Source organism: Saccostrea echinata, unplaced genomic scaffold, assembly GCF_033153115.1.
Source record: "Saccostrea echinata isolate AGI-Se365-2 ecotype Australia unplaced genomic scaffold, CSIRO_AGI_Sech_v1 ptg000075l, whole genome shotgun sequence".
Lineage (NCBI taxonomy): Eukaryota > Metazoa > Mollusca > Bivalvia > Ostreida > Ostreidae > Saccostrea > Saccostrea echinata.
The window spans coordinates 3349401-3421489 of record NW_026889824.1 but is presented as its reverse complement, the minus strand read 5'-3'; the positions used below and the strand labels follow the sequence as shown (position 1 = coordinate 3421489).

The window sequence follows — 72089 nt, the reverse complement described above, 5'->3', positions numbered from 1 at the left end:
ATGGCGAGATACGTTGGATTTGACGCCGCGTAAACACCCCAGTCCTATCAATAATATGAATAAGTAGTTTTTTAAGTATTTGCATGGATTCTAATTTTAAGCGTTCGTCAAGAGATTCAACTTATTTCATGTATATATATGTAAACGTGTAGAATAATTTAAAATGGCAGATTTTCATTGTCTAGAACTCACCAAAAAGTACTAAATGAAGCGATTAACTAGATAAGGTTTTTAATTTTTACTCATACAAGTAAGAGCCTCTGTTAACGTCCCTACTCTCCTTATATACGGAACTACTAACAAAAAAATGACTGAAAAAACTATTTATGTTTATTAGGAGAAATTACGTTGTTGTCTATTCTCCTTGAATTATCTTCCTTATTTCTTTTCACTTCGACGTGATGTAGCATTGTACATGTACCTCTGACTACTGTATATATCTTTGTATGTTATTAATTTTGTATCCTATGTTCTTTGGTTTGAGTGAATAAATTGAACTTTTAAAAAGGGGGAGTCTGAACCCCCCACCCACCCCCCAAAAAATCAACATTAAATTCTTTAAAAAAATTAATGATTAGTTTACATATCATCAGGGAAGTTTTTAATTCTGATTTTTTATTTACATGTATTTTATTATTATTATTATTATCATTATTATTAGGAAGGTAATAAGGTAACATTCTTTACTTACCTACCAAAAGTTACCTTTAATAAAAGGTTGATTAACTTAATTATTGGAGCGTCTGATGAATTTGATTTACTGTGTACCCAGTCACTCATTTTACATATACACATAGTAATCAGTGGGCTGTAAATATTTCACCTACAGTAATTTGTGAAAATAATAAAAAGGCGATATACCAAATGTTTCTTATAATTTTGTTTCGTCAACTGCTGGTCAATGGAAAAAAGTTTAACTTTTGCGACGTAGCTAATTTACCTTTCTTGTAAGAGGAAGTCTATTGCAGGTTCTTTTTTAAAATCTTTTTATGCCGAAATGAAAAAAAAAATACGTGTTTTCCTTTATTAGTCAATTTAAAAACCCTGGGAAACATCAGATACTTCGGACAAGTTCTTTTCATGTTTTCTTATCTTGTAAAGATATAACATACATAACTTGTAGATTACGTCAGCATAAAAGTCATAATGGGGCAAATGACGTAATGTTAAACAGAATAAAGAGAAAAAATATTGTCATAATGATTCTTTTTAGGTTTATTACTATTATCAGAACTATTTCAAACTAAAAAAAAAAAAAACAAGTACCTGTTCATTTCTTGTTAAAATCGTTTATAAATCGAATGTAAAATCGTATCGTTTGACCACCCCACCAATCGACTCCAATCGACTTACCTGAGCAAGTCGAATGAAAATCGAATGAAAAATCGCATTGTGTGACCGCACCTTAAGAGATTTTAAGCTTTGATATCTCAAAAAAGTTCCAGAGTAAAGTGTAATTGTAAATCAAAGTATCAAGTTTTATGCCCTGTTTACACGGAGAGTTTAATTCGAATTAAACGTAAGTTACTGCAAATTAAATCTGAACCGCGTTCACACGGGAAATTTAATGCGAATTAGTTTAATTCGAATTGATTTACTGCGCATTAACTAATGCCCTGTTCACACGGAGAGTTTAATTCGCAGTAATTAATGCGAAGTAAAATGATGCGAATCCAATTAATGCGATTTAAATTGCGTTCACACGACAGCTAATGCGAAGTAAACTAATGCGAATTAAAATTTTATTTCTACAACAAGGTTATTCAGTAAGGCTTTTATGACGTCATTTACAAATCACCTCATTTTGTGCAGAGCAGATATACATTTGACATAATGTCATAGTGTCTGTACACATTTTAGTGATTAACATAATTTTCCTTTGTTTTCCACTCAAAAATAGCATAAGTACCTATATTTGACCATCGACATGTGGCCTGTGACTTAATTCTGCCCTTACGCATGCGTCAAAATTTAATTCGAATTAGCTGCGTTTAGCGTTCACACGGAGTTAATGCGAAGTAATTTAATGCGCAGTAAACTAATTCGAATTAAACTAATTCGCATTAAATTCTCCGTGTGAACGCGGATCAAATTTAATTCGCAGTAACTTACGTTTAATTCGAATTAAGCTCTCCGTGTGAACAGGGCATAACTTTGCATTAGCTCCGTGTGAGCGCTAAGCGAAGCTAATTCGAATTCATGTTAATCACTAAAATGTGTACCGACACTATGAAAGTATGTCAAATGTATCTGCTCTGCACAATGTGACGTGATTTCAAAATGACGTCATAATAGCATTACTGAATAGCCTACCTGTAGAAATTACATTTTAATTCGCATTAGGTTACTTCGCATTAGCTGTCGTGTGAATGCAATTTAATTCGCAATAGTTAAATTCGCATTATTTTATGCCCTGTTCACACGGAGAGTTTAATTCGAATTAAACGTAAGTTACTGCGAATTAAATTTGATCCGCGTTCACACGGAGAATCTAATGCGAATTAATTTAATACGAATTAGTTTACTGCGCATTAAATTACTTCGCATTAGCTCCGTGTGAACGCTAAGCGAAGCTAATTCGAATTAAATTTTGACGCATGCTTTAGGGCAGAATTAAGTCACAGGCCACATGTCGAGGGTCAAATATAGGTACCTGTGCTATTTTTGAGTGGAAAACAATGGAAAATTATGTTAATTACTAAAATGAGTACAGACACTATGACATTATGTCAAATGTATACTGCTCTGCGCAATATGACGTGATTTGTAAATGACGTCATAATAGCTTCACTGAATAGCCTTGTTGAATAAATAAAACTATAATTCGCATTAGTTTACTTCGCATTAGCTGTCGTGTGAACGCAATTTAATTCGCATTAGTTTAATTCGCATCATTTTACTTCGCATTAATTTACTGCGAATTAAACTCTCCGTGTGAACAGGGCATTACTTTGCATGAATTTACTGCGAATTAAACTCTCCGTGTGAGCAGGACATTACTATTGTTAATTATTATGGTTCCTGTCAGTTTGTCTCTATATAATCAATACCCAACTATTATTGCATAGTGTTCAAAGGATTTATAAAGCGGAAGCATACTATGCCGAAATAGTGCACGGCTTCTTTTTCTGAATAAAACAGTGCCCACGCCGGGATCGAACTCACAACCCCGAGATTATCAGTCCGACGCGCTACCGATTACGCCATAGACGCCGTCATCTAAAACACTGTAGTATAATATATATATATATATATATATATATATATATATATATATATATATATATATATATATATATATATATATATATATATATATATATATATATTATAACAGTAACTTGATTCGAAGATCCGTATCACGTCAAGTTGACAGGCGCGGATCATCAGATCAAACGAGACGCGAAGCGATGATGATCCGCGCCTGTCAACGAGACGTGATACGGCTCTTCGGATCAAGTTACTGTTATATTGATAAATTTATTATATACCCCTTAACAACGAGCAAAATATGATAAAAGAAAATTTTTTTTTGGATCAATTACATAAATTTTATTCATTAAACAAACCATTTTGTCAAGGAACTTTTTGATGCGCGAGAATAAAAACGTCATTTATCTGTGTACTACGTCATCAGTTTCAGAGAGGAGTGATATGGATTCAGAAAACCACAGTGTGGTGATTCGGAACGTCGGATCACATCGTCACGTGATTGTGTAAATTCAACAGTAAAACTGAGTGACAAACAGTTGGGTATATAATAAATAAACTTAGCTTCAAATATTTTACACTTAAAGAAAAATCAAAGTACTATGAGTACTGATAGATGGTGGCATGAATGATTTTGTTTGTCACTAGCGAGAATTTTTCACTCATATTGAGACGCCACCATTGCTGTTAGAGGGCTGCATACTCAGCACTCAGGGTCATTGAGCAGTGAGGAATATTTTTTTCTGTCCAGCACTCACTTCTATTCGGGACCTCGGTTTGACGGCCTCATCCTGAAAGACCGGTCCCCACGTCCCGCTGTGGGATTCGAACCCGCGACGGAAGGATCGGCTCCTTACTCCATGACTCTAGAACAAACGCTCTTACCACTGTGCCACACCGTCACTGGCATGAATGAATTAAATGAAATAAAATATTATGATAATCTATAAAATGATATGTAAATTATGAAAGTTTATAAATGCAATTCTTCACAATACATGTATTTGAGAACTGAATATATATTTTCGTCAGTATGATGAGGACATGCATGAAGTTGTTAAACTAATTATTGCATGGCATTTTCTACATTAGTTTTATTATAAAATAAAGTTTGAAGAAAAAAATGTGCTGAAATTCCAGAAACGAAAGATCGATCATTTCAATATTTTTTGCTATATGTAAATGATGTGGTGTACAGTTATAATTCCAAATTTAAATGAAAACATTTTGAGGATGATGGACAGATTGAAATAATATTATATATTCAAATAATGGATTATGGGATCTTCATGTTTAATTTTTTTTTCATTAATTAATCATTAAAACGTGTCAGTTTACACTAATTGTTAAATAAAGGGAATCAAAGGCCCTAAAATATTTCTGTGACCGAAATTATTTATTTTAAGGAGCTTTCTATACATGCATGTATGGTTCCATTTAGACGCTCTTCCAAGTTAGATGTGTATTTTTTTTTCAATTGAAATCAGTTAGAGATATTCGAGGAACAATTATTCAACCCATGTGCATAATTATAGTGTATGTAGTTATATTATAATGGCACATCTTAAGTTGTCATGTGTTTCAAAGGGGGAATAGAACATCTACAGTGCATTTCCATCAGTGAATCATATGATTTTTTTTTAATTGAAAACTGCTTTTTGTAAAGAATTTTTACAACGTTATATGTTGCTCATTTTTTAAGAACTTCGTATATTAAATAACCAATTCATTGTACCTTCTTCGCATAATTTGAAAATAATTTTATCAGAGACTTCAAGAATTGTAAATAGTCATACTTTTTTGCTTGATAAACTGTTCGAAAAGAAAAAAACCAGAAGAACAAAATAACAAAATATTTTTCAGCCTCTGTTTCTCATACTTAATCTTAATGTGCATTGACCCCGCTAGTCATTGTGCAATTCGAAGTTTTGGAAACAAGTGCAGAAGATTGACCTAAATTAAGCATACTGAATTCACAAGAAAATCCTAATATTTCATGTACATGTATTTGTGTTGCTTTTTTGTCCCCCACTTTCACTGAAAGAGTGAAAGTGGGGGATATTAATTTGGGTCTGTCTGTCCATCCGTCCTTCCGTCTGTATTTCTTTTTTTTTTCTTTTTTTTTGTTTGTATGTTTGTATGTTGTTTAACGTCTCTCTCGAGAATTTTTCACTCATATGGGGAAGCCACCACTTGCCGGTGGAGAGCTGCAAATTTTGTCCTATACTCGGCACTTACGGCCATTGAGCAGTGAGGGATCTTTTTGTGCCAGCACCTACTGCGACACGGGATCTCGGTTTATACGGTCTCATCCGAAGGACCGGTCTGCACGTCCCACAGTGGGATTCGAACCCGCGACGTAAGGATCAACTCCTCACTCCGCGACTCTAGAGCAGACGCTCTAACCACTGCGCCACGCGGGGACCGTCTGTATTTTTGTCTGTATCACTTTCGTTTCCGCGCGATATCTCGAGAGCCCTTTGAGCTTTCGCAATGAAATTTTGCATAGCAACTCCCTATGGCCTAGAAAAGAACCCTGTTGATTTTGAGCTCAAAAGGTCAAAGGTCATAAATTCTGTCTGTTTTAACACTTTCATTTCAGCGCGATATCTCGAGAATCCTTTGAGCTTTTGCAATGAAATTTTACATAACAACTCCCTGTGGCCTAAGGAAGACCCCTATTGATTTTGAGGTCCAAAGGACAAAGCTCAAAGTCGTAAATTCATACATTCCGTCTGTGTGTAACACTTTCGTTTCCGGGCAATATCTCAAGAAGCTTTTGAGCTTTTGCAATGAAATTTTATACCATAATTCCCTGGGCCTCTCTTGCCCCTCTTAAAGTGTCCCACCCCTTTTTTTTTTTTTTTTTATTTATTGTATTGAAAGTCGCTTAGCACTATTTATAGTACAGGGGCATGTGGAGAGTTACCAGGGGCATAAGGAGAGTTATTACGTATAATACAGGTTGTCGGCGGACTTTATTTTCTTATTACATCTATTAAAACTGTTTAGTAAAGGCTAAATTAGACAATATGTATTGTGTAAAATTTTGACAATATCGAACGTGAATATAAACAGCATATGTGACCTAATATTTGCATTTAATTTGCAATATACAATGTAATCATGTGCCTCCGTGGTCTAGGGGTATGACTCTCGCTTATTTTTGAGCGGTGTCAGGTTCAAATCCCGGACGATCCTTACTTTTTATTTTATTTGTTTAGGGGGATCTGCCAAATGATAGTATTCAGTATGTAAAATGAAAAAGTTATGACGTCTGGCTTGTACAATCTCATAAAAACATTATTACAGTGTGATAAATATTCTATATAAAAAGAATCTTCTATACACATATTAAAGAATAAGCAATCAAATCTTTATATCCGTATTGGCAATTTTTATTTGCTTAAATATACATGTATACATTTAATAATTCTATAAATCCAGGAGGGGAGTCCGACCCCGTCTTCCCGAACTGCGAATGTTCTTTTTTCCCTAAGCGGGGGACACTAATTCTCTAATTAGCTTGTTTCTAACACTTTTTAAAGGGTAAAGTTTTTTCGAGGCACTATGAAATTTTCAAATACACATGAAAAATATGGGTTCTTTATGTTCGTCACAGTCTTGTAATTATATATTTGATAAATTAGCATCCGTTCAGTAGTTTTTGTGTCCGAGATAATAAGACAATAGCTTTTTTTAGATACATGTAGAACCGTAACAAACATAGCAAATTTTGTAGCATCATACCTGCCTTCAACAGCTTTCTTTTATGTAAACTTTTTTTAAGGGGTCGTGATTTTTTTTCCATTCTGAAAATACATCTTTTTCTAATATAGGATCGTCAACAGATATTAGAAATTCAAATAATCAAAAGACACTGTAAAATTTCAATTAACTGTAAAAGTACATGTATTATTCTATATTAAAAAAAAATCCACAAAATGTCTTAAATAAAACATTTGAAAAACATGCAGTTCTGCAACAAGGAATACGTAGCCCTCGAACCATGTTAATTGAATATTCTGAAATTGAGAAATTTGGGGATGGACTCTTTCATAAATAAGTTCATAAACAAGTTCAATTTATTTTCTCAAACCAATTACTGGTACATGAGGGTTTATGTACAATATATGCAAAAATAATATACAAGATACACATGGAATTGCGGAAATACATTTAAATTTTCAAGAAACAACAAAAATAATTAGGGAGGACATACTTGATCATATACTGTAGCCATGTAACTGCACAATTTAATTAAAACCTACAACAGGTTTAAAACCTACAACATGTATACATGTATATTGGAGGATACACATGGAATTGCGGAAATACATTCAAATTTTCAAGAAACAACAAAAATTATTAGGGAGGACATACTTGATCATACTGTAGCCATGTAACTGCACAATATAATTAAAACCTTAGAGTCAGCAGTTGACAAGCATAGAGTATCCCGTATCCCGTAATTAGGTAGTAATACCAAATTGAGAAATCTTGTAATTAGCTTTTGTCGCATATCCAAGAAACGGCTGAGAGTGTGTTGGTCTAACAATAATTATTGGTATGGTCTTTGAATGTGAAACCATTATCCATAAATATTTATTTCCTCAGATTTTTTTTTAACATGTAGTAAATTTTATTGAAATTTTACATCTACACGACGTAAGAAAGGCCGTGTGTACAAATTGACTTTTCACATTTGTTTCATATTCACAAAACAGTAAACTTTGTGTACGAATTAACTTCTGTGGTTTGCGTACGAATTGACTCCTTCTAAACGACTCGGTTTGTGTACAAGTTGGTTGTAAGTCGGCGAAATTTAATGAATATTCATGAGGCGAGAAATATTATAACGGCAAATATCAGGGATTAAACTTTGTGCCCATCAACAAAATATCATTGAAATAATTTGAGAGTATTTCTTAACCTTGTATATGTTATTTTTGAACATCAAAACAACCCCACTTTCATTATTTTGTCTCTGCAAAAATCGCCGCTGGGGTCTGATTTTACACAGTTGTTAGTTCATAGCCCAGAGTGGCAGCAATAGCCTGTTACTATAATATAAATAGCCACCGTCTAAAAATAAACAAAATAACTCTTCGCAACCCCCCCCCCCCCCTTCACTCAACTAAAGTTCTCTTAAACTATCTGTACATTATACTAAATCCATTAAGGAAGCGATTGCAAGGGTCGATGAAAAAAAATCCGTTCAATGAATTTTTCTCATTTTTACATATAATTTGCCCTACGTTAATGGTATCATAATATGAATATGTCAACCATGATCATCAGGGTTATAAGGATGATATGGTTGGCATAGTAACCTAATTTTTTCAATATTTTGATATTTATGAGGCGAAATTTTATATATGTCATACAGGTATCAAAACTGAAACAAAAGACTTCTGCTTGTTATTAAATTATATGCTTTATATTCAATGAAAATAAAAATTATATCGGAAACTATTGACAGATATAGTAATGCCACCGCTGCTTTGGGGAGTATTCATTGTAAATTTGCAGTAATATTTTCACTTCGAGAGCATTTTCAACGTCCTGACAAAATATTGCCCAATGATTTTTCCTAAAACTGATATATTTTGTACAAATTATTATAAGTGTAAGTGACTATGGTTAAAATATGAAGTAAGGTCATCCATTCATTTTGAAGCTACATGCATTTCAATACACCCCCCCCCCTCTTCCTAAAATATTATAAGATTTCATAAATTTTCGTATGATGGTTTCCTGCTGAACATTAAGTATGTATAATCTGTTAAAAGACTAAAGAAAAAACATTATGTATAGATTAATAAATACTTTTTTCCTGAAAAACTTGCGGTTGATGTTCATTTTATATGTAAATCAGAATAACAAAAGTAAAAATATAAAATCATGTAGGCTACTCAAAAAAATAACAGCAAACACACTTTTTTTTTTTTTTTTTTTTTTTTTTTTATTTTTATTTTCCCGTCTCCAAAACATTCATTCCGTTATTATATCCATATAAATGTGCATATTCTAAACCGGTGCACAGTGGTCCAAGGAGCAAATTGTTCATGCGCTGAACAAACATCGAGGTCTCTGCACTGTGACCTGGAGTGGGGGTGGGGGTGGGGGTGGGGGGTTAGACACTTGTCTGAACACAATGAATGAATAGGGCTTATTTCAGAACTTGTATCTGCAATAAAAATATAAAAAATCCTAATATCTTATTTGGCAAATAATAGTGATTTGCTAGTAAATATTTGATTTGCAGATATTTTTTTCTTCATATTCATTTTCTCATGAACTAAGTACATGAGGGAGCAAGAATATCTCCATTGTGAGGTCATAATTCCACACTTGACGTCAAAACTAGAAACTCTTTAGCTTCAAAAATAATATTGTTGAATGACATAAATTTGCGTCGCTTTGTGATTATGCGCTTCATAAAATATGCCGGCGTGAAGCGTCTTTGTTCATGTCCTCGTGAATTTTCAAAAAATATTATTTCAAAAATTATTTTTTGCTAGATTTGTGAAAAATTCGCATAAAGAAACTTTTTCTTTTCTGTCAGATGTATGTCCAGTTTCAATTTTCGACAAAATACGACGCATAAAACATATTACAACAAATGTTTACACAATATATGCACTGATGATTCAATGTTTACAAGGCCGATGTAAGTGTTGAAAATGCTAGCCAGAGTAGATCTTATAGAGGAAAACAAATTTCCTCTGCAATATTCAAAAAATATGTTCATGTCCAGCATGCACTCTCAAACTATATATAGTCTATAACGTATATATATCAAAATCGCATTCGTTCATCTAACCATCCACATTCATTAATCACTGAGAAAATCAGGCAGTCTGAAGTTCTAGGAAATGAATATATACGTCGATGTAGATCCAATAGTAAATTCTAATATTTTAATAAATTAAAACAAAAGGACATAAAGATCCAGATATAAATTCAATTTATTAATGAAATAGATTTCAATGTTCAGAACTACCACAAAAGCTAGACTTGTCAAAACAAAACACGTGGATAAAAAAAAAAAATCTGCGTAGACCTCCCCAACACTCTGCAACGTCATGTCTAATTCTTTCTCTGTTCAAGAAATATTGCCACGAGGACATTTGTCACATCACACCGTAAACTTTCTCTTTTTTTAAATCACATGAATCGATCACGTGACGCCTTGCAATCGCGTCCTTAAACATTCAAAATAAAAGAAAAAAAATTATGACGTACACCTAGCACAACGTGACGTGAGTGTACTAACATGAATGTATGAGGTGATGAAACATTGGAAATGGAGAAAATATTGTATTTTATACAACAGTCAGCATAATAATAATAATAGCTCGTGCAACTTGTGTCAAACCCTGACTACAATTTAGGCATAGTACATGCAAAGTACAACACTATTATATAACTATAGTAAACTATAGTTAACTATAGTTAATTTTTGTTAAGGAAGTTTCATTATGATATAAATGAAAATTATGTTTTCTTATATAATTACAGACCAGGCATCTGTTGTAGAGGGTACAAATACAACAATGAGACTAAAACTTGTACAGGTAAACTTTATAAGATTCGTATGTGTTCAATGTAAATGTAAAAAATCAATGCATCATTATCAAAGGTTCTCTCTGCTCTCCGTTAAATGGATGAACTTTTTTTTATTCTTTATTTATTTATTCATTTGGATTTTTTGTGGGGGGTGGGGGGGGGGGATTGCAGTTTAAATTTGTCTGACAAAAACTAAATCTGGGCCAAATGAGAGTGTTCCTCTTATTGTTGAACCCAGGTCCATAAAATGTCCAACATGATAACACGCGTTAGTTTTGGTTTTATATAAAATTAGCGTATAATACACTTTTACATGAGTTTGGGATGTGACCATGATTTTTAACAATGAAACATACATAATGAACAAAGATAGAACAAAACTAGAGCGAGCTCGTTGCAAAGCAACGAATAGGTCTTCCGTTGGAGCTGCGGAAGGAAGAAGTGACCTTGAGTCAAGGTCATGCCACATTCTAAAGTTATACATGTAAGCAATCTTGTAAGGGGAAGCAACTTACAATATTTCGCTAGGAAAAACTGTAAAGGAATGTACGTGACCTTGAACATTCCAAATACCTTGCGTCAAACCATGACACACTCTCGTCATAAAACCCAATCTGTGTGTTACCGACTTGAAAAGTTCACAGTGACACGTCATGTTCTTTTAGTCCATACATGTATATACAGTCAAAACATCTTATCCTTAGTGACCTTGAAATTGAGTCAAGGCCATGTCACACTCTGCATGATACCAGCAATGTTTCACTAGTACAAATACGGTAGCGAAATTACAGTTTCTCTGTCAGTGACCTTGAGTCGACCAAATGACCTTGCATCAAGGCCATAACACACACTGGTTAAAAGCAATCCCAGTCTGTGAGTTTCTGAATGGATAAGTTCAGCCATGTTTTTTCAGATCATACAGCGAGTCGGAATAATTTGTTAGGTTCAACATAATGATTAAAAAATTCATTGAGAATGTTTCATGCCCAGTTTGGATAAGTAGTAAAACGTGGAGATCGGTCCTTTGGATGAGACCGTATAAGGTCTCGTGTCGGGGTAAGTGCTAGCGTGAAAAGGATCTCTCATGCTATAAATTTTGAATTTACCGGGTGGCAGTAAATACTGACAACCGGTAAGTTCAAAATTTACAACATGACAGATCCATGGCACTTGATTCTACCTCTGATTTCAAAAGATTTGCACTGTTCCTGATTTGTATTGTTTGAATGGTCTTTTAAGCTTGAATGCTGCACAGGTGCTTGTGGACAGGACCCCCCCCCCCCCCCAATATACACCCCGGGGTCCAAGAATATTTTTATTCGTCTTTTTTCCATAAATTAATCTTCTAGTACACATTTACAATGTATTCCATATGAAAAATCCATGAAAATAACGTAGAATTAACGTTTTGTTAAAAAATCATACCCGCGGTATTATGAAATAGAGAAGGTAAGTCACTTCCGTTTGTTAACACCGGACCCCTCTTGGATATCGGGCCTAAAATATCATATACATGTACCTACCACATGTCACCAAAATATGTTATTATATCTTGTTTCATCGTCGCAAGCCACGGGTTTTGTGTCCATTCTATTTCCACAAACCCGTGGCTGCCTCCTTGAAATTTCTCTCGTTCTCATGAATATTAATAACATACATTCAACCAATGGAATAACATCTGACGCTTCAAGTCAGAACCAATGAAAATGATCAGTCTATCTTGTATTTGGATGTAACCATAACCACGAGCTGTACATCAACTTCGGTTCGAATTTCCTTTCTTAACGAGTAACGCTATTCAGCGTTCTCACACAACGTCTACATTCGAAACCTTGTATTTTAATGTAAAACCTTGTAAGTATTTTAGAATATACGTTACTCACATCTGTTCTTCAGGATCTATCGTATTTTTTTTTTTCAATAAATCTGCCACGCATAGCAAACATGATTTCATTATGGGCACCGCCATTTAAGCGTACCAAAAATTGCTACAGAGTGATTTCATTGGTCAGGGTAAATCTGGCGTCATTTAATAAATATTCAATGATTCAGTCACGAGAACGAGAGAATTTGGTAGGAGGCAGCCACGGGTTTGTGGAAATAGAATGGACACAAAACCCGTGGCTTGCGACGATGATCTTGTTTCGGTAGATATTTTTGTCTTTAATCGTGCTATTTAAACGGAAGACCTTAAATAGTGTCTGTGGCTGTCACTATTTCGGTGTTTTTCAGAAACTTGATCGTAGAATTAGTCAAAGTCCACAACTGGACAATAAACTGATAAATCGGCTACAGTATATTATCTGTTCACAGAAACGACATATTGAAACTGGAAAAAAAATAATCCAGAAGCAATTCATTTCATTGAAATTCTATCATGAATATTTTGTTTTAATCGATGGACTCGATAAATCAATAAACTGACCGAAGGAAAAACGTTGCACGTGCCGTAACATTCTGTACGTTTTTTTTTATTTTACATTCTACTTGCATAATACTTGCACATGTACATGTACATATATATTAAACAGAAACATAAATACTAAGCCCGTCGGCATTTAAAAAAAAAGTAATAAAACATAATTTGATTTGATCTATTTTATTTCATTTAAACTCTATTAATTTGTTTTAAAAGTATGATTGATCTTTTTTCTTTTAATATACACTCAGGGTAAAAAAAAAAGTATATATTGACTCGCGTAACTTTCATGGTTGTAGTTACATTTGAAAATGAAGAAATAATGAAATAATGAAACGTTGAAGGGACTGGTGTGTTGTATGGCTAGACAACGCCTTGCACATGCAGAGAAATTTACCACAGGTACTCTAGGACAGGTGTGAAACCCCTAGGGCATGCCGTTTCCTGCTCTTGCTCTGCTAATCCCTATACACAGGAAATGATCGCGACTAAAACTTAATACACAAAGAAACAGAATATATTCAAGTAAACTTGGCATTGATTTTTTTTCTTGAGTATTATTGAGAATAATAAGTTTTAGTGATATACCCCCCCCCCCCCCCCCCCGTTTTAATTGTTTTGTGAAGTTCATCACCATGCACATTCCATCTTCTGTAGTTGGAGAAATGTTTAAATTAAAAACAAACCACTGTTTACAAAAGAAGTAAATATCGAGGGGAAAAAATGGTTATATTTTATTGATATCTTTTATAACGTTCACGCGCCTACTCACTGCAAACGCTCACCATCGATAGCGAATATCACAGCTTTCCGTCATTCGACAATTTCAGGGAAATGCTTGCACATTAATACAGTAAAGTGAAATTATTTAAATGAGTTATATTGTTCTAAATTTGGTTTAAAAAAACATGAACAGTATATAGATATATTTTCTTCCTCATAGGAATGCTGAAAACTGTTAATCGGAACTCGCACTGACTATTGTTTAGCACGTGTATGTGACATTGCAGTTCGCATATAATTTGAAAAGAGAAGTTATTAGAACTTATACTTCCGACATTAAAATTTGTCACGTTAAACTCTCAAATGACTCAGCTTATAAATAGTTTTCTTGATACTATTTAAAAAAAGATGTTGCTTTAGTATTGATATATATATTAACAAAATTAATAATAATAAATAAAATAAAAAAAAAAAAAACGATTAAATATATTCTGCTTTACATTTTTTTTTTTGTTTGTTCATTCATTATTTTCACCTTTTGCGAAATACAAGAATATACATACACTGCGGGATTTTAATTTGTTTTTTTTAAAGAGGGAATTTCGCAAAATTCCTATTCGGGGAGATAACTCCCGTTTGTTTACGATACTAGTTGATCGATGATTTAACCGCGGCGGGGACAGGTAGGTGATGAATTTCCCGCGGAGGGAACGCGGTTTACCTGTCTCACCTGGCCAATTCCAGCGTTGTGTTTATACCGCGACGGGGCGCGGGAAATACGGGATCCGCGTTGCCTGTACTGTACATGTATAGTCAATCAGATTAGAAATACAGCGACTATCAGAATTTCGGACCGCAAAAAAAATCTGATTTTGATTAGATTTCAGGTGTAGGCGAATGTGTGTGTACTGAGGGGTTAGTTAATTCATTCAAGATTTATTATATTGTTCGTTTGGACGAAGGCTTCATAAAAATATACACACTGCTTGTACAGGTACACATCAATGAATGTTCAGATTAATTCAAAAATCGGCGGACATTAATTTATTTTAGTTATCTAAAGGCAATGTTATTTCCAGAGACATTTATATTTTCTGTTTTTTGTCTCGGATTTTTCTTTTTTGTGATTTACCGGTTTACAAAGGCCTGTGATTTAACAGCTGTTCATAAACGCTGCCAATTAATATATGATCAGAGAAAACGAGACATCTCCCGGTAATTCATTTCTTATGGAAAATATATGGATTGACATCTTAGTATTTACCTGTGTAATTACGATGTTACAAACCGTGACGATGACTGGCCAGAAGGACTACCCGTTATGAAAACAACTCATGATCAACTCAGCAGACCTATAATTGACTTTAATATATGCTGTAAATCAATAACTTAAAAATCATTTCAGTTTAACCGATATTTTATTGCAAAGATAATGGGGAAAAAAGACTTGGGATTTAGAATTTTTCTGAATTTCAAACGCTCGATATGCATATATTTGGGGCGCTCTTGCATGTGCACTTATAAAACGTGCATGTTCTGTACTTGCATGCGTGTACATTGTATGTATCCGTAAAACCTTAAGAGAGCTGATAAATGTGTTCTGATTTTCAGAAAAAATAATGGGAACCTATAAATAATTACGTGTTTATCATTTTGTTCGCATACAGTAACAAGTTTAGTAGAAAAAAATAATTTGTTCAAGGTTAGGTGTCTAATAAATTTGTAATATTCAAATACAGTTACGCATGTATGTCTCATTCTACATATTTTGGAGGCGCGTGTGAATGTGGGATTTTGTATTTCCATACGCTCGATATGCATATATTTGGGGCGCTTTGTATATATACAGTTGTACATTTTAAGGGCGTCGACAAAAGAACGTATATTAGATTACATACATGTACATTTAAGTTTCAAAAGTTCCATTACTAGTAGGAATTAATTAAGGTTACATATTTTGAATTTTATTATGAATAAAACAGACAATTAACTCGATATCGAGAAATAAATTGTTTATAAAAATAACTATGCAACTTTCCTGTAATTCAGCGAATAAAATATTAAATAAAATACATTAGCGATTTTATCAAAGATATTATGAAATAAACTGAAAAATTCAACATATTTATCCACTCATGAATTAGTTTACAAAATGAATTTGGAATGGCCATTCCATGATTTGTTTTGTGTATGACTAGGTCGCTGGATCACACACGCCGATTGATCCCCGGTGACCTCCTCTGCCATGCTCTATCGAGGGAGGTGTTACATAATTGTAAACACACAAGGTGAATGTAAAAGGCGCACACTTAATGACTGTAAATAGTCTATGCTTTAAAGTTATGTTTTATTTTCTCAGTATATTGTTTGTTTTTATATGATAAGAAGAAAAGGTTATCTTTTTTCCCCTTTTTTTAGTAGACTGGTTTATTCGACTTTGAAAAAAATGAAATAAAACGAAAAGTTGTCAAAAAATAACTTGCAAATAAAGCACAAAACACTTCAAGAACCTTATTCTAAAGAATATTAGCATCTAATGTAGCCAGATTTATTATTTATAGTAAGTTTATTTTAGTTACACGCATGAAGAGCTCTCATTTACTTGCTGAATGTAAACAGTTACCTGTATATGGGTCAAGCTTCTGGCGCATTTAAAACACAAGACTCGAACAAAATAACATTTTCATGAAATCAATAAGATGTTAAAGAACAACTTTTTTAACGACAGCCATTTCGAAATATTTACCGTTTTTGAGTTATAAAGCAAAAACTTTAAAGGGCTCCAGATCCCTAATTTGAGGGACCAGCCCCATTTTAGTGGTGTCAAATGAAAGGCCTTGAAATTGTGCACAACTTTTATTCTACATGTCTTATCAAAATATTTTTAGTTTTAAAGATACAAAGGAAAATATGTCTAAATTTTCGCTCTTTTAGGTGTTCTAAATTTTGACCCCTAATTAGCCCCATTTTGAATACAGAAATCGAAAAACAAAAACCGATGTGCACAACTTCAATCCTTCTATTATCTAAATTCGGTAGAATTTCCGCTCCAGCTTTTGTAGTCTCGGAGCCTTTGTCTGGAAATGAAGCCTAATAAATTTTCATTTAAAGGGCAATAACTCAAAAGCGGAAGTGACTTTTTGAACTGTTTGACAGCATTCTGATAGAGTTTTGTAACGTCTATAAACTCTACAAATTTGAGCAAAATCCGTTGAGAAATGAGCGAGATATGAGGTCTCAAAGTTGGCGTCTAGGAAAAAGAAGAAAAAAAAAAGAATAATAATCTTAACCATCAGAATCAGTAGAAGGTCTTCCGTTGGAAACGGAAGACCTTAATAAAAGGATTAGCAAAAAATTATAAAGAAATCAATTATCAAACAGCTGTTGAGCGACTGGTGACATTTTAGCGGCATGTAAATAATAAAATTTAAGTAGATGAAAGATTAAGTGTCAATAAATATAAATAGAAGTCAATTAATAGATTAACTGGCAGAGGGATAAAACGTACGCTCAACTAGGACCTAAGGTCACCTGCTCATTTACAACAATCAAACATGTTTACTCCGCTACAAAATGTAGTGCATTGCAACCGCAAAGAGAAAGAATAGATCGCACTGCTTGGAAGTCTTTACAAACGTAATCCAACAAACATAAAATGCATTTCTTTAAAGAAAAACCATCTGATGTTAGGAAAGACAAAATAGGGAAGTTAACCAAGCAACAAAGACTGTTATATTTTAAGATGTAAGTTTCATGCTTATGAAATACGTTAGGTGACCTGTGGTCTCTCTAACGAAAAACCACGTTACGCAACCGTATTAATGTAACACACTAGTTAATCTCTGGTCTCCCTATTAATATATTACTGTAGGTGACCTCCTGTCTCTACATGATCGAGCAGATCTAGCGGGAAAGTTGGGGATTTAGATCATGCCTCCTTTGAACTTTTCATTGATATTTTAAGACAATGATATGATGATTAAGTAATAATTAACGTTCGGTGACCTCTCGTCTCCTAAATGATTTATCATATCACAATAGGCGACCTTATCAATAGAGCACTCTAGCTATAACCTCTCGCCTCCTTATTGATATTACAGAACAGGTGTTCCCCTTGTGTTTTTTAAGTGGAAATTCAAAGGAAGGGAAGTGTTGAACTCCCATCTTTATCCCCGCTAGATCTGCAAATGGTAAAACAAAACTAACCAAAAATCGACTTAGAAAACACGGACCCCTTAGAATTGCCTCTGAAAATCATAAATATGAAGACAAGCAGATTATCTAAATACAAACACCCCTTCGGTAGAAATAAATTTAGTGAATATGAGAAAATTGTGTACCTTTTTGTTTTTCCTTGTCAATAAAATCAGAGTTGTGCTTGAGAAATAATTCTTCATATACCAAACTTTTTGAACTATTGTTTCCTTACAACATTAGATGACCTCTTGTCTCATTTATGATCAACAGCATTAGGTGGCCTGATGTTCTGCTATGGACGTGCAATATCAGGTGACCTCTGGTCCCATTGATGGACAATACAAGGTATCCTCTGGGTCTCCATATTAATATACAACTTTATGTGACCTCTGCCCCCTAATTATGTACAATATAGATTGTCCTCTGGTCTCCGTAGTTATATACAACTTTACGTGATCTTTGGACTCCCTAATGATGAACAATATATGGTGACCCCTGATCTCCATATTCATATATAACTTTATGTGACCTCAGGTATCCCCAATGATGTGTAATATAAGGTAACCTCTGGTCTCCCTAATGATGTACAATATAAGGTGATCTCTGGCCTCCCTTATGATTTAAAATATAAGGTTACCCCTGACCCTCCTAATGATATATAATATAAAGTGACCTCTGGTCTCCCAAATGATTTACAATATAAGGTGACCCCTGGTTCCCCAAGTGATAAGGTGATTTCTGGTCTTCCGAATGATGTACAATATAAGATGACCTCTGGTCTCCCTTATGATGTAAACTATAAGGTGAACTCTGGTCTCACTAATGATATACATGTACAATAAAGGTGATCTCTGATCTCTCAAATGATGTACACTATAAGGTGACAACTGGTCTCCCTAACGATGTACAATATATAGTGACATTTGGTCCGTATACAACATAATGTAACATTGGTATCAGTAAAGATGTACAATTGAGAGTGAACTGTAGTCTCCAAATTGATATTAAACTTTATGTAACCTCTGATCTCCCTTATGACGTACAATATAAAATGACCTCTAGTCTCTGCATTCATACGCAACTTTACGTGACTCCTGTGCTCTCTTATCAAGTACAATATGGGGTAGCCTCTTGTCTCCGAATTTATATACAACTTTATGTGACCCCTGATCTCCTAATAATGTAAACGAAGTTGTATAAAACCAAAAGTTGTATATGAATACGGAGACCAAAGGTCACCTTATATTGTACATCATTAGAGACACCAGTGGTCACATTAAGCTATATATGAATACGGACTCCAGAGGTCACCCTGTATTATAGACATAGTAAGGGGGACCAGAGGTCACCTAATATTGTACATTATTAGGGAGACCAGGGGTCACCTTATATTGAACCTTATTAGGAAGACCAGAAGTCATCTTATATTGTACATTATGATGGAGACCAGAGGTCACCTTATATTGTAAAGGATCAGTGCACTTAAGCTATGAGAGTTGGATCCCGGTGCTTTGCCAATAATAAATTTCCGAAGTTTATAAATTTTTTGAATCAGAATTATTAAACAATATCTTAAGAGCAGGGTTTGATATATTATATCACATAGAAATATTAGATAATGCCGAGCGACAGTGGTTTTTGCGACAGAGGTCTAGCAGTTTTGTCACATTTCTATTGTTATTCATATGCATACCAGTTTTCAACGACATTGTTTACATCGAGCCGCAACTTGTCCATTCTTCTCATTTGCACAGAATGTGTATTTTGATTTAAACTTTTACATATCCAAAGGGCAATGTTGGACAATTTGCGGCTCATATGTAATTTTTTTTAAAAATTCTCCAAACTACGCTCGGGTTAGCTACTAAATTAACAGGTCACCGAGTGTCAACCTATTTTGACCTGTTTGATATTATAATCACTTTACTCACGTGACATTCCACTGTTCGATATGCTTTCATTGTGTCTATCAATGGACTTCAGGGCTGTACACACGGATATGTACTTAAGTACAAAATCTGACTATGTATAGACTTTTAATACGGTGAATCCTAAGATTTTCGAATCTTATAAAACTGTATTAAGAATAGGGCAATGCTCTATTTCTTAAAACAAGTCTTAACTTACCTTTCATTTTTAAACCAATCAAAAGTACTCACATTGTGGTCATCCTATTTTTATCATAACAAAAAAAAAAAAGCACGTGGTAAATAATGGTCGACTTTAGCAGTAACAATATCGAAAAACTCGTTGTTTTATGGGAAGGAGATCAAAAGGAGTAACTACATGTAATTGTAAAAGTTGCTCAAATGCAGCGTTATCTATTCTAAAGAAGTTTTATAACTACTGGGGTCTTCTCTTTGCACCTCATCTAGCGATGCATTGTGTGCACCAAGTACATATGCGAGTGTTCCGCCGCTGTTTCCATTACGATGTTTTTTTTTTTTTTGTTTTTTTTTTCAGTTTTAATGCAATGCTTAATACGATATAAGATACTGCTAACAGAACGTCGTTTTCCATTAATGAGAGAGAGAGAGAAGGAGAGAAATATTGCGAGGGAAACAAGTAGAAATCCCTAAAGTCTATTAACAATCTAATAAAACGTATAAACGTGTGTACAGGAAAGTATTATAACACAAATATAATACTTGTATTATACAGTAACTACAAATCTAACCGTTTGTACCGGCCTGAACAACTTCAAAATAATGAAGAAATTTGCGAAAATTTTATTAGGGTCTTAAAGTTTACCTTGTCTTCTTTCACCCCTTCACTAAATTGTGTTTTTCGTTTGGTATTTTGAAGGAAATTCTGGTACTGCAAGTGCAAATCAAGTGCACGATTAGTTTGTAGCTGTGTTAGCTCATGTCGCCTCTGTATTATGGTCTGCAGGCATCTACAGACAATTACCTAAACACTAGTATCATACCTGACAATATTTGGATTGCCAAAATGAATGAGATATTGAAAACATAAGCGAGTGATTATCGATATAGTAACGTTGTAGAATTTTCGTTGACCATGTTTTTTAATCTAAAATATACTTGTTCCATCAATAAAATGTTAATTTAAATTACAGACAGTTTGTATTTCTTGGAGTTTTCATGTTAACCTAGCGACTCAAATTTTAAGTTAAAATCTTATCTTTCATTTCCGAATGTTATTTATCTATACATGCATATAATAAAATATGTATCACCGTGAGTACTACATACATGTATAATTTGTTTCACTACACGTTTGTATTACTCTACGTACTACATGTACAGTGAATTACGATCAAATGTAGTGTGATTTCGAAGTCATGTACATGTGAATCTTTCTTAGAACATACATTCATTCTTTGAATTGAAAAGCATTCAGCATAAAAAACGAAAAATGATAAAGCTAAAGAAAAAAGAGGGGTCATTTTTTATCATATACGAAAACTTAAGATTGATCTAATTCGGTGCTAGGAATCAAACATATGGTTACGAATCATGAAAATGATCAATATGTATGGCCATGAATCATTCATTTTTTTGTGTGAATCATGAAACTACACAATCTTTCTCTCCTCCATTTAAATTCGTACTGTAGAATCAATCTGGAAATAATGTGCAAATGTTTACAGTCCACTTCCATGCGATTTAAATATCTCCGCCAGTTTGCGGGTACCTTAAATTCGAAAGTGGTCCAGTTCAAATTTCCGGAATTTAAGGTTTATACATGTTCTTTTCAATGACATTGTGTGGAATTATAGCAATATGTTTAATAAAAAATTCGAAGTATAAATATCAAAGGCATATGTATGCACAATAATCATAGATTAATTTAGCAATATAGTCTAATTTAAGGCTTTAAATGGGTGGTCGAATAGGCTCCAAAAAACACTCTAAAGTGCACTCATTCTTAGTAGGGAAACCAGAGATCACCTTATATTGTACATTATTATGGAGAACAGACGTTACCTTATATTGAACCTTGTTAGGGAGACCAGAGGTCACCTTATATTGAACCTTATTAGGGAGACCAGAGGTCACATAAAATTTTATATGAATACGGAATCCAGAGGTCATCCTATATTGTACATTTGTAGGTAGACCAGAGTTCACCCTTTATTGTACATTATTAGGCAGATCAGAGGTTATCTTAAATTGTACATAAGTAGCTAGACCAGCGGCCACCCTATATTGTACATTATTAGGGAGACAAGAGGTCACCTTAAATTGTACATTATTAGGGAGACCAGAGGTCACCTTAAATTTTACATTTTTTGGGAGACCAGAGGTATCAACCTTTTTTCATTGTTCAGCATATGTTTGTAGTTGAACATCAGTTTTAATATTTGTTGAAAATATATACTGTGGATATTAGAAAATTCCGGTGCTACAATTTTTCGACATTAGGCGGAATATTGACAGGCGGTTTGATGATACGGGGATGACAAGAATGTAGTTTACGTTCATCATTTCGAAGGTTCTATGGTTGATGAATGACCCTGTCGGCAAGTACAATTTACCATTAAGTCGAATGCTGGCTGACGATTTTCGTGCTGGCTGTTAAGCCATTATTTAAACATATTTAACCATTATTTAAACACGGAATTGTCAACGAATTTTTCCATTTGCCCGATCATGACAATGAGCACATGGCGGGTGTGGCCGGTCGACGGGGGTGCTTGCTCCTCCTTAGGGCCTGGTCCCACCTCTGATGAATTTAGGAGGCTGATGGTTTGGTCACGTGACACGGAACAGGATGGACGTCTTATCCGCTCTCGTGTTTTTTTTGACAGTTTTCACCAAAAATTCCATTTCTACACACTTAAAAACTGATATAAGTGGCGCAGGAGAGTTTTTGGTTTGTGTATATATGTTTGGATTTGAATATTATTTTCTTTTTTGTGGATTTTCCAATATACATGATCATTTACCTGGTGAATCTTGGTGAACACTCTTCACCCCCTAATCACTGTACAGTGAGGTTTAAACTCCGTCATGGGTGATCGGATAGAGGAACGTACGATTAAACCGTTATATTTAAAGGACTCCGAAATTCAATGCTCTGATAATGGCAGAATAACGGATTTCGATTTAATGGATTGTATCACGAAAGTGGTCGGAAATTCCTTACACTGTCTACAACTTGACCGGAACTTGTGGAGAGTATACCTCAGTGATAGTGCCAGTAGAGAAAAGCTTTTGACGGAAGGAATACATATTCAAAACATTTCTATTTCTTTCTTTGATACCAATCCCTACTCCTCAGGCAATCATAGTACCACAGAAAAAACGTTAAAAATCAGGCTGTGTGGTCTTCCCCTATCTGTAGACGATTCAGCTGTCCTTGAATTACTTGAAAAACTTGAAGTCAAGCCTAAAAGTAATATTCTCTACGAGAAAATTCGCCATCCGGTTACAAATAGGATGACGAGTGTACTTAACGGGAATCGGTTTATATACATAGATCCTCTACCTGAGGAAAAGTACCTACCCAGGATCAACTACTGTGCAGGTCTGCGCTGCCAGATATTCCATTACGGTCAGCCTAAATCCCAGACGAAACTCACTTGCACAAAATGTTGGGCTACAGACCATACTAGAAGATACTGTAATAACGCCCCACGTTGTAAAGTGTGCAAACAGGAAGGGCACCAGCCAGGGGATGAAAAGTGTACGTGTTATGAGGTTCAAGAAAACGTAATTGCTTTTAATGGAGAAGACAACGTTCTCTCTAATTTTTTCCCCTGCGAAATAAATATTTATGGGACATCTCACAAATCAGCGGAACATGCTTTCCAATACGCAAAGGCCGTTAGATGTGGCGATCTCGAGACAGCAAAAATGGTTCAGGAGGCCAAAGATGCCCTATCTGCCAAAAGGTTTGGTGACAAGGTCAAACCTAACGATCAGTGGTCTGAGACCATGGAAGCGGTCATGACCGAAATAATTGAAAATAAATGCGTACAAGTCCAAATGTTTCGGGAAAAATTGAGATCGGTAAAGAAAGACATTATTTTCGCCGAATCAACCTACAGCGACATATGGGGCACAGGTTTGGATAAAAAAAAGGTACGGAGAACACCAAAATGGATTCCTGGCCTGGAAAAAATTTGCTGGGGAAAATCATCAATAAGATCGGCAAAAAAGTACGGAAACGTAAAAAAAGCGACCAGTGGAGCAAACCGAAGCAGAAGCAAAAACCGAAAGTCAACTCCAAACAAAGGGACATTGCACAGATGTTACATGCTTTAAGAAATCAATCGGATTCTGAATCCATGTCAGGTTTTTATGAATCATCGGACTCTGATTCGGACGACCCGGCTAAGAAGGACAAATAAAGCAAAAACTGTGTAATGCTTGAATATCACAGGACTTTGATTCTCGATCAGCGGACTGGAATGAAATATAACGGTATCTTTTTCTATAACAAATTTAAGCATTTTAAGATTATCTCTTATGGAAAAGTTAGAATTTATCTCATTTAATGTAAGGGGGTTAAATACTCCTGAAAAAAAGACGAAAAATTTATTCATGGTTGAAAGAATGTAACATAGATATTATTTTGTTGCAAGAAACGCATTTTGTAGAAAAAAATGAATCTATGTATAATTTAAACTGGAAAGGAAAAACATTTTACGCATATAGCGACTCATCATTTAGTAGAGGCGTGTCTGTTCTATTTAATGAAAAATTAGATGTAAACATAATAAATGTCAAAAAGTCTATTGATGGTAGGAAAATTTTGATAAATCTTGAAGCTAACGGTAATATTTTTACAATAGTGAATATATATGCTCCTAATGAAATTAAGAAGAGGTGTGAATTTTTAAAAAAAACTTAAATATTTTATTTCAAAAAGTTGTGTCAACGAAAATATTATACTATGTGGAGACTTTAATTGCCAGTTGAGCAATAATGCTGACAAAAGTGTAAATTATTTAAAAGATTTGATAAGACATTATAATATGGATGATATATGGGCAAAACAAAATCCGGGTATGTCAGGTTTCACTTGGTGTGATGCAAAAAATGACCCTAAAAGTAGAATAGATTATGTTTTTATAAACGATTCTTTTTATTATAGCACAGCAGATATTAAGGTTAGAAAAATTCCAGGTTCCCATTCAAACGGAAGTCGAATGAGTGACCATAGATACTTAAAATTCAGTTTTGATGTTAATAAAACGAAAAAAGGTCCCGGATATTGGAAACTTAATGTTTCCTATCTCGATGATGAAAAATACAAAAAAGGAATTTTAGATATTATTCATAGTATAGATTCCTCTTTAAGCCCTATAATGACATGGGAGTTGATTAAACGAAAGGTTAAAGATTTCTCTATTTATTTTGCAAAAAATGAACAAAAATCAATTAAACAAAAGATAAGATCAATAGAACGCGAAATAGAAGATATAGAAGAAGGAAATGTTGATAATTTTGATTACAAAAGATTGAAAACTTTAGAAGCGGAACTGGATGCTATATACGACAAAAAATCTAAAGGTGCACAGATAAGATCTAAAATTAAATGGATCGAGGAGGGGGAGAAAAACTCAAAATATTTTTTTAAATTTAGAAAAGCGCAACCAATCCTCAAACATAATTAAAGAAATAAAAACAAGAGAAGGGAATAAAATCAGTAAAACTAATGCCATTTTAGGTGAAATGTACTCTGTCTATAGTGATCTTTACACGAGTAAAGACATTTCAAACGAAAATTTGAAAAATATTTATCAGAGATAGAAGATATCCCTAAATTAAGTGAAGAAGATAAAATATTACTAGAAGAATTTCCAACATATGAGGAGTGTAAGGAAGCTGTTGATAACATGAAAAAAGAAAAATCACCTGGACTAGACGGCCTCCCTTGTGAATTTTATCAATGTTTTTGGGGAAAAATTGGGCCCTTTTTTTATAAAGCCCTTAAAGATATATTTGATAAAGGTGAATTGTCTTACTCACAAAAACTTTCTGTTATATCACTGATTTATAAAAAGGGGGAAAAAATAATTTAAAAAATTATAGACCGATTAGTTTAACGAACACAGATTACAAAATTATTGCCTTTGTCTTTGCAAAAAGATTACAAAATATATTATCTAAGTTAATTAACGAAAATCAAACTGCATACGTAAAAGGAAGATATATCGGCGAAAATGCTAGATTAGTACTTGACGTCTTTGAATACTGTGAAAAAGAAAATTCAGATGGTATATTACTTTTCTTAGACTTTGAAAAAGCTTTTGACTCGGTTGAATGGAATTTTCTTTTTCAAGTCTTACAAAAATTTAATATTGGCAATAGTTTTATAAAGTGGGCAAAAATTTTATATACAAGCCCAATGTTTAAAATGAAAAACAATGGCTGGCTTTCTAAAACCTGCGAAATGACAAGAGGCATTAGGCAAGGATGTCCTATTTCCGCTCTCTTGTACCTCTTTGTCGCAGAAATTTTGGCTATTAAGATAAAATGTGATAAGGACATCAAAGGCATAACAATCAATAATTGCGAAATTAAAAACATCCAACATGCGGACGACTTAACTGTAGCTTTAAAAGACGAAATGTCAATGAAGCGCACTCTAGATAAATTACAAGAATTTTGTGAACATGCGGGATCAAAAGTAAACATACATAAAACAGAATGCATTTTGTTAGGGGAACTAAAAAAGATGTATAATGAACTCCACGGCATAAAAATCACGAATAAAGCAGTAAGATGCTTAGGAATCTTCATTGGACACGACAAGGAAGAATGTTACACTAAAAACTGGATGAAAATTTATCACGATATTGAAAAAAATTTTGAATCCTGGAAAAGAAGAAAACTTACGTTATTTGGTAAATCATGTATAGTAAAGACACTTGCGATATCTAAACTTACATATGTTGCTTCAATACTCAGTCTTCCTGATATTGCTTACATGAAAAAAATACAACGTCTAATTTATAACTTTATTTGGGATAAAAATGAACGAATTAAACGAAACACGCTAATAGGTAGAATTTCAAAAGGTGGCCTCTCAATTGTTGATATTGAATGTAAATTAAAAGCTTTAAAAGCGGCTTGGGTACCTAGGTTGTTAAGAAAAAAAGGTATTTTGTACAACATTTTTGATGGCTATTGTAAAAAGTTAAATTTTGATGCTCCTTATGCGTTAAGTTTCTCCGATAGAAAGAAAGAAAATATAGAGAAACTAGAGAAACTACCTATTTTCTATCAACAAATGTTATGTTGCTTCAATGATTGTAAGCCTTATTCTTTGAACAAAATCTCTTCCGATAATATTCTTCAACAGCCGATATGGAACAATTGTAACTTTGTTTATAGAGGAAATACATTATTTTTTAAAAATTGGATAGTCAGTGGGATTTTACATGTTAAGGATTTGTTTGACGATGATGGTAATTTCAAATCATTGTCAGATTTTTCGAAGTGTATAAAAAACAAGTCAAACTGGTTGTGTGAATATAAAATTCTTACTTCTGTTTTCAAACCTTTACTACGAAAGTATGATTTTTCAAATTGTAAGTTTGTGAACATACGTTACAGAAATTATTTTCTATTCTACACAGGATATGTTAATGTCTTAGATCAAAGATGCAGATTTTTCTATGAAAATTTTGTACACAAGAAATTTTGTAAACCGTGCTATCAAACAGTTTTAAACAAAGAGTTCAGTGTTGAACCTGTAGAATGGAAAAATATATATCAATGTAAATTATACGACATACCCGATAGACAACTTACAGAATTCAACTATAAACTTTTAAACAATATTCTCTGTAATAATTTCTATCTCAGTAAATGGAAAAAAGAAACGAACAGCCAATGCAAATTATGCCATGTGAACGAAACTTCAAAACATCTCATTTTTGAATGTAAAAATGTTATTGAAATATGGAACAGATTAAGTTCTTATCTGAAAATAGATATCAAATGGAAACATGTAATGATTGGATTTAGTTCTGAGCGCAATAGAAAAATTGTATCACTCAATACACTCATCTCTTATGTTGCCTATAGAATTAACAAATATAAGATGAACTGTCGACTACATTCCTTGGATGAAACTAGCTACAACATTTTTAATCATGTTAAATCTTCAATAATTTTCTATGCTTCCATTCTGAAAAATTTGAACTCTCTTGTAGACTACAGGCTTTTTAAAGATTTTGCCTAAAATATTTTCGAATGCATGTTTCAATTGCTTTACATTGCATTAAGTCAATATTGTCATATTATCTTAAGTTCGTAATGTAACTTGTTCTAAATATGTTATATATATATTTCTATGTTTGTTTTTATTAAGAAATAAAAATAAAATATGAAAAAAAAAAGAATTTAGGAGGCTCCTGTTTGTTCTGCTTCAAAATGTTTAGTTTTGTTAGAAAATGCACATTATTCGTTTCAGTATCAACATCAGTCATTTAAGAAACTGAACCTTGCCAAAGGACTTTTCAAAAATGCAACAATTATGAAAATAAGTATCTAAAGATTTAATCATGGGAAGAAAAAAATACTTATTTCACTCTATGCTGTCTTCTTAATGTACATAAACAAAGATTTATTTACAACTTTCATTCTATCATAACACAAATAATAAAATATGAGGATAATGAAGATTGCGAACAGTAATCAATTTCAGATTCTATTGAAACAATATTAATTTGGAGCAGAGCAAACACGAACCTCTTAAAATCATCAGAGGCAGGACCATGCGCCAAGGAGGAGCAAGCACTAACGCCGTCCGGCCACACCCGCTATGAGCTCATTGTCATGGTCGCGCAAATAAAAAAAAATCGTTGACAATTCGGTTTTTATAAATTGGCTTAAATACCAGAACGAAAAAAGTCAGCAAGCATTCGACATAATGTACTTGACGACAAGGTCATTGTATCGACCATAGAACCTGCGAAATGATGACCGTAAACTAGATTCTTGTCATCACCGTTTTATTAACCCGCCTGTTAATATTCCGCCTCGTTTCAGATATTGTTGCTTCTGGATTTTCTAAAATCTTGAATTTATTTTCAAACAAATTTTAAAAAACTGATATTCAACGATAAACATATGATGAACAATGAAAAAAAAAAAGATTTAGATCTCTGGTCTCCCTGATAATGTACAGTATAAGGTGACTTCTGATCTAGATACTAATGTACAATTTATGGTGACCTCTGGTCCCCCTAATAAGGTTCAATATAAGCTGACCTCTGGTCTCCCTAATAATGTACAATATTCGGTGACCTATAGTCCCCCTAATTATGTACAATATAAGGCAACCTCTGGTCTCCGTGTTTATGTACAACTTTTTGTGACCTCTGGTTTCACAAATGCTCTACAATATAAGGTGACCTCTGGTCTCCTTAATAAAGTTCAATATAATGTGACCTTTGGTCTCCTTGATAATGTACAGTATAAAGTAAACTCTGGTCTGCCTATTAATGTACAATATAGGGTGACCTCTCGTCTCGTATTAATATACAATTTTATGAAACCTCTGATCTCCCTAATGATATACAATATAATGTGACCTCTGATCCTCCTTATAATGTACAATATAGGATGACCTCTGTTCTCCGTTTTCATATATAATTTTATGAAACCTCTGGTCTCCCTAAAGATATACAATATAAGGTGACCGCTTGCAAGAACTTGCAAAAAGATGACTTCTAACGAGACTGTTGATCTCCTCGTTTCGCCAACTTGTTTGTCAATAGCTTGCCTTGTTTTAGAAATTGTTCATACGTAGAACATGCTCTTGCGTATCGAATCAACTGAGAGACATAAACCCTATATGCAGTTGATAAGGTTATATTGCTACATAGATAAGGGAACTTGTCGATTGAAAAATTGAAGCCATCACGTTTATCATAAAGCTTTGTTGTTAGGTTACCATTAACGTCTTTTTCTAGTAAAATATCTAAATACGAAACAGATGTGTCAGAATCTGTGGTATATTTTATTTCAGGCTCACCTGGATATATCGAGTCGACATATGAATGAAAGTAACTATTGTTAATTGATAATACGTCGTCGATGTATCGAAATGTCTAGTTGAAGGCCACAGCAAGTGTTTTCTTCTTCTGGTGTAGAAGTTTTTGAATACATTCTGCTTCATATGAATACATATAAGTGACCTCTGGTCTTCCTACTAATTTACAATATAAGATGACCTCTGATCTCCCTAATAATGTACAATATAAGATGAACCCTGGTCTCCCTAATAAAGTTCAATATGATGCGACCTTTGGTCTCCCTATAATGTACAATTTAGGGTGACCTCTGAACTTCTTATTCACATACAACCTTATGCAACCTCTGGTGTCTCTAATGATATACAATATATGGTGACCTCTCGTCTCCATAAGGGAGGTCAGAGGACACATAAAGATGAATATTAATTTGTTAACTTGGTGACTAAAGTTCACTCTTAAATAAACATTTTTACTGATATCAGAGTTCACATTAAGTTATATAGGGAGACCATATAATGTACATCGTTAGGGAGACCAGAGGTCACCTTAAATTGTACATCATTAGTGAGACCAGAGGCTATCTTGTATTGTGCATCATTAGGGTAACCATACATGAAGGTCAACGAATATGGCACATTATTAGGAAGGCATGAGGTCACCGATGTTTTTATCATTATTAGGAAGGCCAGGGGTCACATAATATTGTTCATCATTTGTTAAACCAGAGGTCACTTAAAGTTGTACAAAATCAAGGAGACCAGAGGTCATCTTAAATTGTTCAGCATTAGGCAGACCAAAGGTCACCGAATATTGTACATTATTAAGAGACCAGAGGTCACCTTATATTGTAATCATTAGGATGGCCATTGGTTACCTTATATTGTACATTAATAGGGAGATCAGATGTTACCTTATATTGTCCTTTAATTATTAGGGAGACCAGAGGACACCGAATATTATACATCATTTGTGAAACCTGAGGACACAAAAAGTTGTACATAAACACGGAGACCAGAGTTCACCTTTTAGTGTACATAATTATAGGGACCATAGGTAACCGAATATCTTACATTATTAGGGAGTCCAGAGGTCACCTTATATTGCACATCATTAGGGAGACCAAAGGTCACACAAAGATATATATAAATACGGAGACCACAGGACACCTTATATTTTACATCATTAGGGGGACCAGAGGTCACATAAAGTTATGCATGAATACGGAGACCGGAGGTCACTTTATATTGTACATAATTAGTGAGACCAAAAGGACACCTAGTAGACACCTAGGAGGTAAGAGGTTAAACGTGTGGCATATGAAGAATTATTTTCCAAACACAGACTCTGATTTTAATGACAAGCAAAAACAAAAGAGGTACACAATATCTCCATTTCAATAAATTTATTTCGTCGGAAAGGGTGTGTGTGTTTGGACAATTTGATTGTCTTCATAAACATGTATAAGATTCTAAGAAACAATTCTCAAGGGGTCCGTGTTTTATTAGTCTATTTTTGGTAAGTCTATTTTTGGTTAGTATTGTTTCCCCATTTATAGATCTAGCGGGATGGTGATTCGAGTTCAGCATCTCCCTTCCATGAATTTTCACTCATCAAATACAAGGGAAAACTTTTTCTGTAAGGAGGCCAGAGGAATAGCTAGAGTGTTATATTGATAAGGTCGCCTATTGTGGCATATATTATTTGGGAAACCAGAGGTCACCTAACGTAATTCATTACCAAATCATTATTCCATTATCTAAAGTATCAGTAAAAAATACAAGGAGGGCATGATCTACTCCTCCAACCTTCCCGGTAGAACCGCGCATGCAGCGACAAAGGTCACCTACTCTGATAGTAATAAGGAGACCAGAGGTTTGCTAGTGTTTTATTTTGATAAGGTCGCGTAACGTGGTTTATCATGAGGGAGACCAGATGTCACCTAATATAAATCATTACCATATAAACTATATATATATTTAATAGTCAATGTTGGTTGCATTAACCCCTATTGTATCTTTCCTAACATCAGACGAGATGAAATCAGATCAGATGAAATGCAATTTCTGTTAGTTGTACATTACATTTGTAAAGGCTTCCAGTAGAATGATTTACTCTACTTTCACTTTGCGGTTGCAATGCACTATATTTTGTAGCGAAGTAAACAGGTTTGATAGTTGTGAATGAGCAAGTGACCTTAAGTCCTAGTTGAGCGTACGTTTTATCCATCTGCGAGCATGACATATTGTTTACGCAAGTGATAATCGAATGATTCGAACAATACGTACATGTATGTCGAAAATGTATTGCCAGTGGTTGCACTTCAGAAAGTCATCTTATTCGGAATGTTTAGACTTCCAAAAGTAACGTTTATCAGAAAGAAATGCTAGAAAAAGAGTCGGCTTAGCGGAATATATCTACAGAATGTAAGAGAAGACAACTAGCATTTCCTGAATTTTATCAGAGTGGTGCACCGAACATTTAGCAAGATAATTCACCAGGACTTATTTCTTATAACCTACAGTGATCGATCGCCAAGCGTATTCGACAGCACGTTGTCCCCAGCTCATTGACGTTTCCTACTGTACCTCCATCGCGAAATACTTCCGTTAAGTAATCGCGATTTTAAGTATATTTCTTTCTCAATCCTAACGTTGTTAATATTTTAAGCAAAAGAAAATGCCTTCATGTGGACAAAAACCTTGGTTGGGATAAAATTCTTGGTTTGCTGAAAATCATATTTTAAGTATTAATTATCTGCACGTATGAACTATTGTTTAGAAAATATAATATTTAATTTCTTACATTATATGATAAAGGCAACATGATGTACTTTTCGTAGTTTGTACACATCCCCAGTATGGGCCGAATTGCAGCCTTGTGTGTGTGTGCAACGAATCGTCATGTAATCCGTTCAGAGGTTGTCAATCAAGTACTTTGTCAGGTAACCGACTAATTTGCTTATCAATTATGCAAAGGAATTTCCACGATGTACATAGCATGATCATTTTTAGACTAAAACATGTATATTGGGTTCAAATTATTAAATGACATTTTAAAATGTATATTAATTACAGCATTAGAAACCCCAGTACATGTATAGTTGTATGCAAACTTTGCATAAAAAATTGTCTACAGAGAGTAAATTGAAAGAGAAGGTTTAGACTCTTATTTATGTGAAACTATCAGAAAACAATAAATTGACTAGTATTTGAAAGTTTTGCATTAAGCAAAACATGTGCTTTCTTCCGCATCTGCTTTATAAACCCGTAATCTAGAATAAAATAACTATTTTTCTTTGAATTCTGTAAATGTTCTATTTCCATGGGGTCAAAATTCCACGGAATGACGATTTCTGTTGAATCTAGATCTGTAAGTAGAAATTTATGCGAAATTGCTAGATCGCCAATATATATTTCTTAAATGTACTTTAAGTACGCTGGGACAAATTTCCGCAGAAAAAAAATGTGATTGCGAAGATACCGTGTTTTCTTTTCTTTTCTTTTCTTTTTTTTTTTTTTTTTTACATTTTTGTATGTTCTTTTTTTACTACGTTCTAAAAAAAGATTATTTTTGAATTCGATATATTTTAGTATTCTTCCGATAAACTTGTATTAGAAACAAAGTATTAAAAAGACTGACACTAATAATCAAATTTCATGAAATATAAGAATCATCCACTTTATGTTATATTAATTATGGATATGTATTGAAAACTTGTACATGTCAGCACGTTAATGGAAAGACATAGACTTCATCTTTCAGTGATTTTTAATTATTGTAGTTACAGCAACAAACAAAGATACAGTAACGAAAACAGTTCCAGAAAATTTATCGTTACGCCAGCTCTACAAAGACGTCGACGCAACAGTAGTAACTGTCTACTATACAGTCAACATTAATGAAAAAACAACAGCAGAAAACATAATTAGATTAAAATCATTTTCCATATTGGACAACCCTTTCATACTTACTATTGTTTCTCTTTCACTACTAGTATTCATTTTGGCTGTAATGTACATATCAATCCGAGTTTCTGACTTTGTTCGAAAGTCGATATGTCCAACAGTGTCTTTGTCTGAACATCAAACGCCAAATCATTATGAAGATGTAGAACTTTCAGCAATGTCACCTGTACCCTGATCGTGATTGATATTATAAAATGTATATCTTATAAGCAATACATTTGTTGTAGTACAAGTAGTTGTCTATAGTACAAATATTTGTTTTACATCTGTTTGCTTCACTTATAGGGAGTGTTTCAATATTTTTTATTTAAACGGATAAAAAATTTTCAGAGAGAGAGAGAGAGAGAGAGAGAGAGAGAGAAAACAAATATAATACATCAGCAAAATGATACATTATTCGCTTAACCTCGGTAAAATACATACCTATATTTACTAACTTGTATATTAATGTATAATCTTAAGGATATAAGTGCTACTTCTTTTCAAAACAGAAAAGTAGACCTCAGCATCACTTTCTAAAGCATATTTAATGGCTGTTGAGATAATTGGGGAAAGAATGGAAAAGTCGTTGAAACTGGTGCATGAAGAATGCATTAATTCTACCAAGACTGGTTAATAAAAATCTTTGTTTGATGTTGAACCTAGCTGCAGAATATGAAGCTCGCTGGTGTGAAAAACATTGCCATTTGTCGATTAAAAAGCACAATATACAAATATTTGACAATAATGAGACAATCCGGGAGAAGTTATTCCGGTGCAAGCGGTATTAGATATGTTTCCGCTAGGTGGTGTAATTAGCAACAATGGGTACTAATATAAGTGAAGCGGCAGAGTTGAGTTAGTTACGAAGTAGATGCTGAAGCGGACAAAACGAACGACTGTCAATTGATGATTTAGGTATTTAATTTCTTAGAACAAATAAATATATTTTAAGCTTTAAACGTGACTGAATGAATCTTTCCTGGCCTTAAATATTATTTATTACCAAGAAAGCTACTGAGGGAGCCAGTAAGAGCCAAACAGAGCTGTAAGAGCCGGTAATCATAAGAGCCGAGCTGTAAGAGCTGGTAACCATAAGAGCCGAGCTTTAAGAGCCGATCGCTCAAGAGCCAGCATGACTTTAATTTATTGTAATTATATAATTGATTAAAGACAGGTACTCTCAACATTTATCTGCATATATATTGCTTAATCACATATTTGCATATTTTGAAACTGCCAGGTCCTCAGAAAATTAACCGAGGGGATTAAGCCGCCTCTGCTATTTGTAATTATATTATTAGGTTTCAAGCTACAAAAATAACTAGAAATAGATTTTTTTTCACTCATATAGAGTCCAATGTCACAATAGGCGTTGGCATCTTAAACTCTCACTGCTCAATGGCACTGAGAGCCGAGTATAGGTCTAAATTTGAAAACCTTCGCAGGTGTATTGTTACGTCTCTAAATCAGTTGAAAATTTTGCAAGGAACGTAAAACAACATATAATTGAATCAGGAATGATAATATCAATTTTTTTAAAGAATGGTTGAGTTAAACAGGTCTTACAAAATCTTTTGAATAAGATCTATAGTTCAGTTATGCTTAGCTTTACTGATATAGCTTGATTTAGCTTTTTAAAACAGTTTAATGTAGCTATTAAATTGTATGTTTTCTAAAATGTTCAGTTTTTTTTTTCAATTAAACAAAGTCACACTATGGTGAAGTGGCGATTTTCAGCTATGAACGGTTCTGAAAACAATGCGAGAAAAAAGAAATCGCTTATCAAAATACCCTGTCTCCTTCCGAGAATTGGCGAGCATGAGTTTCTAATGTTATTCATGAGTCTTTATAACTGGGGTATTTCCATCTCTCCTCCTTATCACTGTCTGACTTTTACTTTGGCAAAAAATTAAATGAAATTACAAGACAAGTTTGTTTTTTTTAAATAATGCATTGTTGCAACCACTGTTGAAATAACGTTCACTATTGAAATAATGATTTCAAATTTGGTTGAGAGTTCATTTCAAAACCAAACTCAGATTGTAGCCATTATTGAAATAACGTTCACTTTTGAAACAATAATTTCAATAGTGGGTGAACGTGCATTTCAAAAACAAACACAGGTTGCAACCACTATTGAAATAACGTTCACTATTGAAACAATGATTTCAATAGAGGTTTTAAATGCATTTTAAAACCTAAACCAGGCTGCATCTACTATTGAAATTAAGTTCAGTATTGAAAAAAAAATTCAATAGTGATTGAAATAAAGATTCAATAGTGATTGAAGTAAAGATTTCAATAGTGATTGAAATAAAGATTTCAGTAGTGATTAAAATAATTATTTTAGTAGTTGCTTGCAATGATTTCATTACCAAATCCACATTGCAAGCCTTACTGAAATAACCCCAATACTGAAAAAAAAAATAAGGATAAATTGTTCGTTACGTTGTCCAACGTGATGTGATATATAATATTTATTGAGTTTAATATATGACGTGTAAATTTTTGTATTCCCTTCTTTTCAATAAATTACCATTAATATACGGACATTTTTTTTTGTTTGTTTGTTTGTATGTTGTTTAACGTCCCTCTCCCTATATAACAAAATTACTTAAAAATTACTAGATCACTTAAATCACAGATATCCGAGTATTAATAGTATTTCTAGACAGAAATTAAAACATCAAATTACATATCATATTTTAAACTCAATAAATTATTTCATTATGTTGGGAAACATAATGAAGAATTTATCTTTATATATATATATATATATATATATATATATATATATATATATATATATATATATATATATATATATATATATATATATATATATATATATATATATATAATATATATATATATATATATATTTCAATAAGGCTTGCAATGTAGTTTGGGTATTGAAATCGTTGTAAGCAACTATTGAAATCTTTATTTCAATCACTATTGAAAACTTTATTTCAATAGTGAACATTATTTCAATAGTGGTTGCAGCCTGGTTTAGGTTTTGAAAAGCATTCAAAACTAACTATTGTTTCAATAGTTATTTCAATAGTGGTTGCAACGTGTGTTGGGTTTTGAAATGCCCGTTCACCCTCTATTGAGATAATTATTTCAATAGTGAACGTTGTTTCAATAGTGGTTACAACCTGTGATTGGATTTGAAATGCACTCTCAACCACTATTGAAATAATTATTTCAATAGTGGTTTCAACAGTGTTATGTCTGTGGTAGAATAAGACATTTTACAAGAGACTGTTGGAGGTCAAAATCAAAATTACCCTCATCTCCAATACATACTGGTAAACAAGGCAATTTAAACTTTCAAGAGCTGAGGAAGTAGGTCATTCCTCAGCTCGATCAAACACACCAAGAGCTCAACCACACACTATATTCAAAATATATACTGTAAAAAGAGGAAATTTGGCGCATACTTATGTTAGCGCAAATGCAAGTGGGAATATATTGGCGCATATAAATTTTAGCGCTTGCGGTTTTCATTAAAATATATAAATGCAATATTCTTTTCCTTTAATTTTAGCGTTCAGGGGCGCTAAAATTAGTAGTGTGCCATATTTTCTCGTATTACAGTATAAAAAAGAGACAAAAATGATCGATGATATACATATACGAGGGTTGTCCAAAAAGTTCGTGGACAATGGCGTTTTTGACAAAATGAATGGTTCAAGATATGCTTATTGTATACCAAAATATTAGTTATGAAAATCCAAGTTGGAATAGTTTGGTTTTTATAATTTGAACTTAATATTTTTGTAAAAATCTCGGTTGATCATTAAAGGTCGCCGATAGTGCGCACGGACCAGGGTTAAAATGCCATGAACTTTTTATTAAGTGATCTGATTGAAATGATCATTTTCTTTTTAAAACAAGTCAAAGCTGAATAAGAATTTAATATATCACAAATAAAGCGGTTATCGCCATTTTCTGATACTTTTAGTATCGCTTACTAAATAGACAATGAAAATATTAAGTGAAAACCGCAAGAAGTATGTTTAAAAATTGACAGAAATAGCGACTTCGGCCATCCGAACGGGACAGCGTCCAACCATACAATTATGGTTAATATGGTTGAAACGTCGTCGAAAATAAAATATTTATTCAAACAACTTAAATTTATTGGAAAATATTTAGTCTAGTGATTTGTAATTGGTGTATACGATTTTTCAACGGTGTGTAAAATTACGGAGACACTACAAGAAGTGGAAAACCACTGTTATTTGATGAAAATGGGATATATTCCTATTCATGACGTTGTTATAAATATAGCGCCGTCGGGCTGGGCATCCTGTGTTTTCGAAGTGTTAATATTGATGACGCTCGTAGATTATTGTGTATTGTTCTGAATTTTAAAATTTAAATTAATAATAATCTATACATAAATATTATTGCACACATAATAAAGAAAAATAGCGTGCGTCTATGAACATGCAATAAAAAAATCAAAATTCATATATCTGACGTTATCATGAAATAAGCGTTACGTCAGACTGGCCCATGCGACTTGCATATACAAAGTATTTATACCTATAATGTTCAGTAAATAGTGTGCATTGTTTTAATTTTTTGTACATTTACTCAATCATGGTCTATATTAAGATATTATCGTACATGTTTGCCATTGCGGACTTTATAAAGAAAATTAAGCATTTGTCCACGAACTTTTTGGACAACCCTCGTATGTACGAACTTTTTAGGAAACAGGAATTTAGTGTTATGTGATAGTAGAGAATTATCTAGAAATCGACAGATAGTGGCCCTCATCTATGAGATACTCTGATACTACTGTCCTGCCATGATTTCTCAGATAATTCTAGGAACAAGCCAGAAAACTTAGATATAGGTTGATTCTGGTCATGGGATTTAAGTTAGCCAATGTGCTTTTATTTTTATCGTAATATACAGATTTTAGGACATACATGTATATATATATATATATATATATATATATATATATATATATATATATATATATATATATATATATATATATATATATATATATATATATATATATAAGGAATGGCAATCGAATACAGAATTGCTAATCGGTTAACCGCAACACGTTCCGACCGAATAACCGGTTAATCGTATCAAAATACCAAAATACACATTTTTTTTCAGGAACCTCTATTCATAGAAATAAAAGAAAATTAAAAAGACGTTAGAAGTTAGAAACATTCTTGTACATTCTGTGTACCTTGATCAGGAATCTACTTAAATATATTTTATTTCAATTTCAATCGGCAAGAAAAAATTAAGAAAACTCATTAAAATTTGCCTGAGAGATCAGACACATCCTCACTTAAAGCTCAAGTGAGCTTTTCTTATCACCCATTGTCCGTCGTCCGTTTGTAAACTTTTCATATTTTCAACTTTTCAAAAACCGCTGAGTCAAATTTAACCAAAATTAGTACAAGGCATCCTTGGGTAAAGGGGGATTTAAATTGTTAAAATGGAGGGCCAAGTCCTTTAACAAGGGGAAATAATCAAGAAAAAACAAAAATAGAGTGGGGTCTTTAAAAAAATCTTCTCAAGAACCCCTGACAAGAAAAGCTGAAACTTATTTGGAAGCATCCTGGGGTAGTGTAGATTCTAAATTGTTCAAATCATGACCCCTTAGGGTAGGGCGGGGCAATAATGGGGAATCCAATTTTTCCATTGAAAAATATAGGAAAATATTTAAAAATCTTCTTCACAAGAACCACTGCGCCAGGAAAGCGGAACTTTTTGTGGAAGCATCCTGGGTAGTGTAGATTCTAAATTGTTCAAATCAGGACCCCCGGGTAGGGTGGGACAACAATAGGTATTACAAGGGTGAAAATCTGGTGAAGAACAGCAAGCGACCAAAGTTACTCAGGTGAGCGTTGTTGCCCATGGGCCCCTTGTTGAAATTCTCTCACAATACTACTTCTAATTTCAATAAGACTAAGCTGCAATAGATAATAGGGTATCCCTCTTCCATATTTTTATTCTGATGTTTTCAGGAGAGGATTATAATTTCACAGGATCTCCGTCATAGTGAGGTATATTTTTGGATAGGGCACGGGGGACTGCAGGCCCTGTTTTTGGAAGATGATTGGTGGTATCCTGACGATTTCGAAATTTTAATTTTCAGCCTAGGAGCGAAATGGGGACGATAAACGATGTTTTTTTTTTCTATTAAACACCCTAGTTCTCAAAACAAATCTTACAATTTACCCAGTGGCAAAATGAACTTTCGGATGATGATTTGTGGTGTCTGTAGATGTCCAATAAAGTTTCGTAATTTTCACTCTGAGGTCAAATGTCACACATTTTAATCAGAAAAGCTCTCTTGAGCCTTTGAGAAAAAAAATGTATTGGGTAGGGATGCCACTGGTGTACTTGTCTAACATAATACTCATGACATAAGCACCCAAAGTATAAATTTATGGGTTGGATCACAATTGTTTTAGAAATATTTGAATAATTATGAATTGCCCCAGGGGCACTTGCTCAACATAAATTGAAATGTTTCTTAGGCATTTGGGACTCTTCCTAAACTTTTAGATGCATAGGATAGGTGTATACCTGTGAACTTTTCCCCAGTACGATTCGGTATTGAGCAAAGACGCAGCTATGTTAAGGCTGTCCGAAGGCTTAATTTGCATTAGATATATACTATTTTATTTTGAGCTTTGTTTTGATTTAAATTTGTAATCTATGTATACATACACAGTTAAGTTGTAAAGAGATTTGAATAAGGTATTATAAAAAAGCATTTTTGTGATGTCACATGACTGTGTTGATCACGTGACGGACACTTATAAATTTTCTTAAATGTTGCACAAAAATCGCATCGGCACAAGTGAAAAACAAAATTATTGTGAACGGCTTGTTACATAAATCAATTAAACGTATTCTTGAGTATATATAAAGTGCTGGGGGAAAGTCTGAATTTTATTTGTTAAGAAAATATTTCACGAGAAATTCAACTTACTCACATACAAGGGGTCATTTTCCACTCTTCATCGCAATTTATACAAAATGGGATAAATTACATACAATCCCCCAGCAAAATTCAGTTAGAGGACATATTTCTCTAGTAGATTCACACAGAATATCTTCAATTAATCCTTATTATTCACTTGTGCCAGACTAATATATACACGATTTATAAATTCTCACAGACGCGTAAGGGGGAGCGTTTCACATTTTGTTTTGTAATTGTTTGAATACGTACATGTTAGACAAGGAAAAGGAAAAACGATATTATACTGCAAATATTCACCATCATAACAGCCTTAAAACAACAATCCAGACACATGAATTAAACATCAACGTAAAAAAATTCTACATGTGATGTGAAAGGAATGTAAAAGTTATGACACTTTCCCCGTCATGTCTGCTCAAATTTGCAGTGACTTGACGTCATATGCCATTATGACGTCATATCTAGGTAGTTTAGAGAAGTTACTGCGGCTGGTACACTGTGACGTTCTTCGGACAGCCTTATCCTAGCTGCGGAGAAGAACCAGATCGAGGCAAGGGATAGTTTTACAACATACTAAATATAACATTTTTACACATTGTTTAACACGAGAAATAAAACTCCTTGTGTTTCTTTCTATTTTAGTGTGTTTCTTGTTGTTTTATTTAAGATAATGATTATTTAATCCTCACTTGCTGCATGAATTACATAGCGTAAAATCCCCCAATATAGTAAATCAATTTAAAAAAAACTGATCTTCTACCTTCATTTTAATTTTTGATCAAAGTAGATGTTACATAGTCTGTTTGTTTGTTTGTTTGTTTGTTTGCTAAACGTCCCTTCGAGAATTTTTCACATATCAAGACGCCAACATGTACTCGGCACTTACGGTCTTTGAGCAGTGAGGGATCTTTATCGTGTCACCACCTACTAAGCCTCGTTTATACGGTCTCATTCAAGGATCGGTCTACATATCCCGTAGTGGGAATTCGAACACGCGACGTAAAGATCTACTCCTTACTCCACGACTCTAGAGCAAATGCTATAACCACTGCGCCACGTGGGCGACCACACAGTATTAGGAGAAAGAGAAAGATTTTACAGTTGAATGAAAAACTTTTAAAAATCTTGCAAATGCCCGGAAGGAGACTCAATATTTTGAAAAGCCTTTCTTTTCAAAAAAGTTCAAATCTAAAAATAACAATGTCACCATATAGCACGTTTTATCGATGTTGAAAAATAACCTGCACATTTTAGGAGGAGTATGATTAAATACGAAATAAATCAAGGTGTTTTGAATAGCTAAATCAAGTTATACTAGAACAGCTAAACCTAATTCAATGCAACTATTGTGTATCATCAAGAGATTGTGCAAGACCTGTTTTATTCTAAACGATTCTTGAAATATTTGTATCACAATTTCTGATTCAAGGAAGGGCTAGGTATATGACCAAAAAGTCAATGATCTAATGACTAATAAACATGCATGTTGTAAAACAGAATACATAATAATGACAAATGGGAAGTAGAATTAATATTTATTATTAGTTATGCAGACACTTTGATAGGGTCCTTGAAAAAAATGCATATTGGACCTCGTACGCTTCGCCCAATATGCATTTTTTCAAGGACCCCATATATTTCCGTATTACCCCTCTAAGTGTACATAAAATAAATTTATCCCGTCGAAGAAATTTTTTTTCATAAAGTTAATGTTCCCTGAGTTATGCAAAGCGTTCACTAACAATTGTTTACATTGTGACGTCGTTTAATGCTTATGTGACGTCAGTTATTAGGCTCGCTCTTGCAAATGAAATGTTCAAATGAAAACAACATATTGAATATGATATAGACAGTACGGCATGTAAAGAGGGTATATTGATTTGATATGTGGTCAGTAGGTCACGCGGAAGGGGCATATTAAGAATATATTTACACGCAGCTATGTTAAGGCTGTCCGAAGGCTTAATATGCATTAAAATATACATTTCATTTTAAGCTAGATTTTAATTTCAATTAGTAATCTATGTATGATTTTACAGTCAACTTGTGAGGAGAGTGTAATCAGGTATTATAATAATACATTTTTGTGATGTCACATGACGTTGTTGATCACGTGATGAGCACTTATAAATTCCTAAATGTTGTACAAAAATCGCATCGGCACAAGTGCAAAACAACATTATTAAGAAAAATTTGTCACATAAGTCAATTCATCTTGATCTTTGGTAAATATAAAGTGCTGGGGACTAGTCTGAATTTTACTTCTTGAGAAAATATTCCACGAGAAATTCAAGTTACCCACATACAAGGGGGCATTTTCCACTCTTTATCGCAATTTATACGAAATAGGATAAATTACATACAATCCCCCAGCAAAGTTCAGTTAGAGGATATACTTCTTTAGTAGATTCACACAAAATATCTTCAATTTATCCTTATTAATCACTTGTGCCAGTCAAATATATACACGATTTATAAATTCTAACTCTGTCCACGGACATGTAAGGGGAGCGTTTCTCAGTATTTTTTTTTTTTTTTTTTTTTTTTTTTTTTTTTTTTGTTATTGTTTGAATATATGTATATCGGACAAGTTAAAGGGATAACGATGTTCAACTTCATAACAGCACACTTATGCATAAAGAACAATCCATACACTTGAATCAAACAACAACGCTGAAATGTCTTTACATGTGAAAGGAATGAAAAAGTTATGACACTTTCCCCGTCATGTCAGCTCAAGAATGCAGTGACTTGACGTCAAATGCAATTATGACGTCATATCTAGGTAGTTCACAGAAGTTACTACAGTTGGAACAGTTTGATATTTTACGGAGAGCCTTATCCTAGCCGCGCATTTGCTATGTTTTCTACTAAGACGACTGTGAAATTGATTTAGATGCCATTTTCGTGTATACTCACGCGTAGAAATATGCACGGAGAAACTCGCACTAAAGTGACGTCACAATGAGCTACAGAGACGTTAATAAAAATATAACGATAAAGGGCAGCGAATAATTCAAACACTGAGTATATTTTTGGTGCTTTTGAACATGTTAAATGTAAATATAAGGAATGTTTTTTAGTTTAATGTGAATTATTGGTGTGTAAATCACACAGACTTGCACTTAGGCATATTTATCATAAAGCGCTAGCGCGCTTCATGAAATTTACTTACGTAACAAGTTTGTGTGATTTACACACCAATATCTCACACAAAACTTAAAAATATTTCTTAAATAATGTCGGTAGGCAGTATTCTTCTCGACCAATGAAAGAACAAGGTACGATTTAAATACAAATATGTCCCTAATTTTTTCCAAAATATGAAATTGATGTAAGGTTTTAAAAATCATGCTTTCTGAGTCGTTCACATCCAATAGTAATACAGTAAGTACACATAAATCGCTTTTCTCATATGACCGCCTAAATGCTAATTGTGACGTCATTAACTTAAAAAGTTGCAGAAGATATCAATTTTCAATGGAATTTTCTCTCAAATATAGAACACATGCTTCACCCACAAAGATTTAAAAAAAAAATCTATTTTTCAAAATATTTTACACAACATATCCAAAAATAGAAGTGGGCGAGGCTTTTCATGTCAAGAACTAAGAAATGTACCAATTTAATGGCATCATATTACCAGAATAGTCCTTCTTTATGCCGTATTCTTTCATGATTTATCACATTCATAAAATTAACTCATATAAAAGCCAATTATATATCTTTTTGAAATCAATAATTTTTAAGGACACAATAAAGACGAAAAAAGTACCTTCTTCTTTCAAGACTTTTAACAGAGGCAGGATAAATTTTAATAGTTTTCAACAATAAATCCTTCCACTTTCTGCTCTTCCCAGCCCGATATGCCGATGATGTGGCATCCATTGATCTTTTACACTTTTCAAGCTATAACCATTTGTATTTCAGATTATTTTACCCCGTTTTACCTAACCTTTTTAATGGCACACCATAATTATAAAGTTTCATAGTTTCACAATGGTGAAAATATATATAAAAAATCCTGTCCAACTCGTGAAATACATGTAAATGCCATATCCAACTACGAAACATTGAATATCTATCTACATCTTCAAAAACATATCAGGTAAAAATAACAGTTTAATAAAGACATAACGGACATGAGATTAGCTGTTTATTTTTGCATAGATATGAAGTATATTTAATGAATGATGACACTTTCCAGTGTTGTATTTTATTTCAAGCTTGCAGATATGCCGCCGCAAATATGACGGGTTGTGACGATACATACTGCCGTTCTATACATATTGTCGCCGGCGAAAAAACATACCTACCCTCACTGCACATATTGTCACCAGCGACAATATGTGCCGAGACGAACCTTTTTTTTTCCTCCTGCAGAATTGATAACTGATTACAGTCACGTCAGCACATCGATGACAATATTTTCTGTGAAAATTTGTACATCGTGTTGCCAATATATTTTTTCCATTAATTTTTACTCGGGTCTTAAGAGAAAGAGACTCGGTCTTCAAGAGTGAGAGACGCCAAAAAAGATAGAGAGGGGGGATAAACAAAGTTTGTGGCAGACAGGTAGGTAAATAAGCAATAATGTAGAAGACGTTTAAATTTTGGTCAAAAAATTGCATCCAGGGTATTGTACATTTGTATGATATCCAAGATAGCGGAATTCTGAAAATTCAGCGTACTCTTTTTCTCGTTATATATACATGCAAGTTGAGAATAAATGCTAATTTTGAGAATAGTAATAAAAATTATTGATTGAATGTAGCGATGCATTACATGTATAGGGGTTGGGGTCCACACTTTTTAAGTCTTATTGAAAAAATGTCATGCATATTCTTAATTTAGTGCTTTTTCAATCATATCGTGTAATTCTTTAAAATTTTTAGTGCACTTTTTTTAAACAGAAAGAGGGAGTTTGGTTAAGTTTGGAGAGATAGAGAGAGAGGTTTCTGTTCTTTTATTTATGAACTGATTTAAAGAACACGGTTCTTACGGTAGTTGCTCTATTTTTCACAGTATTGCTTGCGCACGTGTTTATTAAATATAGCATTCATTGCAGTTGTTTCAATGGAGTTAAAAAATGGCAAATAAGTGATCTCATGAGATCATCATTATTATCGTTATCATCATCCATATTACTAAAATCCTAACTGTGAAGCGGCAATATGTGCAGTGAGAGTAGGCTCATATTATCGCCAGCAATATGTACCGATGGAACACAATATGTGCATTGAGGGTAGGTACACTTGTCGCCGCCGACAATATATACAGGACGAAATTATGTACTTGGATATTATATAATATAATAACTGGACAGCATGAAAAAGCATATGATACTTTTTTTTTTTTTTTTTTTTTTTTTTTTTTTTTTGTGATTTACAAATCAATTACATTAAAAAACTACAAAAATAATCCTTAAGCAAACTGTTACTGTGGGGCGACAATATGAACATAACGGTAGGCACATTTTGTTGCTAGGACAATGTGTTCATACATAATTTTTTAGCCAGAGACAGTATTGGTCAATGGACGACAATATGTGCATTGAGAATAGTTGCTTATTGCAGTTGGCGCAGACGAAAATATGCACAAAACGAAAATATGCACCGTCACAGGGGTATACACTTCTATCTAAACGCGTAAGAAACAGAGAAAACAAATTCATACCAAATACATTTATTTGCAAAATACTGTGAAATGAAGACAAATTTCTCAAAAGTGAATAAAACTGAATGATACAAAGGTAGGTTTAAAATAAATAATATATATCACAGGCAAAAGTGGTTAACATAAATATTATATGAAATTCGCATGAATTTCATGTGAATTCTTTGCATGGGAAAGAGACGAAAAACAAGATATGTGAAATTTATGTAGAAACTTCAGGCCATTTTGACATACTTTTCTTTAGAATTTTACATGTAGAGCAAATCGAATAAATATCGTGCAAAGAAAACTTCACATGAAAGTTTTAAAAAAAAATTATGTGAATATCATGCAAACTTATTCACATGATATTCGCATGAAAAAATATCTATATAATTTTTACATGATTTTCACATAATTTTCAAATAAAAAGATAATCACATGAATATCATGTAAGCCACTTTTCCCTGTGATATACATGTAACTACCTTTTCTTTATTTCAACATGTTATTTAAAACATGGTATGGAATCATTTTATAATATTTTTTTAGTTGAATCTTTTTATGTTACCGTGAGCATTCTGTACATTTCGTCAAAATATTTTTTAATACAAGATATAGAATACGATGATTTGTTTGAACTGTGAATTTCGTGTGTAAATACGTTTTCCAGTTGGCAAATTCACGAACCTTTTCTATGTGGATGTCCCTTTATAAAGTGTCAAATGCCACATTTCATGGATAACAATACTGTAAAAAGTTATATATCATAGTGCAGAAGAATAATCGCAATCAGGAAATACAAATATACCTTTCCAATATGATAAAATAATCTAGTCATCAAATGTACAATACAAACTGTAAAACATGTGCTAATCTACAGGGAGAAATTTGTACATATATCTGTAAAACTATATAAAAATAATGTAAATGTAAGATAATAAAAAAACTATAAAACAACACGTTCTTGAAAACGTTCATACATATACATGACGTTTATTGGTCACAATTAGAGACAGTTGAAATTTAGCTCTTCAAATATAGATGTTTAAACAAAGTCAAATATAACAAATATTTGAGAGCATTGGAAATGCCAGTACTGGTGTTTTAGTGCAATATTCAAGTTAATACTTAAATATTCATATTTACTTCTTGTCCGTTAAATAGTTGAAGCTTCAATGAATATATCTTCTTATTTGAATTATTTTAGATTTGAGTTCTTAAAGCATTACTTGTTTCTCTTCAAACATGTAAATCGGGTGTCAATACTTCATATGTATTACAATAGTACATGTAAAAGCACTTGTTATACCGGTATTGAAGTGACTGTGTTTATAGCTAACGTTGCAGGCACTAATCACTCAAATAATTAGAAAAAAAAATGTGAATATAAGAGAGTTTTTACTTTTACAAATAGTCTAAAACTTCAGCAAAGGTGAAGAAAGCCCATGAAAAAATTGCATTATTTTCATGTATAAAGTTATTAGTAGTTTCATGTTTGGATTATCAAATATATACCAAAATATAGCCAGAGTTTGGAGTTTTGATGTACAATTGTTCCACTGCTGCTAGCAACTTCAGATCCTGAAATTCTATGCAAACAAGAAAATAATATTGAAAAAAAAAGAAAAATAAGAATGTTTATTTTGTCATGATATGTCAAATATGACACATGTATTATTTGTAAAATACAGGATGTATCTGATTCAAATATTCTGGTTATTTGTAATCTGAAGAAATCATTTAATTGCGAAGCAATCATCTAATTGTGAAGGAAATTTACAGCAACAGTTAATATATTTTTTTCATATATATTTTAATCTCTAGCAAGAGAAAAAGGTATATCATTACCGGTTTACGACACTTTTGTTACTGTATTTTGTTACTGTCGTGTAGCATTCGGCATCTAAAACACATAAGCACATAATATATCAAAGATTCTATCTGTTTATTGTCAAAATTTATGACAATAGAGATGCAGATTTAAGGAGATGAAATAACAGTTATCCCAAGTAAGTTAAATTGGAACAATAGAATTCTACAGCTAAATCCACCAAATACATAGTAAATTAATTTACAGGAACATAGCTATGGTGTCAGGGATTATTCTGTTATAATTTAAGGAAATTGTATATTCCTCAACCGGTTTTTTCTCAATATTGAAATATCAATTTTACTGAGGATATCAAAAACAACAAAGCACACTTGAAATAACATTTAAAAAAAAAAAAAAAAAAAAAAGCATGCTTCAAACGTATTTGTGTAAATATTGGTAAAAATGTGATGAGCCCTGCCCCACTCCCCCCACAAGATACTGCATACAACAGTGACATTTTATTTTACTGTTAGAGCGAAATTCTGTGGGGCAGACCCAACCCTATGAGTTGTATTTTCAACATTCTTCTTGTAATAACTGAAATCCATTCCCTAGGTATACATTGAATGGGATATAGAGAAAATAAAATTAAATAAAACATACAGTTGTATGCCTCTGTAGACCAGTAAGTTTTGTTACAGGATAAACATGTCCGTCTGTAGAACTCCTGTATCCTCCCTCCTTTAGCGTTGTATTCGGCACAGAAACCTTAAAAACATTACTAGTTTTTAAATGTTAATGATATTTTTTTCTTGAATCAACTTTTTTGCGATTTAAGTGAGACTGTGTCTTCAGTGCCAAATCTTTTTACTCAAATCAATAATTTTCTTTCACTTTATCATTGAAACTATTATGATGGTATTTTTTTTTAAACTAAGAACTAAAAGATTTTCTTTGAAGCACAACATAATACAAATGATTCTTTCCAGATTTAATAGAATTAATGCTGCCCTAAAACTATAATAGAGACACCTGCTGCAATTTCTGTTTTTGGTGCACAGACTTCAACGGTACTGTTCTGCCAAGGGTTTATCAAACAATGATATAAAAGTTCATTATGACAGCTGTGTGACAAAGAAGAACAGTTTTTCTTTAGCGCCCGTTTTTCCCAGAGAAATTCAGTTGTTGGACATGAAAACACTGATGTCTCCGTATTTTGAGATTCTTTACAAAACTCTTCATCATAACAGGTAGACCACTCCTGAAACTTGAACACGTTTGGATTGTTATACAATTGAAATCTTTGTTTTTATTCGTACGTAGATTAAAATTAGATAAACCAGGAATCTATTACTATCCTCTTGATGTAGGAAGGAGGCTAGAGTTCGCTGTGTCTGTCCAAATTTACTTTGTGAACTAAATAATTTTTTTAATTTATTTTAAAAATCGTGGCAAAAGTCGACAGCTTTTACTCACCGACTTATTACATGTATCTATATAATTTTATTACAACATTCCTAGCGAAAGTGGTTAGTGACTATATTAATGAATCGAATCAAGTTGTATTGCAATTCACGAGCACGAGCTATAGTTTACAGGAAAAAGTGGAAAAAAAAAGAATGTGAAATCGCGTGAGAAGCGATGTGGCATAAACAGTATGATTTTGAGCAGATCACTATCTGTCTGCTCGCAATTTATTGGAAAACCAGAAAATAGGTTATTCTACAATTCGCGGAGAAGTGTGCTCTAGTGGTGGAGGATAAATTAGAATTTAACTACTGGGCAGTTGGTAAAAGTTTGGTACGGCTCCAATTACTGTAAAAGTACTTTTTTGTCTTCGGGATAATAATTCCGCGGGATTGCAATTTCTGTTCAGATCACGATTAGAAAATTACGCGGATTTCTTGAACTGTCATTATACCATTGATGAATTTTAAGTACGCTATGACAAATTTTCGAGGAGAAATTATGATCGCGTACATAGCGGGAATCAAGCCCACGCGAAATAAAGTACATCTATAGTGTTTGAGGAGTACTTATCTAAAATTGAAAGTGGTAGGAAATTAAATAGACATGTTCTTTATTCTGTGCACGCATGCAAACATGTTTGTATGCATTTATTATCAGTCTTTCATCTAAATATGAAATTATCTTACCATAAGAAGAAAAATCAGCAAACTTCGAAAAAATATTCTTGATCTTAAAGGAAATTCGGTCCATTTACTGCATATCATTTTGTCCTCTGATAAAAAGAAGGTAAAAACAAACGTATAACCCATGTGTCTGATATCATTTTGAAATTTGTATAAAGGTCAAGATAGGTTAAAGATATACATGCTATATAAAATATTTATGAAAATTTGAATAAAGTTGAGAAAATTCGGAAAATGTCATTTTTGGGGATCTTCCAGTGACCTTTGTGTATCTTTTCACTTAGAATCAATACTTTTTGTAACAAGGATGAAGACACTCGGGTTTTTGATGATGGATTATTGTACCGTTTATGGAGACACTCAAACCCAAGGACAAAGAAGGGTTCTTAAAGATATACATGCTATAACTGGCGTCAGTTAAAAATGAATTTGTTTACCAAATAAAGTTACGAATTCAAAATACTTTAAATTCCACAATTGAAAATGAACGCGTTATTACAAAAGTTCTAAAAAGTATTCACGGAAATGTAAACAGAAGTATCAATAATGCATTTTCCAGCTGAAAATTAATTTAGGATAATACAGGTTAAAACATAAAAGGTATTCGGACAGCTGGAAAAAAAATTTGTATGTCCTCATGATGTAATTTAGTTCCATATACGTCAATTTTTATATAATTCAAAGCATTATATTTAAAGTACCCTGGATAATAAAATAAAGCATGCAATGAAAATTGTTACACGGAAAGGTTTCATTTTCGATTTTAGATGTATCCAAATAATGATCATTTTAAGAGCTTTTGTTCCTAGTTGAGGGTTGGACATTTATAAATTATGAATTTATTTTTTACTTAACTACATTGTCAAAATATGTTTTTGGTGATGCATCTGACCTTAATTTTCACAAAGAGTAATCAGAATATAATTTTTATAAAAAGGTACATTTCCAATAAATGTTATCCCGAATATTGAACAATTATGGAGAAATCTTGAATCATGTAACTTTTTTTACATGCTTTTCATATGAATGTGCTGTCATCCTATTGCTTTAATAATGCTAGAATAAAACGGACAGATCCAGAGAGAATTGGAAATTTTGCCAAAATATTAGCAACTACTTAGTGTGATGATTTCACAAAAATCGACTTTGCTTTGATTTCCCGAATGCCTCCTACCGGTATACAAATTCAGTGTTTAAATGCAATATGCTCAATTGCAGACGGTAGACGGTACATCGAAATGGAAACCCTATACATGTTTTTGTTTCCATTTACAATAATTGGAAAAAGGCGTTAATGGTAACATAACAACAAAACTTATGATGAACGTGATTTCAACTTTTCTCTCGTCAACTTCTCTAATTTATATAGCAATATACAATTATCACCTGCATATAGAGTTCATGTTTCTCAGTTGATTCGTTCCTCAAGAGCATGTTCTACAGACAATATTTTCAAAAAGAGACAAGCTAGTGACAAATAAGTTGATGATGCAATGATATCAAAAGTCTCGTTTAAAGTCAACATTTCACAAGTACAATGTTGGATACAATGACCTTGTCAGCAAATACAATCTATCGTTAAGTCGATTTTTGACTGACGTTTTTCATACAAATTGTTAGACCATTATTTTCACATTGAATTTTTTTCCGTTTGTCCGATCATGACAAGGAGCACACGGCGATTGTGACCCGTCGACAGGGGATGCTTACTCCTCCGTGGCACCTGATTCCACCTCTGATGGTTTTAGAGGTCCTTGTTTGCTCTGCTCCCAATGTTTTGTTTTAATGGATTTTTGAGCTTGACTATCTGTTCCTTATCTACATATTTCATACTAGGAAAATTAATATTATTTAAAATTTATTTATTTATTAATATCATTTATATTATTTAAAAGTTCTAAATTTATAATAACTGAGCTATACTTTAAAAAGAGATCGTACCTCGTATCCTTGTCAGCTTAGTAGCTCATGCCAAGAGTCCTTGAAATTTCACAAGCTCCGTTTCTTTTCCCCAAGTTATTTGGAAATTCTGATATTGTAAATATTGGGGTATTTAGAGAATTGAAGGAAGCCGATATCAATCTGAACTGTAATGGGAAACAATAAATAAGAATATGATTATACATGCATATAACTATAGAAAAATCAATTTCTCACATGCTTACTTCTTTACACAGTGGATATCAGTCATATGATATCGTTTTCATGTCAACAAATGTGATGTCATAATGACGTCTGCGCAAAAACAATGAATCCAATTAAAGTGAATCCATATACATGTATAAAAACAGTGTTAACATGTGACAGATAAATATAACATGTGCTAACAAGAATCTTCTTATTTTTCATTTTTATTTTATTTGTTATTATATTCTTTATATGATTTTTATCCAACAGCTCGGGGATAAAAAAAATAACATACAACTCGTTGTATAAAAATCATATATAACCACAAACCAGAGGGGATCCCATATTTATGGAGAAAACTGAAACACCAAGACTTTAGTAGTACTTCAAATCGCTAATTGAATACAAGGCAATGAAATTGGGAAAATAAAAGGTTTTTTTTATTATTCATCAAGATCAAATGATATGAGTCATCAAGATCAAATGATATGAGTCAGAGCAATGTATTTATCAAAGTAACTTATTATGTAGGAATTTTATAGTAGCATGTATTTTTAGACCGGACTTGCAATCGTATTATCTATCTTTTTATTGACACACTGACTCTCCTGTACATGCTAAAAATAACTAGACGAGATCTCGTTGAAGCAACGAAGAGGTCTTCCGCCCGATTTTTCGATCAGATGAGAAATGATTTTGACTTTACTTAGATATTCATAAATAATAATAGATAATTCCTACTTTCAATTTCATCTATAGCATTATCTTAAGCTTCTTATAATTCTGTAAGTTTTTCGAGATGTAAATGTGATTGCGTCAAAGTTGAGATCATTTCGGTTTTTCGTAAGGTAAAGCAAAACCTGGTTCGTTTAATACATTACAAAATAGATTTTCAACCCCTGTGCGTTAAACAACTATTTTGCTTTGATTTCGGCATCGCATAATGTGGAACCTGCATTACCAGTTTTTTTGTTCTTTATTGTGTAATAGTGTTCTTAATAGTATTGAAATAGTTAAGCAAGACATTATTGATTTAACTTCTATTCTCCCTGTGAAAAAGGCTATAGGGTCTGACAATATTAGTCATAAAATGCTAAAAGCTACTATTTTTAGCGTCTCATTTCCCTTGTGTATTCTGTTTATAGTCTGTCCCAGGGTACCAAGGACCTCGCTTTTCGCCTCATATCTCAAAATGTATAAATACCTTGGCCTTCAAACTAGGTTTGGTCGATAGATAATTTTTTTTCCAAACTTCCTCCATTTATCCGAACCCTCGAGTTCAACCGGTGTATTGACACGGCGGCAAATTCAAAGTCTACGGGGGTTTAACATGGTAAACTCGTCCATTACCGTCAAGATCACGGGGCAGGAAACCAGTTTATTGAGGGAGTAGTCGTTCTTTCCAAATTAAAATTACAAAAAATCCTAAAAATTCAACAAAAGTAATTCAGTGTAATTTGGTAAATAATATAAGTATATTTTTGCATTCAAATATATTCTGACGAGTTTTCTCATAAAATGAGAGAAATAATCCGAATTCAATGCAGTACAAGTTGTGGAGGTCACGCATTTCCTCTAGAAACGGATGTTGACATGGTCTGGTGCAAGACTGTGTTATTTACAGCTTCATTTGTTGAAAATGTAGCAAGATGGTAAGTTGTCGTCCTTTTCTTTATTTTATACCATACATACACCCAAGAAAGAGCTGTTTCAAATGCTAAGAATAAGTCAGAATGTTTGCATAAGTGGCCCCATGTTACATGTCGAAGAAAGAAAAAAAAAAAAAACGAAAACTGACATTTTTTTTCAACTTATTTCAAATCATAAAACTATTAGGAAAGAAAGAAAGTGTACAAATACACCTTTTAATTATAATTACAATGGCTTTTTTATTAGAAGCTGGTAGATTTTTATTTATTCATTTAAATGCATGATCATGTAGGTCGATCTACTTTCACTTTGAACACTTCATGCATTTGGCAGTCACTACCTATATGATCCATAACAAGCAAAATTTTACATTTATTTGAAGTGTCAGCACCTTGACGAATCTTTATACAGTTTTATATATATATAACAAATATTTTGGACACTCAAGATTTTTTTCCCTGAACTTTCTAGTTTTTTTTTTTTTTTTTTTTACAAGACTGATAGAGTTCTAAGCTAGGGTCTTCTGTACTGTTTTAACATACAGAGCTATCGGATATTGCTAGGTGTATAAATATATAAATAGATGTTACATGTTGATCGATGCAGTCCAGATTTAACCATATTTCAAGAGTTAACTTATCTACTGCATGCTTTGCCCAAGATGGAAAATCAACGTAAGAGGGGTAGACAAATAGAAATTGTCAGTACTTGCCCTAGGACAGGTTACCATCGTAAAATTACTTGTCCTGCCAAAAAATATGCTTGTCCCACCTTTTTCTTAAATAACACAAAACTAAAACATTATAATTAACATTTAATTAGGACCAACCTTGACCCAAAATCAATATCTCTCCCGTAGAGAAATTAAGGGTAAAATTTCTAATTCTAGGGAGACTTCCTAGCGTCTGCGCTGTGCATTGATTATTAAACTTAAAATTTTAAATACATGTACATGTCAATGTGTACTTACAGGTTTCACTGTATTTTTTACATGAAAAAAATACATTTGTATCTACATTATTGTGTTATTAAAAAAACTCATGAATGTCGATTAAGGGTTCAACTTCATGACTGTGTGTGTTCGCCAGTCAACACCACCAATTTAATAAGAGCAACATGCGTTTGCATTGTGTATTCACAGCATGATTTTTACATTTTGACAAAAGAAAGGTCCAAAATCTTCAACTTTTTTGACATGACATCGATACCTGCCGTAGTCTACTTCTCATATATAATATATTATCAAGACATGAATGGGCAATTCTAGAGAAGTTCCTACCGAGTGTTTGATGTAGTGGACAACTGCAACAGATACTCTGCTGTGATTCACTGTATTTTAACAATGGTAAAACAAAACAACATTTGAGTATATGATTTTTGTTAGCTGGAAAAAACACTTGTCCACAGGCCGAAACCATGCAGTTATCAAATAACTTGCCCGCCAAACAAAATTGGTTGTCCTGGGCGTCAGGCAATGCTATTTGTCTAGCCCTGCATAATTATCCTTTAGGAATGACTCTAATTCTTGGCCAAATTATTTGAGTATAACCTGGTTTGGGTCAGTTTACGCTTTATAATCCGCGAAACGGATTATAAAACAGCGTAAACTGACCCAAACCAGGTTATACTCGAATAATTTGGCCAAGAATTAGAGTCATTCCTTATAATTTAATTTTAAAATCATTAAATAACTAGGGGTTTAAAATTTCGTTGCTTTTCATTAGTTCAAATTTGCCGCTCAATAATACAACCGTAGTAACGGAAGTGATGGGAAGCGAGGGGAGGTAAAAACTGATACATAGGCCTAGCAGCCATGTTGTTTGTTTGCATGTGGTAAGAGCGAATTATCGTTTGAAGTTAAAGGTACATTTATTAAATCTGGAATTTTCCATGAATCCCGAGGACTGGAAATGAGAGGATTGTATGGATACAGATGATTCAGCTGGTTGTCAAGGGGGGGGGGTGTCCCCATACCAAACCAGGTTATACAGAAATAATTTGTGTTCCTTTTTGGATATTAACCAATCAGAGGCAAGAATACAAACAAAATTAAATTATACTAAAATACTTGCATTGATAAAATTGCATGAAAATCAAAATATATAATATTTCACTTCTAGGCACAAGTGCATGCATTTGATAAATACCATATAAGGATTATTTGTTTTATACTGCATTTAAGACATGCTAAAAATATAAATTTGTAGCATTAATTACATATATCGGAGATTCACATGATCTGATTTACATCTACTGTTCTACATTTTTTATTTTTTTATTATTTTTTTTATTTTAGGGGGGGGGGGGGGTTGGGGAGCTTAAAGTTACACATTAAATACATTGATTGCAGTATTTCTCATTTAAAAATATTGAATAAAAATTTTCCAGCTAAATAAACAATGCATTTATTTATCTTTATTTGACATAATTCAAAGAATTTTTCCCACTATTTGATCATGTTGATAAACTTTGTTATTATTATTAATGTCTAATATCCTCAAAATATCCTGTAACTTTTAAATAGAGGACAATCAGTCAGTGAATGAATCTTTAACACAATTCATGTCTCACATTATACAAATTCTCTCAGGTGTGAGTTTTTTGTCTCTCAGTGTTTACAATTTTATATATAATTCACTTTCAATTCTGTGATTATGTTCAATTTACTGTATAATAATTTTTTCTAGTTTTAAACTTTTCAAAAAATAACTTTTTTATTTCAAGACATTTTTTATTGTCGAAATATGCTGTAAGTTTACCCGAAATACAACCCTCGAGACTTCTATTTCCTTACATACTTAAATACTGAACTCCTAGCCAAAGTGCTCAGGTGAGCAATGTGGCCTATGGGCCTCTTGTTATTTACATCCCCCATAGTAAACCCATTTTGTTCAAACACTGCAAAAAGAAAATAAAGCAAAAAATTCATATATGCAAAATTAATACATCTGGCATTTAATTTAAGTATGAACAGTATTCTAGCACAAAATAAAAGGTCAAGGTCAAAACACTAACATAATAAAGGTCAAAAAGCAGAGATCATTTAAATTGTAAATGGGCACATCACTGATCTGGTTTGCGTCCCTTTTTCAGTTTATTCATGTCCTTCAACACCATTTGAAGGGCTAATTATTGATTAACGAATTGTAATAAAGAAGCAACATTTACCTTGTTATGTCTTTATTAATTATAAAAAAATATTCTGAAGGTATTAATTAATTGGAACACATTGTTATGATGAGCAGACATGAAGACGAGAAGGTGCACATGCATGTAAAGGACAATCCACTCAAATTTCATAATAAAGTGTTTGGAGTTCATCTAGATGAAACATGCATGAACAAGTTTCAGGACATTCTTCTGGATGGTCTGGGCAGTAAGTATATATATATATATATATATATATATATATATATATATATATATATATATATATATATATATATATATATATATATATATATATATAAATTTTTTCTGAAGTGTATACTTTGCCCTTGTATCTGAAATAAAAAAAAAAATCATCATGTATTTTTCATATGTACAGAAAGAATTCATGATACATATATGTACAAATGAAATCATCTGAATTTTCATTTTTCCTTAATTTCACTTTACAGAGACTTATTTTTTTTTTCATGCACCAGAATCATCACGACAGTTAATATGTTAATATGTGTACTATTGTCATCTTTTTCAGACCTGAAGAATAGCCTAAACCAAAGATTACCAGGTAGTTTACCCAGTAGTGATCACTTGATGAGCCAGACACAAATTGAAGTGTTAGTGATAAAATGGAGAGAACGCACGGATAAACAGGAAGTTGACATCGGATTCGTACAGAAATGAATCCCACCATATGGCATGCCTCAACAAAAGTGTGTGCTAAAATTTCAAGCATCTGTGATGAGTAGTTGCTGAGAAAACTGTGACGAAAAATTTGTTACGGACAGACAGACACACAAGGGTAAAACAGTATACCCCCCTCTTCTTCGGAGGGGGGTATAAAAATACTCACTTTCTAATCTATTCATAGATGTTGTTTCTCTCCCTGGCGTCATGTTTATTATGTGCAATATGAGTCATGACTTCTTTTGTACCAATTGACATTCAAACCATGGATACCAGCAGCACTGAGCATTTCACTTTCCTTTCTTCTTTAGTCTGAATATCTATAAGATAATCTTAATAAATATAGGATAGACAATTCATTTACCTCTTGGAACATTTTTCAAATTTACTTAAAATGCTGAAAACAGTTCGAACAAAATTACAAATAACATAGTGTGTTGAGTGGTTTTACCCTGTAATTTCAATAACTTAAGATTTAAGTAATTTGAGATTTGATATTTTTACAACTTGTTATTCAAGTTTTATAACAATTTTCAAAGTATGAATTTAATTTGCAAAGCAGAAGTTGTAAATTATGATACTTGGTGTCTTGAAAAGTAAGCTAAGTACATGTTTCTGCATCTATCAAAGGTTGAATTAATTTAATGTACATGTTTGCATGCTCTTTTCTGTCTGATATGTCTTCATGTTCTCTTTCCTAAGTAATATTTAAATTCTTGTTTCAAAATAAAAATGCTTAACTTAGTTTTATCTATTGTTTTTATTTTACTTTTCATTGTTATCAATATCATTATTTAAAAAAAATAATGAGAGGGCTTTGACCAATATTTCTCATGTTTCTTGCAAATGTAAATTTTTTTCACAATAAAATTTAAAATGCAAACTCCAGGGGCCTGTTCTACAAAACAAGTTACGACTTAGACCAAAAATTTTACTTGATTGTAAAATTTTGCAAAGTTAATGATTCTGTTTGAAGTTCTTAGCATAAAAATATCTTTCTGAATTCTGTTTAAAAGGATTAGAATCATTTTCAAATTAATGTAAAAGAAAAAGTAATAAGCAGAATAAAATTTTGGTCTTAGTCGTAAGTTCTTTTGTAAAACCGGCCTCAAAAAATTTCTCAAAAGTTTTATTAAATTGTAAAATCATTGAAATTTCTGCCACCAGGCCTGTAGGAAGCAATTTCACTTTGAGGGGGCACAACCATACATTTTCAGTTGGGGGGGGGGCACTGTCAACAAAATTTCTTGATAAGCAAAAGAAAAAAAAGGTCATCATATGTTATTCCTGAGGGTGTACAGGCATATAGTATATATAGCTATGTTTTCTATAGTATTCTATATATCGGCAAAATTATTGGGGGGGGGGGGGCAAGGTCCCCCGTGCCCCCCCCCCTTTCCAGTTCCTACAGCCATGGCCACACAAGTTTTTTTTATATTAAAAAAAGTATACAAATAATTTATATATATATATATATATATATATATATATATATATATATATATATATATATATATATATATATATATATATATATATATATATATATATATATATATATATATATTCCATTCATGTACTGGGGTTTGTGTGATTACTATCTTTGTATTTTATTTTTGGCATTAGAACTGCTACATGTACATGTATTTGAAATCCCAGGCCCTGCATTTACCTAATGCTGATACAGGAAGTTTTCCAAGGGCAAGGTCAAAATCCATTGATGACGTAGTTTCATGCAGACAACATTTGCACAGTGATTCAAAATGTATAAACATGGATTTGTATGTGCTTAATAATTATAAATGTAACAAAGCCAGGAAGCATTAATATTGTGAATTCGTGTTAGAAGTGATGTTTAACAAACTGTTTAACCGTGTTTACCTGTTTAACCGTGTTTACATGTGGTTTACAACAAACTATAGTAAACTGTCTAGTGTGTTGGATTTATTTGCGAGGCAAAGGTAAAGTTGTAATTAATTACAAATCTAAATTATTTGAACATACTATAATACTCGCTTACAGATAGATCTATCATGCAGTGTTGGTAAATATGTCACTCGGTTGAATTTTGTTGTTGCCTCGATCGTTCTTTCCATTACAGATTACTTTCGTCAGTTATGACTTCTGAAGAACATATGAGTTGAATCTTACCTCTTTTCTTAGTAGTGTTAGGCACTTGTTCCCAGGTACGTCGAAGACGCTGTCTTTTATTTTTTTCGCTGAAAAAAATCTGTGTTTTGGGGCTCTTGGATAGTCTCGGGCTGTATAGCGTTCCGTACATCGGTAAGCACAGAGCATTCCCGAACGTGTGTTACGTCATTATGTCACTGACGGTGATGTATGGAAAATCACAAATAATGATGGATCCCCTTCCGAAGTGGTGGCCATTTTGGTAATGTTAAATCTCCGTAGACTTTGAATTTGCCGCCGTGTCAATACACCGGTTGAACTCGAGGGTTCGGATAAATGGAGGAAGTTTGGAAAAAAAGATGATCTATCGACCGCACCTAGTTTGAAGGCCAAGGTATTTATACATTTTGAGATATGAGGCGAAAAGCGAGGTCCTTGGTACCCTGGGACAGACTATAATAGATCTTTAAGAGAATATGTATCTCCTAAACAGTGGAAACTATAATTGTAAAACTTTGAATGCTGTAAGAGATTATGAATGACATTTTTTCTCAGTGCTTAATTTAGAGTCTAGCGAAGAAGGTTTGTACATAGACGATGATAGGCATTTCACCGGGCTGGTCACATACGCAATGACAACTATTAATTAATCACAAGTGAACATTTCATATTTTTTTTTTCATTTTAGATAGTACTGGTGTAGCGACTTTTGATTTAAACTTAATGTGAATGATTGCGATTCTTTCCAAATCTTTGATTAATCCATAATTATTCAAATAAAGTCCTAGAGATTTCGAATAGAAAATCCATATCGAGGCCAAAGCGTGCGAGAATCGTGTACAAAGCGTGTGAGAAACGTGTACAAAGCGTTTCGTGCAGGCTTTCGTGTAAACCGTGCAGCATTTCGTGCAAAGCGTTTCGTGTAAACCGTGTAGCGTTTCGTGCAAACCGTGTAGCGTTTCGTGTAAACCGTGCAGCGTTTCGTGCTAACCGTGTAGCGAGCGTGTACCGTTTGTTCAGCGTGCGTGTGGGGTAGTAGCACGTTTCAGGGTCTGTAGCTAATGTACTTCCTTTATTTAAAAAAGGTGATCCATCATTATTATCAAATTATAAACCTGTATCATTATTAAGCTGCGTAGGAAAAATTATGGAGCGAGTTATTTTTAAATAAGTTTATAATTAATATTTTCATTCAAATAATCTTTTTTTTATAAATATCAGGCTTGTTTTTTACCATTCAACTGTTTATCAGCTTATTGAGACATACGATTACATAGCTAAAGCTACTTATGAAGGAAAATACTGTTGTATGGTTTTCTCTGATTTGCCTAAGGAAGTTGATCGGGTATGGCATAATGGTCTTCTTTTTACAGTTACAAACATATGGTGTTAGTGATTAGATATAATAATGGTTTCAAAGTTATTTAGATTTAAGGACACAAAGGGTATTGCTTAGGAAGAACAGTCACTGGACTCGCTTGTTGTTAGAAGAATGTCCAAAGTAAGAACAACTATGTATAAATTTTTCATAATATTGTACCCGAGTATTTGACAGAAATATTTCCAAACATTCGATCACACGAATCAAATTACGTAACAAGACAATCACAAAATTATTGCATCCCTAAGTGTAGATTAAACATTTATAAATCATCTTTTGTCCCAATGGCAATAAGGGAATGGAACTCTTTACCTTTTGAACAAGAAAATCCACTACTATAGGTTCCTTCAAAAATTGTATAAACTCTCAAAAAACACCTACTCCTGCCTTTTTTTTTCTTTTTGTGTTCGTTACTGGAAAGTAATTCATACAAGACTAAGACAAAATTGTGTTTTGAATAAAGATTTATTTAGGTGTAACATCATTGACAGCCCATTGTGCACTTGTGGAAAAATAGAAGACGCATATCATTTCTTTTTTTCTTGTGCGAAATACACTGTCCCAAGAAATGATGTGTTTAATGCTATTTTTACAATGATTAATTTACGTATTGTAAAGTCGCCCGCGTGGCGCAGTGGTAAAGCGTCAGCTCTAGAGTTGCGGAGAAAGAATTTATTCCTTACGTCGCGGGTTCGAATGCCACTGTGGGACGTGGAGACCGGTCCTTCGGATGAGACCGTATAAATCTAGAGCCTTTTGCATTAGACCTAACGGATTTCACTGTTTGTGGCGTGCTGACACTTTGCTTGTCGAGAAGTTTAAATACTACGTCACATTGCTACCACATCAAAAGAACTAACCGCGATCGCTCTCTCCCACGCTAAAGTCGGTCAACCGCAATACATATCGCCGACGTTTAACGGTTCATAAAAGGGGACAGACAGTCCAGTCGTCCTTTTATCGAATATTTCCTGCACAAATCTTAAATGATATTGAAAATAGAGCATTATGCATCATAGAGTCCATAATGAATTTAAACTGGGTTGGTTATTTTATTCCATAGAATATTTTACCTTTTCATATTTGCGTATAAAAAGTAGTGCATGATTCATTGATAACTGTATTTATCAGTCATGCGTATCAATCCAGATCATGCATTCTGAGATTGTAGCAATTAATTATAAATTGTGCTGAAAACTGGAGCCCACTTTGTACGCAATTATTTGAGAGGGATAGTAAAGAAGGAGGCGTTTACATTTATGTTCAATTTTTATCGATTGAAGTTCAATACATTTTCAAGTTTTAATACATTTTGTATTCACAGTATAATTATTATAATATTTCAAAGAGGAGTGAAGAAATAGCTGGCATGAAAAAAACAAACAAACAAACAAACAAACCTAAAACGACTTTGAAAAGCTCAAAAAGTAGAAAAATAGGTATCATCAAAAAATAAATTTTAAAAAAAGTTTCCTTACTTGGTTTTTGTTTGGGTGCTTAGGCACTTTCCTGTATACTAGGAGGTTTATAATATGCTTTGAACTAATATAACCCTAACAACGATTCTAAATGGTCGATTTATTTTTTTTTTTTACGCATTACGCATTATTGGTTTGATTCTGATCTTATTCGAAGTTTGTACTTCGACCTAAATTAAGAAACCTAAATAGAGTGAAGTCATACATACTGATGTAACATAAATGGATTGCGGTCTCAGGCGCGGATCCAGGAATTTTTTTTTTCCGGGGGGGGGGGGGATCCATCCCAGTCGAAAAAATAATCTAACCCAAAAATTTCTTGACAAGCAAAAAAAAAAAAAACAAAAAACAAAACAAAACAAAACAAACAAGATGTGTTTGTGAAACACTGATGCCCCCGTATGGCAGCTTATGGCGAGGGTTAAAGTTTCTCAAATGCAAGTCAAAATCCAGGCCAAAAGATAAAAAAATATAAATTTGAAAGCCCTAGCACCAACCATTCAAAAGTTATGGCCAAGGTTAAAGTTTTTCGAAAGTAGGTAAAACTCCTATGTCAAGGTCAAAGGGTCAAAGTGGTTGGTATCCAAAGAGAGGTCTTGTCATAAGGATTACACATGTGAAGAATGAAAGCTCTAGCACCAACCATTCAAAAATTATGGCCAAGGTTAAAGTTTTCAAAAGTAGGTCAAACTCCTATGTCAAGGTCAAAGGGTCAAAGTGGTTGGTATTCAAAGAAGGTGATGTCACAAGGATCACATATTGTAAAGTATGAAAGCCCTAGCATCAAACATTCAAAAGTTATGGCCAAGGTTAAAGTTTTTCAAAAGTAGGTCAAACTCCTATGTCAAGGTCAAAGGGTCAAAGTGGTTGGTATCCAAAGAGAGGTCTTGTCACAAGGATTACATATGTGAAGAATGAAAGCTCTAGCACCAACTGTTCAAAACTTATGGCCAAGGTTTAAGTTTTTCAAAAGTAGGTCAAACTCCAAGGTCAAGGTCAAAAGGTCAAAGTGGAAGGCCTTGTAACATAGAATACACATGTGAAGTTTGAAAACCCAAGCACCAACTGTTCAGAAGTTATGGCCAAGGTTAAAGTCTCATAAAATTTTGCAAAAGTGGGTAAAACTCCAAGGTCAAGGTCAAAAGGTCAAATATGATGGTACCCAAAGAAAGGTCTTGTCACAAGGTGATATTTGAAAAAGAAGTGTCGGGGGGGGGGGTCTTATATTATGTGCCCGAAGAATTATTTGAAGAAAAAAAAAACAATCAGATTGAAATGAGAGCATCCCCCTTACACTTTCTGGTCGCCAATTACTCGAGTCTGTGTTGTATGTAACACAATAAACAGAGAGAGAGAGAGAGAGAGAGACGAAAGAAGCTATCATATATGCGTGTTTTTTTTTGTTTTTTTTTTTTCTGGGCAAAGATATGTACATGTACTAATTTAGCAGTGGACATAATTATTGACAATTATGAATACAAGTTCCCTTCTCGGCAGAAGTATTCGTTAACGTATGGATATTTATAGTACATTATACAAATATAATAAGGTTGTTTGGGGATATACATGTAGATCTATGTACTCAGTTCGAAAGTCCTTCGAATTCAGTTCATTGTTCAATACATATATTTACGAAATATATTTTTTCAAAGAAAAATCATTATTCTCAGCTGTGATTTGAAACAAAATACTACAATCCCAGCATGACCAGGACTAATACAGAAACATCTAGCTTGATCACGCACACATTTTATGTGGCATATATATATTGGCATATATACAAATGGCAAATTTGCTATGGAATAAAATGATCACTTCAACTTCAATTTATTATGGACTCTTAAAAATGCATAATGCTCTATTTCCAATATTGTTTAATACTTGTGCAGGGATTATCCGATAAAATACGGCTGGACTGTCTGTTCCCTTTTATAAACCGCTAAAGGTCGGCGACGTGTATTGCAGTTGACCGGCTTTAGCGTGGGAGAGAGCGATCGCGGTTAGTTCTTTTGATGTGGTAGCAATGTGACGTAGTATTTAAACTTCTCGACAAGCAAAGCGTCAGCACGTCACAAGCAGTGAAATCCTTTAGGTCTAATGCAAAAGGCTTTAAGTCCAATGTCACAGAAGATGCTGACAGGAAAAAGATCCCTCACTGGTCCTAAATGCCGAGTATAGGTTAAAATTTGCAGCTCTCCACCGGCAAGTGGTGGCGTCTCCATATGAGTGAAAAATTCTCGAGAGGGACGTTAAACAATACACAAACAAACAAACAAAAATTATTGTAGACACTCACGTTCTACTATGAGGAGATGATTTGATTAGCATTTCTGAAAATGAAAGTTTATTTCTAAATGTGCATTTGTTTATTAAGAGATCTGGTCGTTTTTGATTTATATATTTAGATTTAAAAGTCCTTAACCAAACCGTTTAGCAAAAATTCAGATATTGCATATTCTAAAGTACAATATTCACATTATAATCTGTTCAATGATGCTTACCAAAATATTTCCCGTTTTCAAGTTTTAAAGCGTCAGGGATTAAGTACATTGTAGTCTGGCCCCATTCCCCTAATTACAAAACCATTTATCAAAATCAAAAACCGATATTCAGAATAACGTACAGAAGTGTAATTTACTTGTGTGCCAAGTTATACTGAAAACAGACCAAAACTGTGGAAGGAGTTGCCTTTTGAAAGAATTTCTCAAAAATATTAGTTTTAGTGACCATGGCAACATTCATGAAAATCAAAAATTGATGTGTAGAATTATGTATCTCAATTTAGTCTTCTTTTGTGCTTAGTAATATCAAAATAACACCAAGTTTTATGGCGTCAAGGATTAAGCAGTCTGGCCCCATTCCCCTGATTACAATACCGTTTATCAACATCAAAAACCGATATTCAGAATTACGACTACGCAGGTATATTAAGGCAGCACCCAAATCATTGTTCGGGAAATTCACACCCGTTTTTTGTAAGATGTCACAGTCACCCAGGTGGCGCGGTGGTTGGATTATTTGCTCTAGAGTTGCGGTGTAAAGAGTTGATCCTTACGTCGAGGGTTCGATTCCAACTGCGAGACTTGGAGATCGTCCTGTACATGTGGATGATATGGTATAAACCGAGGTCCCGTGTCACAGTAGGTTATGGACATGCACAAAAAAGACCCCTTACTACTCAATGGCCCTGAGTGGCCTACATTTTCAGCCCTCCACCGGCATGTGGTGGCGTCTCCATATAAGTGAAAAATTCTCGAGAGGGACATTTAACAACAAACAAACAAAATGAAATGTAACATTGATAATTAGAAGAGCTACGGATAAAACATTCACTATTATTGTTCATTGTATAAAAGTCAATAAGTCTTAGGCTAAAAGAAGCACTCCACTACAATGTCAGCAATAAAAAATATGCCTTAATCAAAAGGGAAAAGCTCAACTTTGATCCAGGGATAATTCGTTGCTGTATGTAAATATAATTATTTAAAAACATTATGTAAAAACATCTTTGAGTAATAAAAAGTATTACTGGAACTCCTCTCTCGTGTCAGAGAAATAAGTATTTCATACTTTTGCATGAAACCTTACCAAAATTTTTACATTTTGTACATCAGATCGACGAATTTTCATGAATTCTTAATAACCAAACGGTTCTAGCAGCACTTTCCAAACACATTTAATACATTAAGAATATAAGCTCTTATATAATTAATACAAACGAAAATTATGTTTCAAAGAATGAGGCGTAGTGTTTAACTTTTGCATCCTTGTTAAGTTATTTAGATCCATACTCGGCACTTAGGGCCATTCAGCCGTGGGGATCTTCTTCGTGCCAGCGCCTACTGCGACACGGGACCTCGGTTTATGCGGTCTCACCCGAAAAACCTATCTCCAAGTCTCGCAGTGGGATTCGAACCCGCGAAGTAAAGTTAAACTCTTTATACTGCGACTATTAAGTAAAAAATCTAACTAATGCGCAACGTTGACGACTCTTTTTTGTTAAGAACGACAGACGAAAGGCCGTTTGGGATTTTAAAACACTGCCTGTCTTAATTATAAAAGAAATGATCAAAATAAATCAGCGTACCTGATTCATAATCTTGAATTCCCCGCAAATCACACATGATATTAACAGTATATGCTATTTATTACATTTTCAACAGTGAAATACTGTGATTTATTTATTGAATAAAAGTGATATATCTCACAGTGTGAAAGGATACCAGAGTGATATTCTCTCACAGTGTGAAAGGATATCAAAGTAGGTAAAAATAATTTCTGGCCTGTCATAAGATAGAGATAGTTGATAGAGACTAAAACTGCCAAAGCTTCTCCAGTTATATTGTTAAAAATCCGTTTTTCAATCTCGCAATCGATTATAGCTATCATATGACGTCTCAACTATGACGTCACAGCCTATGACACCCTGTTACGAAGAGACAGAGTCAAAGGGGAAAATCAAAGAAAATGTAATAAACAGAAAATTCAATGTTTTGTAGATGAATGTGGAATTTATTTCACTCGTGAGACAGGATTTTTTGACATTTTCACTCGTGTTTCGCACTCGTGAAAATATCAAAAAATCCTGTCAACTCGTGAAATAAATTCAATATTCATCTACCAAACATTGAATATCCTCAGTCTATTTATCTCCCATTTCATAGGTATGTTTACATAAGACCTCGTTAAGTTATTTTTTTATAAAGCAGATATTTGGTCAACAGTACTGAGTCATGGATTGAAATTCTGATCAGACTCTCTATTTATCAAACGTATACCAAAGAAAATATTTTGAAATATAAAAAAAAAAGTCGATAAAAAATCTATTTTCAATCTCTTCCTGTCGAATCCGGAAGTGTCAGAAACGCATTTTTTAACTTTAAGCACAACTAGAGATGGCAGACTATCATCCCTGAAAATTTCAGACAAAATTTTAAAGCAAAAAAATGAACAATAATTTGCAATTTAAAAAAAAGTTTTGTCATTTTTGTCCTCCAAATATCGAAATTCTATTCACAGACGCATAAATTCTATGAATTTCATAGAAAAGCGTTGAATAAATGGGACGCATTTTACTCAATTTTAAAAACAAGATGTTTTGTTATTATGGAGCACGCTTGACAACATTGAAACGTCAAAAGCAACATCGAGAAAGTTTCTCAAAATTACTCATCCATAAAAACTTATCCATAACACCTGACATCTACTTTGCTAACAGTTGTTCGAGTAAAGTTTTCGTTAGTTTGTTAGTGTTTTCAAATTATTAAGTGTAACCCTGCTTTTAAAAGTTCCGCAACAGTGATGCATACATCAGGTTCCATGACGTTACAAACTCTTTTGACCAAATTTTTAATTAAAAGCTGTTTCTTGGCAGACCGTCTATCGTCCGATTCAAAGTCTATACCACTCAAAAACTGTCTTTTCCATGTACATATACTCGTTTATGCAAATGCACAGCTCATTTTCGATATATTTCCTGGTTCATCCAACACTATAAGAGTTTGTTTTAGAGTTTTCCCGAATGCAAAGCTAATGCAATGCAAAATTGCTACTCGCTGCTTTGTGACGCCCTTCGACGTCATCGTTTTTGTGTTTTTTTAACCAAGACTATTATTCTGTCTTTAGAAATTGATACCTCTTAAAAGAAGCAATGTGTTACATTACATTTTGGCATCTGAAGTAATATAACAATACTTAATTTGAACATTTAATTTTTTCTTCGTTTAAGATCTATTTTTCATAGGAATAACTATAGACATTAAAAGTTTATAGTTAGTAAATTACTCAAATTTGACCCTGATCCGTGACCCCGTTTTTGTTGTCTTAATTTTTGATAATTTTGTTAAATATAAAGATATATTTATTTTGCTAAAAAATACTTGAATCTATTGTTAAAATATGTGTCCCAAATTTGTTTACAATATGCCGTTAAATGAAAAGTTATGATAAAAGTCTACAATATTCCTTTAATGCCCCTCATAATGAGGAACCATGGGGTTGTTGGTTTTAGCATATTTCTTTGAGATAATAGGCACCATCCCCTATCATCAAGACCATATCGAAGTCGTCAAACAGCTGCAGTTTGGCTCTTTGTCATGTCTTACATCTATATCCATGCTAGACCGGGTGAAGTATAAAAATGATGTTTAGATGGTAAGACTCCAAAAAAATTCTAAAGTTTTCAAAAACATCAGCGAGTAATATAGCATCCTTTTTCATACAAAACATGATAATTTCCAAGGGTTACCATGTGAAAAGTTTCCAATATTTTTTGGCATGAAAAGAATCACCTTCAGAGATGTCAAACTCAGACAGCTCACTGTAAAACACAGTGAATAAACCTCTTCCTGAGAAGATGTCTCTCTATTTCAGACGAGAAATGTTGTGATGTTTTGAAATCTTGATGTTCCTTACTTAGCTAAATTTAGTCGCCAGGCGGGCGACTACAGTGGTAATTTTTCCGTCGTTAATCACACTCCGTCTTTCGATAAGACGAGTTCATACAATTGAAGCGAGTTTGCAGAATTTACTGTTTTGACTCGTGGGCAGTATGTACCGGCCCTCTCTTTTTTTTCTGAACTTGTATCCCCCGTTATTCTATCTCTATTATACCATCGGATATATATAGAAATTCAATTACATGCACAATTATTTGGACGTTCTCAGCAATTTTTAACAACCATCATACCATCTCCCATCCCGGTGTATTTAAGTTTTGAAAAATATTATATTATCTTACACCTGGTGCATAACAACACTGAAAGGCAGTTGGAATCAATTTACAATATGATGTTTTAATTTCACATCAGGGATTTGCTATTTTTCCCTTTTGAAAAAATCAATCCAGTTTTCTTTCAGATGCACTATCATTTCGATCAACAGCCAACTCGTCCTGTACTTAGAGAAAATGAGTATGGCATTAATCTTTCCTCTCTATATTTGTTTTTATTTAATCGCTTTGTATGCATTTCATTAATAGAAAAGAACAAACAACAAAATTGTAAGTTGCTGTGAAATATGGAGATAACGAACAGTATTCAAGCTCAAAGTCCATTATAAATCGGGGAGCAGATGAAAAACACTGGCCTACTAAAACATTAGAAGTGGGACCAGGTGCCATGGAGGAGTAAGCATCCCCTGTGTGACACAAATAAGCTACAGCTGTGCGTTTATACAAATTAAAGCTTTCTGTTTCGGTGTTACACTAGTTCATACACAAACCTTGTTTCTTATCTATTCAAGATTGAAATACCTCTCTTTGATTATACATTACTTTTAATCAAAATGAAAGATTCTAAGGTATCTTTTTTAAAAGTTTTTATCGAACAAAAATTTTACCACCTTTCAGTCATTCTGAACTTGATATTGTTCATGTTGATTTTAAGTAAATGGATATGATATATACTGGTAATATGTATAAAACTTAGTATGATGGACAGACAAGACAATGACAGTATTATATATGCATTTGCTTCGCAGTCAATAAGACCACTACCATTTTCTGAATTTACATGTTAACAGGATAAATAAATGTATTCCAAAATTTCAATCAAAAAATATTAAAAGGACAAAACCATTCTTCTATCTCGTTTGTGATTTTTATTCACGCAAATGAGTCTTATGACACCTGCAGCACTGTGACTTGATACTAGAAAATCCTTGTTTGTCAAAAGTACTGGGGCTCACACGCGGCTGACACCTGAACCCTCACTTCTGAAAGCTATATATATTTACTAATTTCTCATAAATATTCTTGACAAGATGATACGTGTGTTGAACAATCTCCCATCGGTTGAGAGATTCATACTTCAACTTGCTAAATAAATGATCAGAAATTTACAAACAAAAGCTTTATATCATATTGTCATAATTAGCTGATTTTCATAAACATATGCTTCAAAGCAAAAGCTATGGTTGTTTAACTGGAATTCCCCTTTTGTATTGATCAACTTTGAAAAAATCAATAACTGAAACTCCAGGTCCTTTGCTAAATAAATGATCAGAAATTTACAAACAAAAGCTTAATATCATATTGTCATAATTAGCTGATTTTCATAAACATATGCTTCAAAGCAAAAGCTATGGTTGTTTAACTGGAATTCCCCTTTTGTATTGATCAACTTTGAAAAAATCAATAACTGAAACTCCAGGTCCTGTAACAATCTGAAAGTAATATTTTTTTCAAATATGAATTCTTTCGGTAATGATTGGAATTCAGTTTTCAGTTTTCTTGAAGTACGCTACACCCTATTATACAAATTTGCTATATTTAAAACTCTCATTCTAAAACGGTATCTTACAAATGTAAAAAATAAATATTTGCATTCATTAAAATATGCACATTCTCCTTTCATACATCACATTTTTTCCCATTATTGCAGAACTGTAGAGTGAATCAGTTTAGTTTTGTGCAGAATATACGTACTACAACACTTACCAAAAAGTATTATCTGAAGACAGACTCTAACAAAACTAGTACATTGTTAAGGATATAACAGCTGCTGAATCATCCCAGGTCTGTCGATTGAGTGTTTGCAACACAGAAATAAAATAAAATCAATAAGCGGCATCCGCAGTAGTTTCGTATTTTGTAAACAAAAGAACCATTATTCTTTCTTGGATGTTTAGTAAAAAAGCCTTGTTGCAAACCTGAAAGGATATGGAAAGACCTAAGTACGTTTACCTATTACAGTGGCGCCGCGGTAATCCGGACGCCAATAATCCGGACGCTTCACCTTCCGGACGATATTTTTTGGGAACCGATTTTTTTCCACGTTATTCTGTCTCATTAATCCGGAAATTCGCGTTCCGGATCCGGACGGTTAATTTCTA

At 33.2% G+C, this 72089-nt stretch overlaps 1 protein-coding gene across 1 annotated transcript; it reads right to left on the bottom strand.

Moving 5' to 3' along the window:
* Nucleotides 1–48110: 48110 nt before the first annotated feature.
* LOC133176474 (uncharacterized) lies at nucleotides 48111–71777 on the bottom strand. Its single transcript, XM_061311590.1, has 7 exons — nucleotides 71695–71777; nucleotides 52581–52726; nucleotides 50643–50728; nucleotides 49519–49753; nucleotides 49150–49254; nucleotides 48522–48576; nucleotides 48111–48262 (listed from the first exon to the last, which is right to left on the bottom strand). The coding sequence occupies exons 3-7, from the start codon at nucleotides 50718–50720 to the stop codon at nucleotides 48163–48165; spliced, it is 573 nt and encodes a 190-aa protein (XP_061167574.1). The 5' UTR covers nucleotides 50721–50728; nucleotides 52581–52726; nucleotides 71695–71777; the 3' UTR covers nucleotides 48111–48162.
* Between the last annotated feature and the right edge of the window lie 312 nt (nucleotides 71778–72089).

Excerpts from the sequence above, each read along its gene's own strand:
- LOC133176474 (XM_061311590.1), bottom strand. The coding sequence starts at position 50,720 with ATGATATGCAGTAAATGGACCGAATTTCCTTTAAGATCAAGAATATTT. Across the intron at positions 49,754-50,642 it reads TGCTGATTTTTCTTCTTATG|TTTCAGGAGTGGTCTACCTG; the intron begins GTAAGATAATTT and ends AACGTGTTCAAG. Across the intron at positions 48,577-49,149 it reads GTCTACAGAGGCATACAACT|ATGCCGAATGCTACACGACA; the intron begins GTATGTTTTATT and ends TATGTGTTTTAG.